This window comes from Chaetodon auriga, chromosome 4 (assembly GCF_051107435.1).
Source record: "Chaetodon auriga isolate fChaAug3 chromosome 4, fChaAug3.hap1, whole genome shotgun sequence".
Classification (NCBI taxonomy): Eukaryota; Metazoa; Chordata; class Actinopteri; order Chaetodontiformes; family Chaetodontidae; genus Chaetodon; species Chaetodon auriga.
This window is the reverse complement of record NC_135077.1, coordinates 21,647,918-21,717,838: the sequence shown is the minus strand read 5'-3', so window position 1 is coordinate 21,717,838 and position 69,921 is coordinate 21,647,918. Positions and strand designations below refer to the sequence as shown.

Genomic DNA, 69,921 nt, shown 5'->3' with positions numbered 1-69,921 from the left:
TCTGATTTCATGGCCTGAAAAGCTGCTTTCACCTATTAAAACTTTTTTATTTTAACCTTTTCTTCGTAACACCTTTTTTTTTTTTTTCCAGATATTTCCACTTCGTCCTAAAATCTGAAGCCTGCTTCACCTCTCGTGACAAAGCTCCATTACTGCTTTTTCCCTGAGCCGTATCCTCCCATCGCCATCATGACCTCCCTCTGGCCCCTTGGCCGTCGGTGCTCCACGCGTCTTCCCTTCTGAGAGCGCCGTTATCTCCTCGTGCGAGCGAATAAACTGTCCTCTGCACAGGAAGTGTTTCTAACATCCATCAAGGGCAATACTAAATTACTGAACACGCTAAACTCTGCGGTGACTGAACCACTTCTCTTTGGCGATGACGATGATGGTGATGATGATGCTACTCGCAGCTGGTTTTCCAGCGTTGGCTCAGTCAGAGTTTAGCAGAGCTGCTCCCATTCGTAGGTCGTTCAAACAGAGATGCAAACGTCAGTGCAGTTGTTGTTCGTAGCTTTAAGCAGGTCGTTGCTTTGCAGCTCAGTGATTTCACAGGTTTTCAGAAACATCAGCTGGGAATAATTTTATGAGCTTCATTAATGACTAATAATTAATAGCTGCATGTGAATTTAAGTGATTTCACTAGTGCATTTTTATTATATAAATGATAATTGAATAGTTTTAAGAATAATGGTTGTTTTATTCCAGTGTCGGCAGACTGTCTCCCTCATGCTGTTACTTTGAAAGACCAGCACGGGTCATTGTTCCAGATTCATCTCCCACTGCTTCCTGAACACGAAAAAGCACCTTGAGGCTCTCTTAAGAGTAGAACAGCTGCAGAAAGACCTGATATTTGAGAGCGCTGAAGCTCAGAAGCTCCGAAGCTGTGCCTTCAGACTCTGAGTGCTCGTCTCAAGTTTGTCTTCAGCCGCCACACGGGACTGCTTTTCAGTAAGGAGCTCCACCTTCAACGCCTTGATCTGCTTTTCAAGGCTGGCGTTTGCTTCCTTCGTGTGCTTTTTGGCAAAGAGCTCAACCTTTGCTGCCTTGAGCTCATTTTCAAGGCTGTCCTAGGCTTCCCTCGTGTGCTCCAGTTTCAGTGAAATGGCCTTGGTCAGATGATCAAGATCATCAGCCTCAAACTGTGCAGCGTCTTTGTCTGAAAGCTGTGCCTTCAGACTCTGAGTGCTCGTCTCAAATTTGTCTTCAGCCACTGCATGGAACTGTTTTTCGGTAAGGAGCTCCACCTTCAACGCCTTGATCTGCTTTTCAAGGCTGGTGTTTCCTTTGTGTGCCTTTTGGCAAGGAGCTCCACCTTCGCTGCCTTGAGTTCATTTTGAACACTGTCCTTCGCTTCCCTCGTGTGCTTCAGCTTGATTGAAAGGGCCTTGGTCAGCTGATCGAGATCATCAGCCTTAAGCTGTGACTTTAGACCCCGAGTGCTCATCTCAAGTTTGTCTTCAGCCGCTGCACAGGACTGCTTTTCAGTAAGGAGCTCCACCTTGATCTACTTTTCAAGGCTGGTGTTTGGTTCCTTTGTGTGCTTTTCGGTAAGGAGCTCCACCTTCGCTGCCTTGAGCAATTCACCCCCGTACAGTTGTCATAAAAGAGGTTGCAGCTTGATGTCAATGTGTAAATATGCAAATGTTTACTAATGCTTTAGGGCAGGCATGTCAAACCTATTCCACAAAGGGCCGTGTGGCTGCAGGTTTTTCCTCCAACCAGTCAAGAGCACGCAGTCTGACCAATCAGTTGTCTGAAGACTGAGATCAGCTAATGAAATGAGTCAAGACTGGTGTGCTGCTGCTTGGTTGGAAAGAAAACCTTCAGCCACTTGGCCCTTTGTGGAATAGGTTTGACATATGTGCTTTAGGGGAATAAACTTGATAAGGTACATCTCAGCTCATTGTGCTGCCCTCAACTTGCCCAGAAATCAATTAATGTAGGTTTAACACAACCATTTTTTTTTCCTGTAAACACAAACATATCTAAATTAATTAAGCAAATTATTTTGTGTGATTGATCGGTGAAATTTCGCTCAAGAGTCATAATGTGTATACCTGCACTTGTGTGCCTGAAGCCTGTGAACCCACTAAATCTGATATTAGGTTTGTTTATTGGCAGCCTTACACAGACCGCATTAAGCAGTTATGCAAGCAAACTCCAACCTCTCACTAAATGACTAATAAAGCTCAGAAGCTGAACAGGTCCCAGGTCCACACGTTCTTATCCAGCATCAGTGGGCTACCTACAGAGACTTAGGGGCCGTGGTATAATTTGTTGAGTCTTTTTCTTCAAACACTTCTCCTAAAGCGCATCCAGACATCTCACAAAGTGGAAGTACAGAGGCATTGTCAGCTTTGGTGATAACAATCTCAGACACCTGACACCTCCATTGCCAGATCCCTCCGTCCAAAATTCCTGTGTGTCCCTTTCTCTGTTTGTATCATCAAAGAGCAGCTGGTGGCAGGCGGTGCCCCGTTGAGTATGTGTCTGTCCGGCAGAGCCATTTGACAGCAGACAGCTAGTGTAGCACACAGAGGCCTGGGCAGCTTGTACCAATTTAATGCTGGCTGCTCTCATATGTGCGTCCCAGTGGTGACCCAGTGACCCGGGCGCTACAGAGCAGGAGGCTGTTAATAGCTTGGTAGACATAGGTAATGAGGTTATCAATTAGAGGGAGACTTGCTCTCATTTGTCCCTGTTATGATGTCGTGTTTTCAAAAGGGCTTCAGGGGAAGGGGAGCTAGTTGTGAATTTGTAAATGTCATTTCGTTAAAGGACGCAGGCACCGGTGTTCCATTATGGGTTGTTTTGTTGTGAGCAGATGTTTCCAATGCAAAGAAGGTTTCAGGGTTTGCACAATAAATTATCCAGACGAGACTACAAGTGATGATGGCGCATTATTCTGAGAAAGATAAAACTGTATCATGACCACACAGCAGAACATGAAGTTCAGACATTTGATTTGCATTCGGTTCTCACCCTCATGCACACACAGAGCATGCATACATAAATGTTTGCATGCAGTATGTGTTTCTGCATACACTTGGGTGACCTGCCTAGAACTGTGTGACTATGTGTTTGTTGTAGGAGCTCACTCAGTATTCCTCTCAGCAGCAGGCCAGACGTTGTGAGAGTGAGGGTCCCAGGAGGTGAGCAGACAGAAAAACAGCCCAGGCCAGGGATCTTACTCTCTCCCCACACCCAAATCCTTGGAGGCCATGTATTATTCACATAGGAAGGTGAGGGGTACACCTAAGCATGAGGGATGGCAAGAGGAAAGAGAGAAAGAAGGGACAGCAGCAGGCAGAGGGATGTGACGATGGCCACACTTGGGGGACGGGGATTTGTGAGAAAGATAAACTGACAGAGGGACGGATAGACATTAAGTAAAAAGATCAGAAGTGAGATGAAGATAGCTTGGTGGTAGAAAAAAAAACGGCGCTGTTGAGAGCCACGCATTTGGAGCAAACACTTGGACGTTTGATTGCACTGATTAGCACACCTTCAGTCAGAGGGGAGGAACTAATCAGTGAAATCACCTGCTCTTGTGTTTGGCTCGAAATAAATCCTGCGTCAACATCATTTCAATGACACAGGGGTGGAGACCACGGAGCTTGACAGTAAATGCTCCTATGATTGTGGTAGTTTTTGTGTGTTCAGTACCATTGGTGGTACTGAACTTGATCACAAGTTCAATACCACCAATGTCTGTATGCTAAATAAGTAGCCTGGCTACAGAGACAGTCAGATTATAGCGTGCAAACAAACTCGAAGCATGGGGAACAGCTAGCCTGGCCCTGTTCAAGAGTAAAGAAAAATCCAACGGCAACACTTGTACATTTTAATTAACATGTATCTCATTTGTTTAATCCATACAAATACAGACATGTCGAAATGACAAATTGTGGTTTAATGGACAAGCTGGTACCTTCTGGAGTCTGCAGTAGGCTGGTTGTTTGCAGCCTCTGGTATGCTAAGCAGAGTTAGCTCTAGCTTCATATTTAGTGCACAGAAATTGCAATACCATTGATCTGCCTCTCAGGAAGAAAGTGTATAAGCCAAAATGTTAAAGTGCTCCATCAGCAAATCATGTGATGTAGATATAATTACATACCCAGGAGCTTTCGCAAAAGCTCTTGTTTCTTTGTTGCTGAATTTCAGCAATTTCGTCTTCTTACAACCTTCCCTGTCACCTCTTCTTTGCCACACTGTTAGAGTTTCTCTCGTTCACACATCCTTACATCATTAATATGTGCTGCTAGAGCCAGTTGTTGGCTGTTGGAGGCCGATCTTTAAATATCACTGTCCTGTCATGCTGTTTTTCAGGTCTGCTCTTGCACAACCCACCACTTCCCAATCACCATCACGATCTTCAACATTTAATGTGGATGCTCTCAAAATGTTGATTGATCTTCTGGGGACAGGGGTTTTCCATTGATTCCATTATCCGCCATTGCAAGCAGTTCTATAAACTTGTGCTCTATTCCCACTGGATGCATAGAGATTTCAGCACGGCACATCTAACATGCAGCACAGTGGCTTGAAGATACTTCCAATTGTCTCGGCTTTGATTGTTCACACTAAATATATGAAAGTCTCCAAATTAATGCGATAATGATTTTTTGATGGTAAACGATGCACACAGCACATTGAAATTCTGACAGTGTTCCATCCATGTGTCTTTCCTCTTGCACCAAAGACCGCCCACACTAGCTTACCCATTCCCACTGTGTCATCTCTTCATCCTCAGGCTAACCAACAGTGGAGGTCAGTGAGGATTTCACTCTGTCTCTCTCCTCTCTCTCTCTCTCACACACACACACCCACACACACACATACACACACCATGTACCTCTTTTTTTCTCTACTGCACACCCACATCTACACAGCTCTCCTAATTGTATGCACTGCACACCTACCAAATTAAATTTGCACAAAAAACACTCTTATGCTATCACTTGGCTGACTATTCACCCACTTAATTAATCCAATTAATCAGAAAAGGTATATCCGCCTAATCACGACATGTGTGTCGTATCTGGCAGCATCATCTGTATCCTCCCCTGCTTAGCAAAGTGTGAAGGGTGAGACGAGGAGATGATGAAACTTAAATTCCAGTATTCCTCCTCGTTTCATTATCCTCCATCATCTTTGAATCACCACATTTTGCAAAGCCTTATGCTTCAGCTATAGATTCTATAGCTTGTTGAATCAGACGACGCTGACAGATGCGTGCATTACTCGCTTTCGAGTGCAGAAAATTCTTGTTTGTTTGTTTGTTTAATGTGTGCCGTAGCTGTGCCTTGAAGGTAACTAATAAAAACCTCATTAGAATAGTGTTTTCACATTCGCTGGCTGTGTAGGACATAGATAACCAAGGCAGTGAACACATTTCAGAGGACACTTTTGGGGAGTCCATGAGAGGTATGCAGGACACGTGAATATTATAATGAATAATTTTGCTTATAAATTAAGCAAAACTTTGATTTAAAACCGCACTTTTCACCCAAAAACTGTTCATCTGGCCATCACTGTGCTATGTTTGAATTAAGTCAGGCCCACACCCGGCCTGGAAGGGCAGCTTTAATGACTGCCTGGGCATTAATCGATAGTGGTAGCACTGCAAGCTAAAGCTAAATATTTAACATTCAAAGCTCACCCCAGTGATGTACTAGGGAAAGGTCTCAGTATATGGGAGCCTTTTGGTCGAGGCTTCCTCCAGGTTGTCAGCAGCCATGCCCACCTCTTTTGCCCTCCTCCACAACGTGACTTTGCTCAAGGACTTCTACAACTCCAGTCTGATCAACTTCCCCCCCGTATACACACACCAGACATCCCTCTGTCTCCCTCTGCCCCCTCTGTCTCACTCCTCCTCCCCTTTCGTCAGGCTCCGTTGACCGTACAGATGACAGTATAGACTACGGCACCAGTGTATCGGAACCAAGAGCTGAGGAGAGCGATGAGGGAAGGGGGAGGAGATAGGAGACAAAATGAGATGGATAGAGTAAGAGAGAGAGAGAAAGAGAGTCAGTCCTTCCCAGAGCCTGTCAGCCTTTTTATTACCATAACGTCTGCGCTTTTATCACCGTGCCCGCCAACAAAAATCTCTTATAGCCAGTGGGTCGGCAGCGACGGACACCTTGCTGAATGGGAGCGGGCTCAAACGCTCATTTGATCCGCAAGGTTTTTGAGCATGCAGGCGGGCGCAGTGAGACCTCACAAGAGTCAGAAAGGGCTGCAGGGAGGAGGGTTCACCTTGTTGACCCTGTGCAGGATGGAGGGAAGGGGAGCGGACGGTATGTTAAGGACAGCTAGTGACAGTGGTCAGAGTCACACACGTGTTCAAGAAGAGATTTGTGGACAGGCAGAGGATTAGAAGACAGTGTTCGTACCTGGCTCACCTTACACTGCTGGGAAAGAGGCACTGAGGCTCACACAGACAAGTAGACTGGGGTTTAGATGTCAACGCTCATGTGTCTGAGTATAAATGGAATGACTGACTCTGGTGTTGCATGAGAGATACAAAAAAAAAAAAAGGTGTAGATAAAGCTCAGATATTTTCAAATGGCCTTTAAGTTTGACCTTTAACCTACAGTGTTGAACGTAATGGATGTCAAAGTGTCAGAGAGGACTATACTTCTTGTGCTTTTGCTCCCCAGCTGGACAAGGCAATAAGATTTTTTACCTGGCAAGCATGTTAATAGTTGCCCATTTAAAGATCCAGCAGAAACATTAGCATTCATTTGTCAGCAAGTCAATTTGAAGTCATTTGACAAACTGTAGTCCAATATTCACTCCTTTTCTAGCTCAGTTTTTGGTCTCCACCAATTTCTGATGGAAATTTCTGCCTCTTTAATTCTTAATTATGTTCACCAGTTAGTCACTAACTTTGTCTGTCTGCTGTCTGGTGCTGGGCTGGTAGTGTAGAGTGGGTGTGTTGACCTTTTAACCGTGAAGACCAGCTGCTTGCTGTTACTGGAAACAATGAGATGATGAGGGCAGTGACAGTGAACGAAAACATTAAAGTTGCTGACCAGAAAACCACAACAATGAGCAGAAAGATGTTATAAAGCTGAATGGTAGTGCTGAGTGGATGCAGATTTGGGTGATAGTTCACTGTGGGTTCATTACTAAAAGCAACAGATGTCACACACAAGTAGTGAAATGATGCATTTTTTTAAATAAAATGTTGGTAATTGCAGCTTTAAGTTTGCACAGTTAATTCAATCTAACGTATTTGTATGATCTACTCCTTCAGCAGAGCAGGGTTATATAAAATTGGATGTGCAAGGCAGCTAATGTGATACCTTACTTCATTTTGGGCTCTCTGGCTTTCCATGCCCTCAAAGTCAGCTCTGTCAGGACCATTTCCAGTTGATCAAAATTGCAAATTTACACATCACAGTTTACCAAAGTTGAATCCTATGTGTTAGCTCTAAACATTGTGCAAATTTGCAGTGCCTCTACTAATTAAGACAATGATTGTGATGGATCAATTGCAACTGAAATGAAATGTTGCTGTTATAAAGGCCGGTATGACTGAGCCCTGAGAGTGCTGTAGAATTCTTATTCAAGCCACAGCATGTATGAATGATGTGAGGCTTTTATTGCCTTCTGTACACTCTTGATCTCTCTGCTTACATTGATGTGGATGTAACCACCTCAGCTATCATTATATCTGGCATACAGTTAGGAGGCATTAGATTTCATAAAAGGGCGACATGACACACCTCTTGTTCTGATAGAAACTGGCACTTAGAGTCCGTCTGGGTCATGTCTCCACACACACACACACACACACACACACACACACACACACACACACACACACACACACACACACACACACACACACACGCACACTTCAGCTCGCACAAAAAGCAGCCAGTGGATACTATTACACACCATCCTCACCACTGCCCAACCTGTCATCATCCCCTATGAATATTCAATTTCTCTCCCCCTCTCTGGCCTTCTCATCAAACGTCTTGTATTAATGTGCCACAGACGGTGTGCTGAGGCCCTCTCCACCTCCTCCCTCTCCCGCTCTACAATGACTTGTGTCCTGGCCAATGCATCATGACTGGTAGGGGTGACTCAGCCTGGGCAGCAAGCCACTGGAGTGTGGGGTGACATGAATTGAGAGAGGTTATGTTAGGTGACACATTGATGCAAATGCAATAGACGCAGACCAGCCGAGATGCTTTCCAATCATTTGCATCTAAGAAACTCTAAATAAATTCACACAGAGTCAAACAGCAAACCTGCATTTATGCATGACAAGGATTTAGCTGTTTCACTATACGTGTGGAAACTTCTCATAAGACAACAAATACTTCACATTTTCTGCTTTCTAAAGCTTCAACTAATCCACATTTTGATGGGGACTTCCTATAAGCCTTCAAAGGTCCCTGAAGTACAATATGGGAGCTACTTAGAGGCTGTGTAAGGCTCATGGATTGCGCTTTGAGAGTGCCGATAATGGAAGTGAGAGATGCATGTTGTGAAACAGCTGTTTGCAGAAAATCATGCCAGAATGTCAGCAAATTGTATCATAGTGATCCCAGCAGGAAAAACGGCTGAAACAGAAAAAAAAAAAAAATACACAAACTGTTTTCTCACGCAATATAAATAAACTGAGAGAGATGGAAAACTGTGACTCACGTCTCCAACAGGCTGCTGTGCGTTCTGAACTTGAGCACCGAGGTTATCTGATCGGCCGGCTGACCCCGGTTCGCGTTGTCGTTGTTTCTTTCATTCCCCGCGTTGCTCCAGACAGAGTGGCTCACACTAATTGGCTGCGTCTCATCAAGATGAAATGCCAGCAGATGATCCCAGTCCTGTGTCACAGCTACCATCAAATGCTGAGCGACAAGAACTCAGACAGCGGCGCTCCTCTTTAAACAGGTGGACAGAGTATATGGATCCACGTAAGCTACACAGACAGAAACCTGTCAAATGTGTGTGTCGGTAAACACTAACAATGCTGAGGAGAGAGATGACAGATAATGATGGGCAAAAAGGAGCACCAGTTCACTTTTTAAAGCTGGAACAGACAGGAATGAGAATAACAAACAGATTAATAGCAGAAAAAGACCTTAAACGGACAAACGTCTCCCCGTTCCCTCTTTAAGAGTCTTTAAAGCAATTTGCTAACCTACAGCACTCAGATAAGTAAAATATTTCACTTTGTGGATTTCGTGTCACGTCAGCCATGAATATTACTTGTACAAAGGCTCCATTCAGTCATATTTTGATTCCCTTCCCCCTCTCATCACTGCCGCCTGAATTTTGTGCAATATACTTGGAAAAACACACACATTTATCTTTCAAGTGTACACACACGCATACACACACATACTGACACGCATACAGCCGTTGTAGTTCAGATCTATATCTACAAACTGATCAGAGGATATGGTCTATGCTCCAAGTGAGAGACTCTGGGTTGTACAGTTAGCATGGGCTGTGAAGTGCATGTGAATATGAGCTCAGCCTCTCGTTGTGTAACTACGATATTTCACATGAGATAATGTCATCGTGAATTATTTCATTCATGCAGGAGAGTGTGTTCATCAGCAGTAAACAATGTCAACACGGCCCATGAGTGTTAGCCATTGTCACAGCTTCACTGCTGTTGAATACAAACGAAATTGATTCTTTTTTTTTTTCTATGTTAAATGACTAAGTGTTCAAATTTGACAAACCAGTATAGCAGTATCTTAGAATATGGACAGAAAACCCAGGGAAAAAATATTATACTTAAATCATACTTATTGAAGTATGTAGAAAGTACCTGTTGTGTCGTCTTCAAGTATTACTCAAGTGGTACTCAAGTAGTCCTTGAGTACCACTTGAGTAATACTTGAGTAATACTTGAGTATACTTAAAGTATAATAGTTTTCTAAATTAGCGCAAACCTTTTACAAACTGTATAAAATATATATCCATGCTAATCATGGATATATATTTTATAGTTTTTTTAATCTTATTTAAATTATAATGTGCCTGTGTCTGTTGTATCTTTTATGTCCTATAAATAGCACTGATATGAGCATTCTACCTCAATTTCGTTGTACCTGTGCAATGACAATTAAAGATATTTGAATTTTTTGAATTTGAGTGTACTGAAAATCATGATCCATCAACATTCAAAACAACAGTAAAATTGTATTATATCCCAAATATGTTGGAAATGCACTGATATACTTAAAATGAAGTGAAATTAAAGCACATTTTAATTAAACATGCTAATAATGTACTACAAATACTGCAAAATAAGTATACTTGTCAAGAATTTGTAATTTAGTGTGCTTAAGTAGAATTTATAATACGCTTAGAATAAAGTCCCCTTTCTGTAAGTACTTTGAAATACCACTTCAAGTATAGCAGAATGAGTACATTCATTTTAATACATTTATGTTGAACTTAATGACATCTAGTCAGAAGTACACATTTTAAAAGTATGTGTCAAGCTAAATTAAGCCAAAAAGTAGTACTTGTAATGACTTTTCTATACCTAAATTCTCTTTTTAAGACACTAAAGTAGATTACTTTTAGACTTGGGAACACCAAGAACAGAAGAAGCCTGTGTAACAGAGGAAATAAGCTCTCTGAAAGACGAACAGCAGCAGCGCAATCAGCCTAATACACTTCATTTTACAGAAGAGGGGCAGAACAACAGAACAGCTTAAGAACATTGTGCTTGTACGTCCCTGTTTTGACATTCGCGTCCAATCAAATGCTCCTATCACAGGTCAGTTCTGTGCAGCCTCAAGGCATTTTGAAATTTTGCAGCTGGCTTATGCACTCGCTCTTAACTTTATCCTTCATCTATGGTTCGTTAGACTTCCAAATAAAATGCTCGTGAATACTGGACTAACCACAGCCACAGTGGGATGCTTAAGCTGCTCTGTGACACTCTGGTAAACAGCAACAGCTTAAAAAGCTAATGGTGTATCAGGGTTGTGTTTCTGAGAGTATATTTTAGAGTATTTGCCCCTTGTGGTCAAAAACATGCCCTTTTCACAGTAAACATTTTCACATTATAGCACAACAGACAGGTTTAATTACTGCCAATCACAAAGTCCCATCCACGGGTCCCAGTATGAGCCGTGCTGGTAGCGCCGAAAGTGGCACACCTAAGTGGAACGAAGTGAAGCCATCCTTAATGTTATTAGTTCCAGCTGTGCTTTTACTGCTTCGACATGTCAAAACATCTGCTCTGGAAGAAGAAAGAAAAGGCCAGGTGCGTTTTTGAGACACCTGACAAATTTCCGCTTAATTCCGAGTTCAGGAACTTTTGAACTGCCAAAACGATATCATTCATAGCAAACAGCGAGCTCCGACCCAGCCGACCTCACGGCGCCACCCAGCCACATTCCAGCTAACACCATGAGTTTGTCCATGTAATTTCCTGTGGTCATACTGTTGATAAATGATGTGCCTATTATTAGCTGACAATAGAAGCTGGTCAGGAAATTGATCCCCCCCCCAACTAACACTGTTTGGTCAAGACAGCATGTGATCTCACCTACCTGAAGGTTCAATCAAAGGTGTTTTTTTTTCTATAAACTCTGGTGTTCATTTGATGCTCTTTATCCAATCCAGTGGAGTTTGGCCTGCTGTAGTTTATTAAGACCTCTGCTGTGTTTCATACTTCCACTTCCTTACCACATTAGAGCACAACATTCACACCGAAACTCAGTCCAGTGACATTTCTACTCAGAGCATTTCAACCTCTCTTAACCAAACATCAGCTTGTCCTCCTGCACTCTAATGTGCCCTCAAGCATTTCAAACCATATGCTGCTCGGCAGAAGAGAGGGAATAATGAGAGTCAGGCTGGCTTTTATTGATTTTCCAGGAGTAATCCACATCTTTTTTAACCAAGAACTAATATAGTATATAAGTTCTGTACTTTAATATAGGATGAGATCTGTAAGCATTCATGCCTAAACTTACACTGCCCCCTAGAGGCAAAACCACAAAACAGTTGAGTCACTTTTCCTTCCAGTCAAACTTTATTATCTCAACAAAAAAGAAACCCTCAAAACAGATTCTGACCAAATGACAATTACACCCCTACCCCTGCCGCACCCCCCACCCCCCCCACCCCCCCCCCCCCACCCCAACAAACTAATCAACTCCCCTACATGTGGACTAATTGGAATAACTTTCAAGTCAGTAAATAGTCAGTGGCCTTCTCATCTTTCATCGAAATCCAGCCACAACTGAGAGCAGATGGATTAAACACAGAAAAATAATCAGGGTCCAGAGTTTTCAGTGAAGTACACAGTTGGATGGTAAGACAATGAGCTTAAGAAAACATAAATCTGCCTTGTCTTTCCAAGTTTTAACTCAAGGTCACGAAAGACCCTTTTTAAGTATTCTCATTTCTGTCCTCTTAAACTGCATGTCGGATCTAGAACAGCTTGTCACACGCTTCATCTGACCGAACATCATTAAAAAAAAACAAAAAACAAGCACACTTCTGAAGGACATTTCCCCGAACACAAACCAAGTTACCATTCACATCTAATTACAAATATGTTAATAAATTAATCAGCCATCAGTTACCCCCTCCAGCCCGACCCCAGTCCACCTCACCCAAAAACAAAATGATTCTCTTCGTTCAGTATTCAAACCCAAATTTCCAGCATCCTGTCCACTTTCCTGAGCTAAAGGAGAAACTGACATAAAGTCAATCTTGCATCGCACTTAACAGCTTATAAAATACCATCAGAAGTGGAGTGCATTACAGTAACTCGTGGGTGTTTAGCATTTAAGTGACACGACGTGGCTGACAACAGCACAAAGCATTTATTAGCTCGTCAGTGTGTTTGGCTGTCGCTCAATCACAGTGAGCAGTTACAGAACCAGTCCCTGTTTGTGATGTGATTCAGTTTTACATCAAATCTATGGGGTCCAATCAGGGTCAAAAAGACTGTGAGCCTGTGAAATGAAGTTAAAAAAAGTTCAAACTCTTTCATTCAACTCTTTGTAGACCTATTAAAAAATGTGTATATTGAGAAAAGATTTGTAGTTCAGCGAGTTTAAATAAACCGACTCGGTGAGTTAACTCTGCTTTTGTGAACATCTGGGTTCAAACTCAAACCAGGACACAGTTTTCTGCTTTCTTCTCAGAGCCCTGGTGTAAACTCAACGGAGGAAAAATTTCAACACAAATGTCGTTTGAACATTCTCAAATATTTCTACAACCACAAATCTCACAAACTTTTTCTCCACAGGGCTTCAAAGTGGTAAAGCTTCACACTTTGAAACATTACTGCCGGTCACTTCACAAGCTCTGAGCCTGATTGGCTCTAATTTCATCCCACAGGAACTGGACATTTTAAACACCTGTAAGTTAAACGTGGTAGCTGTGGTTAGATCTCACTAAATTCCAGCCACACTCTGAAGAACATCCCATTGTGAAGTGTCTGAACTGACCCCCGATGCCAGCAGGTGAAAGACATGAGTCCTAAACTTTGTCAGAACTGATATCGAAAGCATTCAGCACACGCAAAAGGCTTGAGTTGACCTCGATAAATTACAAAGGTATAAAAATGGCTCATATTCTATCACAAATACTGACAATTTTCTTAGACATTGAGTGTTTTTTGAAAAAAAAAAAGAAAAAAAGAAAAAAAAAGAAAACGACCAGTAAAACGTCAGCGCTCAGTCCAGTGTGTCTGAACGGCTGATGAAGAGGTGGTAATGCGCATTGAGTGGTTCGTGTTAGGCTTCACTTGGGGCCAAATCACATCTCAGTGAGCTAAATAGTTCACGGGCACACACAATTAGCCAAAGCCAAACGTTAAGAGGTTTATCTTGTGGACCAACATCTACTCTACGAGTGAGCCCACAGTGCTCTCTGAGGCTGCGGCCATGCGTGCGAGTGTACTATTTAGCGTGCAAAGATGTGGTCTGTGGTGAGCCGTGGGTGTGTGCTCATGTACGCCTGGCCTTCTGTCTCTTGGCCTGACGTTTGGCTTCGTCCAGAGCAGCCATGTCCCCGCTGGCTTGGGCCATGCTCCTCACTCCCTGGATGCGATTCACCACCTGTAAGAGGAGGGGGATTACCTGCAAAACAGGTCGGCAAACGCTGTTAAACAAACGCCATTTGTTTTGTTTCTTACTTGAAATATGAAGAAAATCCCTGAAAAAAGTAATTAAGAGGAATTAACACATGGATAAGTGCTGATTATAAAACATCAAAACAACAGGAAGTGGGACATTCTTCTTGATGTCCTTCCAAATTTCAGGCTTGGGCATGATAAGACCAAATCCCAGTGAGGTTTATTCCAACTAAATAAATAAAAAAACGCAAAATTGTCACGCAAGAAAAGCTCTTTGGATGTGTTGTGTGGAGCAGGTGGAGGTGGTTACGTACCTTCTCGTGGTTGTACGCTGCTAACAGGAGCAGCAGCGTGAGGGGCAGAGCTATGTAGGAGCCCTGGGCAACATCCTGGTCAGGCACTTTACGCTGTGGGAAAACACACACAGAAACACACAACGAGGGATGAGACAACCCCAGAGAAACGGCACAATCCTCACTGCTTTCCAATACAAAACCTGCCACAGTACGCCTCACTATAAGCCAGGAATCCTGTCGTTCTTGGCGGTAAAAAAGAAAATATTCCAGCACAGAAAACAGGCGTTGAAACATTGGGCAGGGTAAACTTAAAAAAAAGCATGTGCGTCTTACGGTGGGGTTGAAGGTGAGCGTGACGTGCTTGTGGTAGCCGCTGGAGGTGAAGGTGACCTGAGGCAGAGTGAAGTCATACTGGGAGCGGGACAGCGTGGAGTACAGCATCAGCACGTAGCTCTGGAGCAGAGAGAGGAAGGTGACCTTAGATCCAACAACAGCCTGTCCTGTTCAGTCTACAGCCGTCCATACATTTAGTCAAATATACAAGCTGACAATCTGACATCCTTTTACAGCTAAATTCCAAGCAGATACCTCTCCATCTCTGTCCAGAGGAGGGAAGTGGAAGAAGAGGGACTGTCCCAGAGAGACGCTGTTGATTGGGTTGTCCAGATTGTCACTCTTGTAAAGCTTCACCTGGGGAAAGAAAAGGGAGAAAAAGTAGTAAAGCTTTGAGTAAAGCTACAGAAATGTGTGTAAGACTGCAGTGCAGGGGTAATATAAGCCAAGCGGCCCTACCGATAGTGTTGGGAGATGTTCAGGGGACGTGTGGACGTTTCCGCTGAGGTCAAACTGATTGATTTGCCTGAAGGCGATGATGTTGACCCCGTCAATGTCATTGCTGCCCACCTGAGAGGGAAGGCAGAGCTTAATGTACAGATACAACTCTGCACTCCTTCAGAAAGCGGCAAATGTGAACAGCGGATAAAGCTTTGTACAAGTCACACGGCGTGATAATAACAGAGAATTAAGTGGAATTAAGGCATTTCCTGCCTTGCCACAGAGATTAGGGGGTCTGCACTTTTCAGACAAGCTAAAATTATGAACAGAGAGGTTTAAACTTGCAATGGGATTATCGCTGCTTTTGTTCTGCGTATAGAAAGGCCCCATGTGATAAGGCCGCTGATAAGTCATAATCACAGGGTTCCCACAGTTACGTTAACAATTGAATTACAAAAGTTTTCCATACCCTCCTGTATCTAGCCTTCAGTGCTCGCCATGAAACAACCTTTAAAAATGCTATGACATTGAGAATGTGTAACAGTTTGGACTGCAGGATCAAGAACGGCCTTTTAGAAGAGGTTCACGGTTCAACTCTTGAACAGTCTATCTAATAAAAAGGTTTAGTAGCTGTTCTGGGGTTTTGGATCATAGTCCATGATATTCATCAACAGATCATTTCAATGAGGCCAGTGTGTTGATGCAGCAACACAACGCCGGGTCGTCAGGTAAGAAAGTTGACCCAGACTCAACTTCTGCTGCAGCGTCATGCAGCGACCCTGCAGCCTGCAGCTGTTTCTAGTCTGAATAATAATCTCTGATCTTAACAGAGCTCTGCAGCCCTGCTCCTCGTCTCTGCTAATTCTCGGCTAGCAGCTCGAGGCTACGTTAGCAGCTACTAGCATGCCAAAGTCGAATCTACAACTGACTTGCCGGTGGCTGAATAGGATTTTTGGTTTTGACAAGAAGGAGGGATGTATGGAACGAAAAGGCATCGATTTTGATGCTTTCCTATAAACTGTCCGTTGTGAGTCCAGTGGTATAGGAGTGCAGTGCTAAATTGCTCTTATAATTGTTATTACTCCTGCAAAACCTACATTTGTTTACTGCACACATCATCGAGCAGTGAAGCCTCGTGGACCTTTCATACATCTGCGTCTTACCTCTATAGCTCTGTGTTGCGGTAAGGCCCTCTCAATGTGGTCATTGCCTTCAGCTCGCAGCTGAATTAGATATTTGCAACCCGGCTGCAAGGAAACATCACATCCATTAAGTCATATAAGGTGCACAGTAGAAAGGCTTACGTTACAGTACAAGTATAGCATTGCTGTGTAAAATCACATACAGTCCATTAGCTACTTGTGTGTGTATTCATGTTAGTTTTCACCCCTCCAGTCTGACTGTGACATGTTCCCAGCATACTCACCAGCAGACCCCGGAGTCTGAAGCGACCCTCCTCATCGGTGACGGTGTCCTCGCTGTAGAGGCTGCATTCTCCCTGTCCCACCGCCTCCACCGCCACGTCCCTCTCTGCATCCCCGCTCAGAGACTGCACAGCTCCATAGCAGCTGAGGACAGTAACAAGACCGTGACCCTGATCAGACTCTACAGCGCTACGGACATTTGTGGAGCTAGACCCTCGTCTAGTCTGACAACAAACAGCATCAAAGGGTAAAGAAAATCTGAGCAGCACGTTGTGGATACTGAAACAGGAAGTTCTACAGAGCTAAACTGCACAAGGCACATCTGTATACCTGTAAGCAGTCTTGATACCAATTATATCGATGCTGAGGTTTTGCCCCTCCTCCACTGTGATCATCTGAGATGCCGGCTCAAAGCGGAACTCCTTCATCATTGGCTTGAAGTAGTACTGACCAGGACTCTGACGAGAGGGAATATCAAACGGAGAGCAGAAGAATATATACGTCAGCTCGAGCAACCACAAGTCAAAGCATGCCTGCAATCAGCTTTACAGCAGGCTCGTGCTGGAAGAACATTACAACAGTGAAGACAAATTAACACATTTCTGGATCCCTACCAGGTTATTAAAGGTGAGCAGGCCAGTGTCCTGGGTCAGCAGGTTGGAGCGAAACTGTCCTCCGCTCAGAGACAGGAGGACACCCGACAGGGCGTGACCATCCTCTGATTTGATCTAAAGCACGGAGGGAAGGAGAGGGAAGCTGCTTATATTACACTACATGAGGGTGTCAAGAATTAATTGAAAAACAGTGTTATAGCTGTGGATGAACTCACAGGTAACAGATTCAACTCCTTCAGTCGGACTAAATGTCCACTGTGATGAGGCCAAACTAGCACAGAGAAATCTTGAAATCATTCAAATTGTGGATATAATGAGGTTGGGGAAGTTGGATAAAAACTCGTTATTGATGCTGCACAAAAAAATTTGAAAGGAATTTTTCACACTCTGAAAGGGGAAACTAACACTTTTGCCTCAGAGCCGCTGTAGATAACTGCAGACCCTTTTAACCAAGGCGACACACACAGAATAGTAGAAAACCGATTCAGTGATCATCATGATGGTTTCTATTAATTATATTTTGTGAAAACATACAGTAGAACTAACAACACTTCATGTCACTTCATATTCCACTTAAACTACCTAATCAGTGAGAGTAGTAAATGTGTGCAAAGAGCTATAATTTTAAGACACTTAGTGTCGGCTAAATAGTAATATATAATAATAGCAGACGTTAAAGTGGCTGGTGATTACTGAGATGTAACTGGGATGTATGCAAGTGAGGCTGGTCACATGTACCTTGAAGGTGACACCAGCCAGAGCGAACGCCTTGAAATCTCCCTGTGTTCCCTCCACTGGACTCAGGACGAAGCCTTCTTTACTGGCACTGATGTCGTACTGCCGGTCGCTGTGGAGGGGACCCACGCTGACAGAAAGAGAGCAGAGAGAGGTGGTCAGGGCTGCACGTCTCCAGGGTGCATACCAGCCAGCATATAAAACCAAATGGCATACATATGATAGTGACATAATAATACAGAATTCCATCCAATATGAATCAAAAATAAATGATAAAACTGACACTTTTGATACTGACATGTCAAAGCTGAATAATGATTTGCTGCCTGTGAAGAACTACTTTTTGTTCAGGGCTCAAGGCAACTGCTGACAAACCTTATCATGTCCATATACAGGAAATGTAACATTGCTATGTATTCAGTGAGTTAAGCTGAGGCTGAACCTTTTTTTAAGCCTCTATCAGTTCACATTTTCGGACCATTAAACGCTGAATTAGCTATTAGCAGTTCCTGCTAGCAACCTACCCATGTCTGTACAAACAGCTATCATGGGATTCATCTGATACTGAAGAAAACTTTAAAATGTGATGATCCTCTGGAGTTAGATGAGCATATATCTGTTAAGTGGAGAAGTCACACATGTCTGTGGGTTCAAATATGAGTTATGACTGCTCGCGTGGCTGTTTGACCTCTGGAGAAGACCAACCAAACAAGTGTTAACAAACAGGGAAGTCAAACTTTTCCATTTGTTTTCATGCCATGGACAGTACAGACGCAGCACTTCATGAACTCCAAGCCCTCAGCCCCGTCGACAGTGTTTACCCTGAAGTCCTTTTAAACAGCCTGCACAAACCGGTTGGTCTCTCACGCACAGATTGTGAGTTAACAGTCTGTTTGGCTGACCTGCGCTAACACGGACATTTTTTTTAAAACTCTCTGGGCTAGAACAGCAAACTACATTACTGCCAGAGTTTTAACTAGGACCCACACATGGCCGCTGTTCCTACACCTCTTTAGGGGTTCAAATGTATTTATGGACGGGCCCTTTGGTATATTAATGACTTGTTAAGATCCTGACTCTTTTTCCTTTCAGCATGACAAAACTCTCTGATTTAGACTTATTAATTAGCTCCTTGTGTCACTGGCTCTGGAACATCCTCCCTCTAATTTCCATGCACTTTATTTGTATTTCTCCACTTAAGTGTGGGGTTCTCATACTTGTATGCTCCCATCTCGTTAGTGGCCACAGTAATGAGTGGTGTAGCAGCTCCTCTTTCCGTGATGGAGATCTCCACGCCCTGCAGCTCTGGTGACACCTTGCCCTCCAGGAAGAGACCTGCACGCCCCGCGATGTCCACCAGTCGACCTGGACACGACTCTGTGGAGAGTGCAATAGCTTTAGCTTGTTGGTGTTGCAAGGAATGAAAGACTTAGGAAGCAGCTATGACAAAGATGCAAACAGATAAAGACGGGTTGATAGATGACAGAGTGTGTGAAGGGACTTACCTCCAGTGATAGTGGCCTCTACCTCAGGAGGGTAGAACAGCAGTTCCTTAGAGGAGGGTGTCACTGTGATCTTCTCTCCAGCCCTGCACAGTCACATAATATACACTGATTCATCGCCCTTCACACACTCTTAGACTTCGTGGTTGCTATTAGTGGATGTCAACCAGACACTGACAATAAAGTTGCAAAGTGAAAGGAGTTATTTGGGGTTCCAGTGTGCTGGAGGTAAAAGTCCTGTTCATTTTCTCCACAGACTAACTTCAGGGGACTCACAGCTGGATACTCTCCTGGTTAAATCCTCAGTACAAAAGATGAGCGAAAATATCTAGCTCTTTGATGAAAAGTCCAGAAGTTACACACCTGTGGACATAAAACTTTAACATAGAAGTTTACTTCAACTCCACAGGGGGCCTTTCATTCAGAAAGGTCCAATCAGGAGCTTAAAGTTCTGCTACATGTGCAGCTTAAGTGGAAGTTAAAGAACACACTTCTCAGAAAACTGATGAATTTGGTTTTGAATTTTCAATGTGCTACAGCTTTGTTTCAGCCCTCATGGGCACTGCTAAGAGCGCAGAGCATGAGGTAAAAAATGCAGTGGACATGCAGTGGCCCCGACCTGGCCCAGTAGGAGAACTCATAGTGGAAGGGGCCTGTCAGCTCATCCGCCTTCTCTTGGATGGGAGGGCTGTCATCCCGGGCTCCGCCTTCCTCCTCAGCAGCGCGGCGCTCTCGCTCTAGACGGCGCAGCTGAATCTCTTGCAGCTGTTGCTCCTGCCTCTGCTCCTCCAGGCTCCGCAGGGGGCCCAGCACCAGCGCCGGCTCACTCTCGATAGACGATCTGAACGAGTGGAGGCAGGAAAAAAAAAAGCATTTTAGCTGGACATCTGCAGAAGGTTGCACAGCAGCTAGCATTAGCACGCAGGGTCACGCCAATTCTTCATTACTTGATGGTAACTGTGACGTCTAGGATCTTGTCGGTGGTGATGAGCCCGGTCATGTGATGCCGCACTGCAGTCAGGGTCAGGATACTGGGGGCTGAGCTGTTGGACACAGGTGAACAACAGTCACTTGGGTGAACTAAACAGAGGCAGAACATTCTTCGAATGCAGAAACAAATGGACGCAGCTTCTCATTACTTACGTGTCGTAGGTGTAGAAGTCCTGCTCAAACTGGTGGCAGGAGCGGGGGGTGACTTTGTAAACACCTGGACAAGCCATTGTTGGTTGATTAATTACTTTGCTCCAGTTTTATATTTAGGCAAGTCTGACACAGACCTTTTGGCTGAAAATGCTGCACTCTAACTATGCACAAGGGAACAGTTGGTACGCTGAGATTTTTTTTCTTCTCTAGATATGCTAATTCATACTGTGTTTAGCTAATGAGAGGTCAGGAGAATGAACTTCACCAGGCTTGGAGAGGCAGAAGCGGTTGACTCCCTTCGAGAGGTTGTACACGCCGACGTTCTCGGGTTTGCTGCCATCTTGGAAGAACTCCTGTGCAGAAAAACACGTTAGTTCGAATTGGAACAATAATTGCGGAACGAGCCGCCATCTGCTGCAGCACGCACCAGGCGCGGCCACTGTGACTGAAACACTGACCAAAGTAATGGCATGGGACAGGGAGCAGCGCAGGATGTAGCCAATCTGTCTGAACTCCACCCCCAAGACGTCGGAGTCCAGAACCTCCACTTCCACGGACTTATGCTTCCAGCACCACTCCTCGTGAGAGATGCTCACTGACATGTTGGAGAAGATGGAGAAGAACAAATTATGAATAAACAGACTAAAAGCAACAGAGACAGAAATGTGAGCGTCTGCGCTGACAAGGCTTAAATGTGTCCCCCCAGCCAAGGTCAGGCATTCACACTGAAGATCTTCTAATGATCTCATCTATGAACAAATGCCTAAGAACGTCATCTACTCGCACTGCTTGGGCCTGGGAACACTACAAGCTGAGTAAACATGCCTCAAAGACACTGTGTGTGCAGACTGCTCGCAGGCACATAAAACAGATTGTGTGTATTGAACAGTGAGTGAGATGGATGCAGCACCAGAAGGTAGAGGAACACTGGCTGAATAATGTGCGCTTCCTGAAAGCTGCTCACACCAATTATGATCCAAATCTGGTAATTACTAATTGATTTCCCCACAATCGTTAGAGAGTGTTTAGTGAGGTCTCCGAATAGAAATGTACACGGAATGGAAGAATCTGTATATACGATGGTTAGCTTGAGGTCGCCCGGTCAAAACTCGTACGCTGACTCTGCATTTGTTATCCTCTTAAAATAACTTCATCAAATAACAACCACCACGTTCTAAATGGCAACAGCTCAAATTGACCCCAAATGAATGAAAGAAATAAATGTCACAACTATCATTAGTACTATAATTATGAATGTAAGCTGTTGGTGGTGAATCCTGACCTTTGTACTTCCCAGGTAAAACACCGTCAAAGGAGAAGCTGAGGGTGTCACTGCTGCCAGACAGCGCCACCGCCCTCCTCTCTCCCTGTCGACTCACTGGCTGCAGGGTTACTGACAGGTCATCACAGGAAGCTGGAGGCCAACCAGAGGACACAAGGTCAGTTTATGTGGAAATATGCACAAAGATGGAATAAAGATGGAATGTTTCTGTGGGTTGAAGCGTGTGTTACCTAGACAGTAGACTTTTCCAGAGACAGAAGCCATGAATTGGGTGAAAAGTAGGTCTGTGAGGGGACGGTCCACAAGGGAGACATCCAGGGCCTGAGGCTGCAGAGCCAGGCCTGCTTTCACCTCGGCCTCAGGGAGAGACACCTGCACACGTGAAGTATAACCAAAGTCATCTTGTAGAAAGCCAAGTTTTTAAACATACAAATATATAAGCACCAAAATGAGTTATATCTATGAAAACATCTCAAAGCTGACTGGTATAATATCATTGACTTATTGAATACTCTTATATGTCATGGTTTCAACAGACAAATACCGGAAATCTGAGAACAGCTGAAGGGAACCTTCATGTGCATTTAATTAGTGAGCCTGTGGGCAAACTACTAAAATTCTAGTCAAACAGGTGAATCTGAATGTTAGACCGACCTGCACACTGTAGTCTCCAGGTTTGGCCTGAAAGCAGAAGGCCCCCTGTGGATCGGATTCGATGGTCTTGCTGGAGGCCTTGTCTTGGTCCTGGTGTGTCAGAGTGACCTTGTAGCGGCCCTGCTGCTTCATGCCCTCAGGCAGGCGACTGATGGAGATCTGGCCACACACACTGAACCTGCGTGGAGCCGACATGAGAACTCAGATCAAGCTGGTCAGCAGCGTGGTAACAGCTGAGCTGAAGCTCAATCTCTCTCATTAATTTCAAAGCATGTATCATGCGAAAATGTATGCGAGCCGGACGGACCCCGCTGTGACGATGTCAGGGAGCTGGGGCGTGTTGGGGGCGATCTTCACCGTGATTGGCTCAAAGAACATGAGCTCCTTGTTGACACGGATGGTGTAGGTACCAGCCGTCATGTTCTCCAACCGGAAAGAACCGTCCTCCTTGCTGATGACTGCGAGGGCAGAATAGCAAAGCAGGCGTGAACGTGTGTAAAGGATTGAGAAGCACTGAACGCACAAATTGAGCATTCACACAATTGTTTGGTTGTTGGCACTGAAACTAAAGCATGGAGTCCTCTGCTCTGGTTACCTTTGATCTGGTTGTTGAGAGACACTGAGGCATCAGGGACGCCCTCCCCACCAACGCTGTTGAGAACTCGGCCCGTCACAGAGAAGCCCATGACACGGAAGATGGGCTGCACGCAGAACAAACATGTCAAAATGTGACATCACGTAACTAATACTGAAAACCTGCAGTATGATTTGATGCTTTACCTCCAGTTTCAAACTGTTGTGTTCCACCTTGAAATTCATCCTGGAGGGAGCGACGTCAAATGTGATCCTTTCTCCCCTGTAGAAAGGCACCTGAAGTGAAGGATGTCACAAACGCAGAATGAGAGGCAGAAATAATTAGATTTAGTTTTTCAGTGCACTGCGCAGGTTAAAGTTACAATGTCATGACATCAAACCCTATTTTTTGATATCTATCTATCTACTTATAGAAGCAATTAGCTCCAATTATAGTAGTTTTTAGTGGAAGTGGTGGAGTCTGCCGTTCCCACTTTGGGTTCAAATTGCTTGCCTAAGCCTGGGATGTGAAGGGGACATGTCAGAAACATTCTGCAGTTTTGGTTAAAGCATGATGTTACACACTCCAACACATTTATGTGGTATATAATAAATCAGAATTTTAGTCTGACATTCTGTTTTCAGTGTTATTCTGGTAAACAATGGAAAACTGCAAACAGATAATTTTCTATATTTCTGACATATTAGCTGCTCAAGGAGTGTCTGCTTTAGTATTGAACTGCACTTGCTGTGACAGACAGAGACCTAGAAAATGTAAAGTGAGATTCGAAATGGGGACAGCCTTCTTCTGGTTTGTACAGAAAGCTTACCACAGTGTACTCGCCGCTGGCCAGCGAGGGGAAGACAAAGGTCCCGTCTTCTCTGGACAGAGCGCTGCATATATAGACCAGGGAGCCGTCTCCAGAATCTGCCCCCTCCACCGGGGATGTGTTACAGCCACTGACGTCCTGAAAACACACCAACAAATATGGAGCAATGCAACTTAGTTCACCTAAAATTCATACAGAACTCCATGATATGCTAAAAATAAAGCAGTAATACTGCAAGAGTGGAAACGTTCGACTCCTTGCTGAAAATGTAAAATAATGTTGGTGTACCTCTTTCTTGACTGTGGCTGAGTACAGGAGGAAGGTGACCTCTTTCATGGGTTCTCCATCACTGCGAACCTCCCCCGAGACATCGTAGCCTCCAACTACCAGATGGTCGGCGGCCGGGGCATTGGCATTGGAGACGTGCACTGAGGTGGCACTCTATGGGAAGATGGCAAAGGTCACCACGCTAGCCGTGCTGAGGGCTGGAATAATGGGCCTGTCAGGAGCAGTGTGCTTACTGCTGGACATCGTTTGTTACAAACCAGCTAACCTGACAGGGAACCTTATCAGCTGAGCAAGTGGGCGAATCATTTTCTACACTCAAGTAATACCGAACTCAAAAGACCTCTGAGGTGATGCTTTCTTAATGACAGCACTCAGGTGGAGAGGTGCTTTAACAGTGTTAATACCTGAGCGTGGGACAGAAAATGATGTCAAACACAGGTCTGATCTGACTGCAGTTTGAAATCATTAGTTACAAACCTGCTGATCTGTCCCAGTTCTGCTCCGAGTGCCTTAATCCATCTTTTTACATCATCATTATGGGCTGCTCTATTTATATACTGAGCCAAATGGGTTTCTACTAATGTACATTTTTCATGTTTCAACGGTGTCTGTGTGTGCGATCTAGTGTATACATGTGTGTTCTCAGGTCTCTTGCAATCTCTTGATCTAAATGAGGTTTTAAGAATAAACAACCAACTTATCTATCCGTTGGAGAATGTAAGGAAAATTTGAAGGGAACCACAGAAGGTCCTTGCTAATGATCTTGACTCTTTCTCTTATGGAAGCCTTGAGAGGCAAGTGAGGAAAGAAAATTCTGTTATTGTAATACTCATTTTGGTCACAAGAGGCTGAAATGTACCACACATGGGAGAAGTTTTCTGCCAGAAAGCCTTTTTAACGCATGTTTACATTGTCAATGGTCCACTTCAACCCACACAATCTTTTCCTAAATCTAACTGACTCATTCATCCGTCTATACGTGTGCTCTGTTGCTCTTTATACTACGTCACCTGACTTCCTACAACCTCTCTGTCAGAAAGCCCTGAAGTCAAACTTTTTAGCCTCTTGTGGCCAAAATGAGTTTTAACAAAAACTGAAAAAAAAAAGTGTCAAAACTTTATTTTTCACCTGTTTTCACATTTTTATTTATGCTACAAATTAACCAATAATAAAAAAAAATTATTATACTTTTTTCATCTTTTGAACTATTTAGATCAGACTTAAAAAGTCGATCATCAGAATTTTTTTTTGCCCATTTGCCTTTCAGGGCTTCCGTACTTCCATTCTTACAGAGAGTTAATCCATATTTTCCAGAATGTGTTCCCAAAATGGTCCCAAACACGACTTAAACTTTCTGTGTGTCACCTGGTGGATCTGTTTTTCAATGAATGAAACTCTGCCAGCTCATCACTCTACAGCTCCACTCTGCTGATCAAATATTTTCAGCTCCAGTAAATAAAGCATGCAGGAGGAAGAAGAAGAACACCTGAACCCAAACCCTCCTTGAAAAAAGCCATGGGTGACATCACATCTGCCCCGCTCATGTTTCTATGTGGTCTGTGCTGTGGACATGGACGAATGGAAGCTGAAGTGAAGCTACCAACCTGCTCCAGCGTCCAGGAGGGATGGGCAGCCGTGATGTCATAACTTCCAGGGAGTACCTTTAAAAAGGTATACCTGGAGAAAAAAACGAAAACAATTTAAGACATGTTTAAATGACGTTTAAACACATTTAGTGCAGAGACACCAGTGTAAAACTCTACCAGACAGAAAGGCACGAGCCGCTTACTTTCCCCCAGGCTGTGTGACGACGCTCTGGAGTTTCTCTTCTGTTCCCATTCGGCTGAGTTTGACTTCCACTCCAGCTGGACCCAGGAGATGGCCTTTACTCAGAACCTGAACAATGCAGAGTACGTTACATAACCAGAGAGATATTTCAGAACATGAATTAATCCTGAGGCTGACACTCTTCCAAGAACACGCTCACAGAGGGCTGGATAATACGGATGGTTTTTCTGGTCTTGGATGCACAAATAAGAACTGGAAAGTCATCTGCACACACACACACACACACACACACACACACACACACACACACACACACACACACACACACACACACACACAAAGCACTGATGTGTGAGGAGCTGTTGTACAGTTGATCTCCAACACCTTCTGATGTCAGTCAGAATGTAACCTTCAACCCCATTTTAGATGCAGATAAGCTTTTAAGGTCTTCATGACAAAACATTTGCTTTAATGATGCTGAAAATCCTTCATTCTCACCGTTCCTGAGACTGAAAAGCCAGTGAAAACAAAGTTGATGTCTTCTTCTTTTGTACAGATGTCACTCACTCCATCCACATGGAGGTCGACGCTGGTTGGCTCTAATGAGAGTTTAAAAAAAAATGTTAAAAGTTGGATCAAAAGAAGCAGAAGCCGGTACAATAATGCAAACAACCTCTGATGCTGTCTTTGCATTTCCTGGACAAGCTGTCACACAGTCTTACCAAAGCTCCAGCCAAGAGGAGGCTCGATCTTCAAAACAAAGTCTCCCTGAGCAAAAGAGACAAAAGCACAGATTACAATCGCCATCAGTGAATTAACGGCTTAAAAGCATTGAAAGGAGTGAGTGTGATACCTTGTCGTAGAGCGGGATCATGAAGTAGCCATTGATCGGAGCACAATCCGTTTGATATTTCAATGAACCTTGTTTGGTGTAGAGTTTAATCTGTGCATGAAAGAAGGCAGAAAGTGTTTTTTTTTAAGTACCAAACATGGACTCAGTCTGCTAATGCTTTAAATACTGAGCTGAATGGCAAATTGGTTGAGTCGCGTGTTTCAGCTGTCATCAAAAAACAGACCACTCTATCTGAGCCTTAGTTCATTTAACCAATTAGCCAAGAGGCTAAGACCCTGGAGCCTGTGAATGAGCAGGATTAGGACTGACGGTGAGCACTTCACGTGCTCCTCGTCAACAGGTTTTAGGTTTCAGAGACAGCAGTTACGAGAAACAAATAAAGACACGCTCATGTGAGATCACATATGGGTTTTCAGTCAACCCTGACTGCGAAAAGAAATGAAAAATTAGCAAACTAGCAGATGGCTAGATGTCAAAATACATTTACTACAGTCATTTATATTTGCGAGCGACAGACACAACATTGGCTGAACATAAATAAACGTTACGGTTGTGGCTATTTCATTCAAACTGCCATTCAGTCTCCGCCTAACCTTTAACCTGGCTTACTGTGTAAACCAGCTAGCCGTTAGCTCGCTGCTAGCATTGCACTCTCACCTCGATCAGAGAGTAATTGATCTCAACGTCGGATTTCACAAATCCCCCGCATGCTACCACTATGTCATCAGAGGATACGGTCAAGAACTGAGAATAGGTGATACAGAATAACACCCAAAGAGCTCCCATGTCTGCCCGGATGGTAATTCTCAACATTTTGGCTGACTGATCTCTCACTGAGCCGAGCAACAGCACGCTGCCTCCGCTTCCGTACCAGCTGAGCTGCTGTCATCCAGTGAGCGAAGCGGCGGGAGCAGCGACCCCTGCTGGGCCGGAGGAGGTACGACTTGATGTCAGCGACCGTTTCCAGGTCAAAACCGAAAAAACAAAATAAAAAGACTGCGCAAAAAACAATGAGTACTTGACAAGATATTTATTCACCATGTTAAGTTTAATACTAAAGGCAAGCACCACAGTCATATAAAAGGCCTCATAACAAAGCAGAACAGCATTTCCTCTCAGTATCTGACTGAAACATTTGTAGTACAAACATACCCATCATCCAAAACTTTGAATCTGAATTAAATAAATATCTCTGATCAAAGATTTATGCAAATAACTTACTTAGAGGGGCATAGAACCGCTCACTTTCTGATCTGGGATTGTTGCAAAATTCAAAAGCTTTGTTTTGATACAGAGCATTGGTTCTCGGAGGGATTGATGGTGAAACTTAATTTCAGTTTGCATATTTCAAGATATCTTACAGGATACAGTGAGCTATCTGCACAGTTGGATTATTTGTTTTTCAACAATTGCACTTAAGAAACTCATAAACACTGGAAATCCACACACACTCCTGGAAAAAAGAAATGTACTGTGTGTGTTTGGTTCTGTTCCCTGTCTTGTTTTGGTCACTGATGCAGGAAGTGTATACGATATAGATTGTATCTACTGAGATACTGGGAAATGAAATCTTAAAATAAAAAAATGGAGTCGCAGTAATGTTAAAAAGAGAACAGGGTACCAGTTTAGTGTTTTGAAATGTATTAGTTCTTTGCATTATTATGCAACCTCAGAGTCATTAATTATGATAAACGGCGGATGTAAAAACACCTTAGATGAACACACTGTAAATGTAAAAGTTATTAAAGTAAGAAAACGGTAGTGTTAGTTAATACATTTTAAGTGCATAAAATTCAGAAAGGCTTTTCAAACTCCAGTGGTTAAAGTAAATCCTTCTCAGAAGGAAAAGATGGCAGCAGGGAAACGCACCACAAAGACATCTGACCAGCAATGACTGTTTTGGTTTGAGAACACTTTGTGGCTTCTTTTGAGTTTTAAAATATCAAACTGTCAACAAATGAACACTGGGAAGACACATTAATGTAAGCAGGCCCATAAAAACTCCCAAGGTGTAGTGTTTTCACAATAAAAAAGAAAAAGAAAATCTAAAATATGAATTCAAACAGTTTTCTACTCCAGTCCATCTGTCCAGTCTTGTCTCTATAATTTCGGGCTCTTGCCTCACACGTGCGTGGAGGAGTCAGGAGGCGGGTGTGCCAGGAACACACTTTCATTGAAGTTGTTGGAGAAGCTGGTGTGGTAACTGGGGCTGCTTCTGCTGCTCCTGCTGCTGCGCGGCTGGGATATGGACATCGGGGACTTGACAGCTGAGAGCTTCTGGGCCTGGCACAGCTTCTGGATCAGGAAACGCTTGTCACGGCCTTCCTGGGAAACAAAATAAAACACAGATAGTAGATCCAGATGTTGGTAATAACTCAAATGATGATCAAGCATGGTCAATGTATCACTTGGAAAAGAGACAGAAAAGAATAAAAGGTGAAATAAATGAAAAGAAGAGATGAATTTTTGAGTGAACCTACCATGACTAGCTGCTCCCTGAGCTGGTTAATAACTCTCTTGTGAGCACCAGCTAGAGCGATCACATAAAACATGGCCAAACTACAGGAGAGAAAATAAAATGTTTCAAATTACAACCAAGGGAGACAGAGCACTTGTGTCACCAACAGTTAAAACATCAGTTTTGCAATGATGATCTATGCTGGAACACCAACAGAAAGACGCACCATGTAACGACAAAGAAGGAGACAGCGAAGGCCTCCGATGACAGAGCGTAGAGGAGCGTCTGGACTTGACTGGGCAGCTGGGATACTGTAGTTGGCAGCACCTCCCAGGAGGTGTTGTAATTAACAAATGGTCCACAGGCCTGGGAACTGTTTATTCTGTGCAACAAAGGATGCATGAATGAGTGTACAGTACATGCCAAGAGAAACATGGAGGCAGCAGCAATGAGCGATCAATGCAGAGGACAGAAAAGACAAATATCCTGTCTCCATTTATGTTCAACAGTAAAACTCATGAGACAAACATTGGGCTCTGATGTCGATTCAACAGTCAGGGTTCGATTGAAGCTGCAGAGGAGCAGATATGATATCACCTGATAGACTGAACAACAGAGCATTACTCACTGTGCCACACTAACAGTGACAGGCAGACAGGCCAGAGCCAGGCCTATCAGCAGCACCACCAGGAAGAAGAAGTTGGAGCTGGAGGCCCGGAAGGGACGCGTGGCTGGACGGCAGTTGTTCACCAATGAGACCTATAAACAAGCAGCAGAGAGGTAACACAGGAAACCCTTCCTCTAATTTTGACTCATGTACATATACCCACACATATATATATAAATACCTTTTTGATATAGAAGATAAAGAAGTATTTAATAGTGCAGATGGCAGGCAGCATCGGGCTGTAGAAGGTGCCGATCCAGCAGATGGTCTGACCGTAGACGATCTCCAGCACGTTCTGAGGAATAGCAAACTCCTGCTGGCCCCACCACTTCGCCAGACCGCAGTCACAGTGCTTCACTATCAGCCTGAGGAGGACGGGGCAACAGAACGACACGGTTACAAATGACTCAAGAACAAACCATGAGGCATACTTCCACCTAAAGGCATCTCCAGAGGAAAGGCAAGGAAACTGATTGGGATGACACAGAATACAAACACAGACTTGAGAAAGGCTTAACACACTTCACTGAATCCTTTCATAAAGGTAGAAATCTTGAAATGTCATAAAATGATCACATTTAATCTGCAAAACTAGACTACTTCAACTTTTAAAGATTCTTTTGAGATAAAGAAGATGTTCATTTTGAGGACTCACTTCCTGGGAAACTCCACAAAGATGGTGACTGCGACAATGATGATGAAGTCGAAGATGGTGAGTTTGTACATCTCCTGGCCCACACGGGTCTCCCAACACTGGACAAGAACGCACAGGGAGATGTTCAAATAAAACACCAGTAAAATACATCACAGTAAGACTGGAGGGAAGAATTTCTGCGACTCATCCTGGGATGACGTCCACCATGTGTCATCAGATACGTAGATACTGTGTAATGAAAGGCCAAATGAGTGACAAAGACCCACTTAATTAACATTATAAAATGACATCTTAATAGCTCTACACCCATTAGATATCTTCAGAAAATGTATGTTTGTTGACACAGAGATAAAAGTGAGTTTGATGTTGGCATCTGTGTCTCATGACTAGAAATCATTGTATGTTTTACTGGGATGCAGGAAAATGACTTACAGAGTAAAGCAAGTGGTTATAGCCGCAGATGCATGGTTCCTCTTTACATTTAGTGATCTGAGACCAGAGGGAGAAGAGCAAAACTCCAATGCTGGTCAACCGCATGAAGACACACCTGCAAATGAAGGAAGAGGAAGAAAAAGAAAGACGGAAAGAAAGTAACTGAGCTCATGTTTTTAAAGATCATTTCTTTCTTTTACAAGTTTTAGTCTGACTTATGTGTTAAATCCTCCTCTTTAAAAGGCAAATACACCACTTTTCCTGCTAGCGTTTGTTTCCTGATGCAAGTACTTTTCAAGTACAACACTGCTGTTCAGAGAAAGGATGAGTGAGCAGTCAATGAGTGGAAGTCTATTGTACCTCATGAGAGTGAAGCGGATCTCGAAGGCAGGCGAGTAGTCCTCATAATTGATGATGATGGAGAAGAGGAGGGGGGTGATGAAGTTGGCCAGCGTGATAACAATTGAGGGTAAATACTCGTAGATGAGATCCACGATGAAATTCTCCTGCAGCCAAGCAAAAAGTGTCACTGAAAACGTGCTAATCTGCACAGCTTCAAGTCTGAATGGAGCTTCTAGTCGTGACGAGCTGTTACTCAGACAGAAGAGCAACCAGAAAAGACCTTCAAAGGACATCAGCATCATTTCTTTACCTTTACATTATTCATCTGGGCTTCCTGGGAGAAGACGGTGGCTACATAAATACTGTAGAAGCAACCAGCCAGAACACCGATGACAAAGAGGTTGAGGAGGAAGCGGATGAGGTAAATCCGACATTTCTCTTTGCGGGTGCGATCTGCTATTTTCTGTTTGATCCTCTCCTCCTCCAAATCTGTCTGTGGATATAAGAAAAGATCATTTCAGAAGGAGGCAGGTAGACATTCGTGGATAACATTTTCAACAATGGACTCTCTCAGCATGTACACAGCCATTGATGTCATCTTACTGCTCCTGCTAAGTTCTGTCCTCTAAAACGTCATGTTGGAGAGGAACGACCAACTAACCCTGAGCTCATAGAGTAAACTGCTTCTCTTCAGCTTCGAGGCATTCTCGTTGGTGATGCAGAAGTCCCAGCCGGCAAAAATCTTATTGCAAAAGCTCTGAAAGCGATCCTCATCCTGCACCAGGTTGCGTTTGAATCCTGTGGCAGACCTTGAAGAAAAGTTAATCAGAGACTGATCTGTAGAACGAATTCAATTCCTAATTGATTTTGCCCTTTCGGTACCTTTTTACAATCCAGATGAGGCTGAGGAACAGGTAGGCTATAGTGACCAGCAGGTAGGCCAGCGGCACATTGTAAGTGATCTTTGGAAAGTGTATTTTGTCCGCCTTGTAGTAGCCGTAGAAAAGATAGGTCTGTTCCAGAAAGCCCTACAGAGTGAGCACAGAAGGTGAGCGAGGAGAGCAAATGCCAACTCTTGTTTTCTTCCAGAGACCATGAAATGATAAGTGCGAGGACTCACTCCACCAGACAGCAGATCTGTAATGTGCTCGTGAAAGATGACCAGACCGCGACGGGCGCTGCTTGGATACACACTGCACACACTTTCTGTGGGGAAAGACAGGAAAGTGTAAGCTTCAGAACATTTCATGCTCAGTGGGACGAAACAAGCGAGCGTCCTCTCACCATCGTTCAGTCTGTAGGTGACATTTCCTGAAGCGTTGGGGGCAACGATGATGGGCAACATGACGAAGCTGAACATGAGCAGAAAGATGATCAAGTTGAGCATGACCAGGAAGCGCAGGAAGGAGAAGTAAGACAGGATCCCGGTGCCAAACATCCCTATTGAATGCAAAGGAGACGAGACAACGCTTGGCAAACTTCTGTTAGAGCATAAGTCTATTTACTCACGTCGGCCATCCTGAGCAGAAATCAATAAACGTCTCTGCGGCTGAGGATTTAGTTTTCATCTCTCACCCTCTATCAGGTGGATGTCCCCCCTCCACAGCTTCAGGGAGCTCAGCCACTCTTGACCATCATCCCTCAGCCTCCTCAGATACCTGCGGGTGCTTCGCCTCAACTGGCTCCAACTGCTGAGCTCTCGAGCCTCCTCCAGGCGCTGCGTACTGACAAGTCAAACACACTGATTGCTGAGAACACACATAATATCATACCTGTTACACAAAACATGAATTAAACATTGAACATCTGGATCCCATCTGTTGAACTTCTCTATTCAAGAGGCCGGTAAGGACATGATAATGATGTCTTTCCTACTTGTCTCTGCGTTTCTCGGCCATGCACTTGGCCAGCTCCCGGATGGGTCTCTGCTCCGTCTGACCCTTCTGTTTCTCCTCCTGTTTGCTGATGGTGCTCAGGCCCCATTTCCCACTGCCGGAGGAGCCGAGCCGAGCTCTAGAGCTGCTTCTTCGCTTGGTGGCACCGGTTGACGACTTCCTGCGGTACAGCAGGGACTGGTAGCTGGGGAGCTGGTCCAGCAGGGGGTTACTGGTGACTCTGCCACTCCGATCAGTGTAGAAGACTTTTAAAAAGATGGATTAATGTGTTTGTTAATTGGGACTGAAAGCCATTACCGTTTAATACAACACCAGCTTTTAAACTCCAACAGTTGCAATATGGTTAAAACTCAAAATGTAGTAATCTTAACCTGTGGGGACTGAGACTGTGACAGAGAACTGAGAACGACTAGAAAAATTCATGGTTTTGAAATTGAATTGTAAGTGTCATTATTTGGTTAGATGCCTTGAAAAGACACTTTATCATTTTTTTGGCTTGTAATAATATTCATACAAGTTTCCCAATAAAACACAGCTATGAATACAAACACATGTCACACATGTTTGGACTGAAGAGGCAGTTTGCCTATTCATTACTTCATTATCTGTCAATGTGAGTGGGACTGAATGTGTCTGTTAGCCAGTAATGAATGCTGGGTAACCTGACTGTCCGCTCGATCAATCACTGGATTGGATTTCATTACTGTAAAAAGAGGAAGAAACTTCACAGCATGTAAAAAGACAAAGGGTCTAATGTAAACTGATGGGAGCGTGTGGATCTCGGACTGGACGGGATCTATTTAAAATCAGTTTCATTTCCTTCGCCTTTTTCCAGCCTTTCCACTATCACTAGAAATCCTGGGGAAGGGGATAGTGTCTTTATGATTTACTAGCAGCCACCGTCTCCTCTGACAGAGCAGCTCATACGTGTTAAAAAGTAGAAATGAACGTGTGCATTTCTGAAGAGAGCAACAAAACACTGAGAGAGACCAGTTTTGAATCCCTGCTCTATTCATCCAGACAATGGCTAACCAAGAAGCAGAGCCAGCAAAAGAAAAAACATGCCAACAGCGGAGTTTCGACACGGTAAAGAGCTCACTAAACGCTGCAACTAAAGCTCCTCCACACACCCTTTCTTATGAAATCGTTAACCACCAGGACAAAGTTGTTAGCCTGTTGTTAGCGGCTGTTTCATCTAACGTTGTAAGTTTGAGGCTAGCATTACTAGCTGGTTAGCTAATGCTGAAGTCGGCTTTAATTAACCTGGTTGATTATTAAGGATAGCTCCAGACACGAGTTCCGTTTACCTGAGTCGACCTCCATAGTCCAGTTTTCTAATAGAGTCCAAGTCTCTATGTACTGGGTAGTATTATTATTAGCTAACTATTAACCTCGAGGTCTCGGTCGACTGGGAGTTGACGGTCCGCCGTCAGGAAAGTCAACACAGCTTTTCCCAGAAACAACTTCCTGAATGTGGACAGCGCGACAGGTCCGGGCGCACCTCAGCCCGCCGCACCGCACGATGCTGGGTCACATTCAGCTGATTTATCGTCATACTTTACTGGTTTTAAGATATATATTTAAGTTATTTCATTTTTTCTGAATATATGTCATTTTTTGTACCCTGTCTTGTTTAATTCCGTCATATTTTGCTGTTTTTTAAATACATTTTTCAGTTGTTTACATTTTTATGATTATATGTCATTTTATTGTACCCTTTCCTATTTCATTCCCTGCTGTTTTACAGGTTTTAAAATATATATATAGCTACATTATTTATTCATTTATTAATATTTGCTTTTTAGGAATTTATGTAATTTTATTATATATAAAATTTGTAGCAATGCTTTTAGTCCTTGGTCTACATAGTTATGTGAGATTGTTAAAAAATAAAATAAAGAGGAATATTAAATAGCTACTCTGAAATGGTTAAAAGATATTCAACAATTTAGTGCTGCTCTTAAATAAAATGTGGGGGACTGGTGAAATATGCATTAAAAGAAATCTGGTCAAACCTGATGATGCAGAGTTTGAGTTTTGGTTGCTGTAAAAACACTGCATCCTACATTTCCCAAAATGCATCTCAAATCCATCTTCCGTTAGACTTCCCCAAATGTCCATGCCACCTCCATGTTTGTGTCATTCTGTGTCACATGTCTGGTATAAAATTGAAGGTAGAGATAACCCAGATGATTTAATTAGTGTTTACTTCTCTCCAGGTCCAAAGAAAACATTGTGCAACCTTTATTATAGGCTTTATAGCTTCACTCTCGTGACAAGTAACCTACATTTCACATGTAGAAGCATTAGTGTGCATGTTTAAAATAAAAAGGGAAATAGGATAAGATGTATTACAAGATCTCAAGTTACAGAGCAACGGTGCATTAAATAGCTTACAAACATTATGGGTTTTTTATGGGGAATTGAAGAGGATGTTTATGTTTATGTGAGTGTAATCTCTGGCTTTTACCGGTTGTGCAAAGCAATGAATTTCCGTCTAAAAGTGCATCGGAATTTCCCTTTAATCAGTGAGGAGTGCAATAATATCCAGAGGAGCACCACCACAGGTTGACCTGCATGAACTGTCAGACACACACTTCAAGGAGGATTTGTTTTTATCACAATACAAAGTGTCCACAGGATTTTGATGACCTACTCAGAAGCAGTGGAGTGGACTTTTACCTCTACGGGTTTAGTTGAGCACACACTTCCTGGTAGCCGCAGTCTCATAGATGCTGGATCTCAGGCTGATTCACAGGTTACCACCCCCCCACCAACCCTACAGCATTTTGTGATTTTTTGACTTCCTTCTGTGTTTTCTCTCACCATCAAAACACGTCCACCAGGTAAGCAGTGTTTGAGAAGACAGAAGAATATACTGTAATTTATCAAGATTTTTCATTATCTGGACAGTACAGTAAATTTAGGATGTACACTTTTTGTAGTGTCACTGTATGAGGGTTTTCTGTTCCACTTCCTTTGCTGATTTGATTGTACTTTTCTGTGAATTGTTACCTACTCTGCTGTCCTTCATTGGCTCTGTGTGAGAACCACAGATAAAGGCAACTACATGTGATGGAAAACCAAACCTAGTGTGTGAATTAATGATGAGCAGATGAGGATGGGACCAGAAGATTAAGTTACACATGCCTCCCCCTGACAATACAGCTGTCACTCTGAGCACAGAAAGCGCTTTGCCTCCACATGTGCTGCTACTCGTTTAAGCTGTGATAAAGTTTGTTGGCAGCTGAAGCCTAAATACAACATGTGATGAAGCCTTATACTCTTGTCTTTCTCATGATCTTAGGACACACTATATCTAGTTAAGAACTGGACTACACAAACAACACACTGAGACGCGGCTGAGACTGGGTGAGCTGACGGACCGTTGTTGTTTTCAAAGAAGAGTGAAAGGATCCATTCAAAGGATCTCATGACAAGTCACAGCAGCTGGGGATACTTCAACCATGCCTACCACGACAGCGAGACTCTGGAAATCGATAGAAGGTTTGTGTTAATATAATAATTCAAAATGTGCATCAGTGAATCACACGTCCCTTATTTCGATAGATCAAAGAATGTGTTTGAGTGAGTGCTGTGTGTAATCTAAGGGCACAGACTGTATGTGTTCAGGGAACATGGAGCTCTATGTATTCATTTTGGATATAACCCAGGCTATGAAAGAAGGGATTCAACCTATTTTTCTTCTTTTGGGTAAGAACTTTAGAGTCAAAAGATTGAGGTGAATTCATTAGTCCATTGATGTCTGAACTTTGTTAATCCTGCACTTTCTTGTCAGATATTATATCTTTAAAATTACCCTAAGCAGAAAAACATCAGCTCCATAGCAGCCATATCTATGAAACTTGATTAATTACAGATAATGACCACTTCATGATCATGAGGTCATGTCCCCTTTATGAATTGATAATCCCAGCACTCTCAGCTATCATAAACACTAACTGTATGAACTCATTGATAAGCAGTGTGTCTTTCACCTTGTACGTTATTTGTTTTGTGCGGTCACTAGGTCTTCCAGTAAAACCCACCACACTAACCCCTATGCCAGGGAAGACCCAGCCTGGTGGGGCGACAGGGCAGACATGCATGCGACTGGTCAGGCCAGCAGAGACGATGCTGTAGGGAGGGTGCCCTGGGGGGGCTGGCAGGAGGAGAGCTGGAGGGGGAGGGAGAGCATCCCCATGGGCCTCATCTCAGCACACCCTGACAGTCCTTCATGGCAGCATGACCTCAGTGAGTTTACCACATAAACTTACTGAGCTATGGACATTAGTGTATATGTTTTGATGTCTACCCCTCAGTGCATCAGAGAAAACATTATGTAGTGGTGATTCCTTGTTCTTTTGGCTGTCCTTTTTTTTTTCCACATGTTGCTAAGTGACACTTCTGTTGACACGTCTATTCTCTGTCCTCCGCACTTTGTATTATTCAGATCACAGTACGTTCCAAATCCCCCCTCAGCATGGTCGATCACAGTCTATTCGACTTCCTTCTTCAGTGTCAGGTAATGGTTAAACTGGTCTTACTCCACACTGCAGATAACAGATTTGTTGAAGTCTTTTGTGCATGCTCACTCTGTTGCTGCGGTATCGCTAAACAAACAAAGTTATTCAGTGCTTTACAAGACAAGAAAAATTTAATGTGATATTCATGTTGACCTATTGCCTTTGATGATCAGTCCAACTGGATTATTATTAATGGAGGCTCCACATCACAACAAATGACAGATAAGCGAGAAAATATAACAGAGGGAGGGGGGCTGTTGGGACATTGTTGTTAGGTATTTGTAACTGCACTCTGTCCGACTTGCTGTACTGTAACTCAGTCCTTGTACAATTACTAACCATATCTGTAACTTTCATCTTATGTTTTCAACAAGGGCATCTTTTACATTTATAGCCATGCTAGCAGCATGTCCCTGGGGACGGCGGTATCTGTCAGATCATTATTTTGGTCCAGACTGAAATATCCCAACAATTACTGGATGGATTGCAAGGAGCTTTGCTTTACAGATTCAAGGCATCCAGAGGATGAATCCTAATGATTTTGGTGAACGCTGGACTTTTGTGAATTGTGATAACTGTGGTGATAGCCATCCCTTCCCATGTAGCGCCATCATCAGATTGAAGTTTTGATTTGTCCAGTACTTTACTCACGGAGCTGCTAGCATAGCTGCACACTCTTAATCTTGTTTTAATACAACATGTAATTTGTGGGATATATAATTAAGAATCACCAGACTACCTGTGAATAGCAGCAGTCTGTAGTGTAACAGTTGGTACAGTGGTCCCTTACAGTGTGACGGGCTGCAGCATCAACAGCTACAATAGGCAGAAATAGGTTTAGCAAGGAGTTCAGGAGTTAAGATGATGTAAAGTCAGTGCATACCAGCACCCACATTATCTCATATTCTATATTACACTGCTATCAGCTGGGCTTTCCGTCAGCATATTTACAGTAGAAAATACACACATCCAAAGTTTATGTGCACTAGTTAATCAGGAAATTATAAAGAAAAGCAAGTAAATCTCTGTCAAGCTGTGATGGGAGAGTAAATATTTAAATGCAGTTACATTTGAAAAAGCCATCCTTGATGAATGTCATCCTGTTTCTGTAATTCCCATCTGCTCCGTGAGTTTACCTCAAATATCAAGCTTAAATATCCAGTAAGAACAGGATCTTTTCTTCTGCTTTGTTCATCCAGGTAGCATGACAATGAGATGGAGGGGAATGACAATGAGAAGGATGAGCATGTTTCCCAGTGCCGATCCTGCCCATCTAGCTTTCACAGAGGATGCCATCAGGGATGAGGTGGAGAATGGTAAGAGGCTGTGATGGGTGTCAGATTATTCCTGGGAATATATGTGAAGTGTGTCACCTGATCTGTGTTCTGGGTGATAGCCTGTGTGTAGGTAACAGGTAGGGCTTGTCTTGTGTGTGACAGAGGAGCAGAACCTGGTGAAGGACCTCGTTGCCCTGTCGACAAAAGATCGAGTTCGTGCCATCCGGGACCTTCCAATGAGCTTTGAAGAAAAGAAACTTATCAGGTGGGTTTTGAGTGCAGTTAGCAATTAGCAAGCAATTAAAGGTGATACGCTTCCTTGTCAGTGTCATTCTAGGCACTGAGTTAATCATTACACTCCACTGAGAACCATAAAACAAGGGTCTGCGCACAAAGCCAAGGTGGTACTGTGGTGCTGCTATATAGATCACTACATACATGCACATGGGTGTATACACACTGCTCTCTTGTTTCAATGCACATAAATATGCTCCAATTTACCTCCACAGGGGCCAAGTACTGGCATTCAAGTCTGCTAAGCAATCTCGCCAGTTTACATGTTTTGCAGATTGCTCTGAGAATGTGTCACTGGTGAGTCTTTCATCTATAATAGAGCAATGTGTTGCAACATCATTTTGAGCGCAGCCATCTGATTCACATCCTGTGCTACTGTGCTATCCATGTCACAAGCTGTTCTCTCAGTCTTTCCGCAGGTGTGGCTACACTATAAGGTCAGGCAGGCAGACCCTGGAGCTGTGGCAAGGCGTCATGAAAGAGATAGGCGGCAAGTTTGGCACCAGTGTCGTCTCCTACTTCCTGTTCCTCAAGTGGCTGCTTATATTCAACATTTTCTCCTTCCTGGTCAACTTTGGCTTTATCACCATCCCGCAGCTTGTTTACGACCCCTCGCCCAACATACCTCCCAATGTGAGCTTCAGAGGGCTGGAGTTATTGACTGGAGCTGTAAGTGGAGGCTCTTATCACACCACACATCTTTATCTTCTTTTAATGTGACAGCTATCCACGTGACCCCTGTTATACAGCACATCATATTCAGTGATATGTCAGCGTTCTGTTTGCAGCTTGTCACGCTGCTCTCAAGTGGCCAAAGAAATCAATTCATGTAGGTTTCAGTTTGTATATAGATCAGTAAAAATGCTGAAAACAGTCATCTATGTTAGTTGATAGTTAACTAAACTTGAAGTCATCTTTCTGCACAAAGTGGACTGAATGTTTTCCAATGCATAATGAATGTGTTTTGGTTTCTCCAGGGCTACTTCGACTCCACCGTTATGTACTACGGTGGCTACAGCAATGAAACTCTGAAGGGTCTGGTGGAGTACGACATTCAGCTGGCTTATTTCTTCACCATTGCAGTCTACATGGTGCTGTGTGGAATTGCACTCATCTTTAGGTAAGTCCATTTGTCTGTATAATTATGAAATACTGCTAATTATGTTTGACATAGATCACAATATTTTGGGCTTATTGCACATTTATCCATCTAATTTTCTTTCAGGTGAACAGTAGTTTCAATACAAAAAAAATCTCTCTTTGTCCTCACGCAGCATGGCCGCCTCTTTTAGGAAAAACTATGTACTATCGGACCAAGCTTCGAACAGTGCATGGCAGCTCCTGTGCAGCTGGGATTTTAGTATTACCAATGAGAGAGCAGTGAGACAGCGGAAAAACAACCTACGCGTCCAACTGAAGGTGAGTATTACCCGACCAAGTCAGGAAAGAGAGCAGCGTTCTGTCATGGGATTATTTCACCTGCCCGTCATGAAATATATCTGAAACAAGCCACATGATATGTTAACATAAATATATATAGCACAAATTCACTCATTTCTGTTTTAGCCATGGCTGCAAATCATATTTTCACAATAAGCTTTCAACAAATCTCACACACTTTGTTTTTAGAGGTTAATTCCTGTCTAAAGGCACAACACACATTTCATTATATTTTAGCAGCAATTTTGTCCTCCATCTCTTCAGGAGTCGTTGTCAGAGAAGGCCCTGAGGGATCTGCTGACCCCCTCTGAGAAGCTCAAGCACTTTGGGGTTCATCTTGGTTCCTGGCTCCTCTCCACCAGCTTGGCTGTTGGCTGTGCAGCTAGCATCTATTACCTCTGCCAATATGAACAACGGGTACACGAGTCAAGATTGAGGGATTAGTTGTATTGTTGTACTGTGTTTGGAACAGGTCATTCTTGTTGTCCCATGAAAGCCAACATTAACAGGGAAATGTCCTTGCCTGCACACTTGCCTTTGTTTGCATGCTCAGGGGAACTGCATATGAAAAAACTTTATGGCGAATTTATCTGATCTTTAAAATTGTTTACTAGCGTGCGTCACCTTACTGACAGTAAAATATCAAGTCATTTACCGGCAGTGGAGGGTTTGAGTCATTTCACTGGATGCAGTATATAGAATACTGCATCTAGTGAAATGATCTGAACTCTTGATCTGACACCAATCTGTTATCTTGATAGAAAACAACAGATGCTGCTAACTGGTCTCTGCTCCAGGAGGCAGAGACTCTGCTGGTCCCTTTTGTGGTGTCTCTAATGAACCTGGTCGTCCCACTCTTCTACTCCCTCTTCAACAAGTTTGAGCACTACGCCAGCCAGCGCAGACAGATCTACGCCATGGTCATCAGGTTCGACAGCAGGAAATCTGCTTGATATTAAGGATTGAGAGTTTTGTACATGAATTAAACATTGGATGAAAGAATATTTTTTAAGTAACCTTTTTTTAAAATTTCAGGACACATTATACCTTATTTGTTTAATCCATATAATAAAAGTTAATGATGCCCCCCCCCCAAAAAAAGTCATTTTTACACTTTTTTTTAAAATACAGATTAAATAAACTAGATATAGCATGTTAATTATTAAGAGGTGCTGGTACAGTCGATACAGTTTGTTACCTTCAGCTTGTTTTCCTCAATTTCCAGTTTTATGCTAGGCTAAGCTAATCGGCTGCTTCATGTTTAGCGCACAGACATGAGAATGATTTGGATCTTCTAATCTAAATCTTACCAAGAAAGCAAATAAACATATTTCCCAAAATGTCAAACTATTCCTTTCACCATTAATAATGCTTGAAATCTTTATTTGTTTGTTTGTTTTCTCATTTCATGCTCAGAAATGTGTTTCTCAAGATGTCCATTCTGGCTGTCTTGTGTTATTACTGGATGAATGTGGTGGCTGTGAAGTTTTCGGTATGTTTGACAGGGATTAACACTTGATTTCCATCTGTACTCACACTAATATTAGTTTCATCATTAGACACTGATTGTAGACATTCATTAATTGAATGTGTTCTCCACAGTGCTGGGAGTCCATAGTGGGACAGGCTTTGTACCGTCTGGTCATTGTTGATTTCCTTTTTCTGATGCTGGGATCCTTTTTTGGAGAGTTTCTTAGCAAGTGAGTTACACACATTGCTTGTATTCTTCACTCAATCACAGAAATGGGAGTAGGTAACCTCAGTTGTTACTCATATTCCTGATTTTTCTGTGACAGTGTGATTGGGACGAGGTTATTTCCAAATATGGGGGTGCCAGAGTTTGACGTAGCCAGGAATGTCCTTGAGCTCATCTATGCACAGACTCTGGCCTGGTAAGAACAATACATCCAACACTTACTACACGAACTAACATCTCAGAGGGATTAAATGCAGGACTAATTTAAAAGTTATCTCATCTTTTACTTTCTCTCCACAGGATTGGAATCTACTTCTCTCCTCTGCTGCCAGCCATCCAGATTCTCAAATTTTTCATCTTGTTTTACTTGAAGAAGGTGAGCACAGGCCCATGAGATTTAGAGGCCTTGTTGACTGTAAACTGAACTGCCATGATGACACACTGCCATTGGCAGACACAATGCCATCACTGCCTGAGCTGCTGTATATACTGTTTTAGGATCATGTTACTCTATTTGTGCATGAGGTTCAATAATTAATTGAAAGCTTTTCATCACTTTGATCGCATGCTTTATTTTCAATTATGGAAACGGACGGATGGGGTTTCAGATTTATGGTATAACCCCTTTGGTTGCACTGAACTAGGCAAGGCCAATCAATCCAGAAGAGTAAATGAATCGAATACAATTGGTAACTTGACCCAGGCTCACCTGCTGTTGTTGAATGTTTCATGAACATGCTGAATGACCTTTGAAGCAATGCTATTCAAAGCCCTGATGAGGTCTTCATGTTTTCTCTTATGGAGAGAAATAGATATGATGTTTATGCAGAAATGCACTCATGGTTTTGTAAGGTTTTATAATATCATATATTGCAAGAACAATGACTTTTCATTTTACCACTTCCCCAGGTCAGCCTGACCCAGAACTGCCAGCCTCCACGGCGGTCAGGCAGAGCAGCTCAGATGCGAACCATCTTTATTGCCCTCCTCTTCTTCCCTTTCTTTGTAGGAGCCCTGTCCGTGGTTGCATACACTGCCTGGAGGTACGAATACATGATACTGTTTTTACCATTATACACTTTAATGTCACATAAATGGTGTGAAGACAAAGAAAATCATTTAAGGGCGTAAAAAAAGAAGAAGACAAAACCAGACCTTGACACCAGTGCACAAATTCCCCCAAACCTCACTCTCGTTTTGTCCCTCTCGTCCTCCTCTGTAGCCTGACTCCCTCACAGCAGTGTGGACCTTTTCGGGCACTTGACAACACCTTCAGTGTGGTTGAAGTCTGGATAGATGTTCTGGGAGAGATCCCTGGTTCTCAATGGGCCTTCTGGATCTTCCAAAATGTCATCAGAAGTGACATCTTCTACTTTTTCATCACACTAATCATCATGTAAGTGCATTGTGCAAATATTATGTTGTGTGTATGTGCTGCACATGCAGATAAAATCCAGTGTCGTTTGTTAGCATGCTAACATCAGCTAATTAGCACTTTATACAAAGTATAGCAGAGGCTGATGGGAATCTCATTAGTTTTGCAGCAATGAAAAATAATCCTGAACATTATTTGTTGCTGTGTATTTAACTGTGGCCATGATGTCAGCATAATGGACAGATAAGTGTGTTGTGTATACACTGTGGAAATAATCTGTCATGTTCGAAGCAGTCACCTGTCGGATCAGTAACTATCAGATCAATGTATCAGTCATGCAGAGTGTCTATGGTGCTCAATTCAGCAACATGCAAACAATAAACAAAGTTAGTTGACTATTAAAACAAAGACTGATGCAGACTGGAAGAATGTGCTCACACAGCGAGTGGTTGTGCCTGTATTCATGTATATGTGGTCACCTTTATAAAAACCTAAGTATGCAAATGGAATCTATGATATTATGTCATGTGTTTTATCATGTTGTCCTCCTCAGAGTCATTATATACATCTTCTGGCAAGTCACTCAGGGCCGCAAGCAGCTTATTGCTCAACTGAAGCGACAGATTGTCAATGTGAGTGTGTTTTAAAAGCTGTCCTTTAAAATGTGCTTCCATTTGGTGTGTCTGTGTAACCCTTGGCTGCATTTGAAATTAATTTTTTGATAATGGCTATTGTTCTGTTCTGTCTCTCTCTTCTTCTTTTTCTTCTCTTTCTTCTTCTCTCTCCAGGAGGGGAAAGACAAGTCCTTCTTGTTAGACAAGCTCCAGAACCTCCAGAAACCTAATAAAACAAACCAACAGAAGGATCAAAGAAAGGTTTGCTTTTGGAATTCAGTCATGCTAACATGTTGACGAGACTTGTTATTAACCTCACTGCGTATTTTCTCCTGTCCTTCAGCATGCCAACCATCGTTCAGGCGACCACTCCTCGGGTGGGCAGTCCAAGTCAAACGCCACGATTCAAGCTTTATTTGCTCGCCAGCAGCTCGAAGAAGAGGAGGAGAGATACGGTGCAGGTGGAGTGCCTGTTCCCTCAGACATTACCACCTCCAGCGCTCTGGTTCAGGCCATGATGGCCCGTCAGCAAGCTGAAAGCCAGGATGAAGATTTGTACCACACAGATGACCCTTCGTCCTCCAGCGCCCTCGCACTGGCCATGCAAGCCAGGCAGATGGCCCAGGTCCAAGACAGGGATGAATACCATAGTGCAGCAGGTTTCTCTGAAAACCCTCTCAACGCACCCAGCGCTGTCACACTGGTGATGCAAGCCAGGCAGAGAGCAGAGGAACCTCCACAGAACCCAGCTCCAGGCTCCAGTGCTCTCATACAGGCCATGTTGGCCCGGCAGCAGGCCCAGAACGAGTATGATGACGGTTATTGAACTTTATCTTAACGTGGGAGAGGAACAGAACTGAAAAGACCAACAGAATGGATTCCTTTAAGATGACTGAAATCACACTCACACACTAAAAATCAGGTAATGATTTCTGTTGTTACCCATAGATGAATTAGTAGCAATATGGTGACTTTAGAGTTGCAGTACATTCAGTCCTGCTGTACAAAAACAACATATTGAAATAGCTGCTGAAGCAGGACTAGGAGAGAGTGCCGGTCCACCTCTTCATGCACCTTTTTAATAAAAGATTTTTTTAATATATAATGTTTCTATGACAGCATATAAGCCTTGTAAGAGAAATAAGAACTATAACATGATATAGATTAGGCATTGTCTTGTGCCATTTATAATGTAATTTGATTATGAACACAAGTTGTTAATTCTGTGTATATTCTCACCAGATATAAATAAAATTCATGAACAACAAAAATACATTTAGCACTGTCCCCTGCATTACATTACCATGTAAGAAATTTCTTTTGAAACCAAAATCATACCAATAATAAGCCAGTGTTGACATTGTAGCTGAGTGTAATTTTGCAAACATGGTCTGTTAGGACAACACTGCCCTCTGTTGGGATTATGCGTACAATGCCACAGATCAGGCCTTGACTTCTACCACAGAATGACTGTAAAAAATAAACCAAATCATTTTTTCTTTCTAAGTTTGAGGATTTTGTTTCCAGTCATGGCTGCAGTCTTCCACTCAGGCTGCAGGTACAAAAATCCACCCATCAGACAATAAGGCAGAAGCCGGGCAGGGCAGGGCAAAGAACATCCTCAAGGCACTTGCCGCTACTCATAAAGCTTAATTGCTGTGAGAGGAAGAATGGAAAACACATTTTTGAATGGAGGGGGGCTTTAATATCCAGCATATTTGTCTTAAACACTCTGAAAAGACACATCTTCACAGCATTTTCCTCCAGTTAAAGCAGAAACATCAAATAAAAATGACATAATGTACTGGAAAAGTGTGACACTACACTGACTGCTGAGCATTCCTATCATGCCGTTATAAGTATTCATTAACTTTCATGTCGGTCTGTCTTCTAAGTTTCTCTGTCACTTTTTCCTGACTTGGTTCACACTGTTTTAATGAAAAGTGTGTTGCAAATTCTCATTTGGGCTTCTTGAGACAATAAAAGTAACTGATCATGAACATCCAACAGAAAAAAGATCATTTCCAAAACCATCCTATGTACAAAAATACTGCCCACCTACATTCCAAAACGTATTTACAATTTACATATGCAGGCACGTCATTTGCAGGAAGAATATGTGGCTTTATTTAACAATTAATGAAAACCAGTTAAGCTGTCACCCTCTCTTTGCATTGATTTTTGATTGATTAAAACTTGTTTAATAAGGCTATTAGCATCTGAGAGACCCTCACTCTATTTCTATGGGTACACTGAACAGTTTCTTTTAAATCTACATTGTGGTGGGTTACACAAACAGAGAAAACACCATCATCCGTGAGGTTGTCCATTTTTTCCAGTTATCAGCTAGTTTGAAGCTCCTGTGTGACTCGGAGCTTCATGACATGAATGCCAGCAACACACCACAATTAAGGCAGTGTTAAAATGTATCAGATGGAGCTAAAGATGGAGCCCGATATCCTGTTAGGTGTTCGTCTCGTACTGGACACAGACAGACGGATACGGACACCAGGGCCTCCTCCGTCAAGTTGCAGAAATGCCACCACCTGCTGTCCCGTCCTGTTCGGTTCAGCACTGTTCTTCCCCCAAAGACGCTGCAATGTCACTCAGGTCCAGAGAGTCAGCAGGTATGGGAGTTTTCCTGCCACTTTTTGGGGTCTGGCTGGAATAAACCTCCACAGATTTGGAGATGGAGTGCACAGAGCGTTCCCGGAAGTATCCGAAAGCCTCCCGTGCGTGCTCCTCGCGGATGCTCTGCTCGAAGGTCTTGCGCTTGTGCCTGAACTCGATGACGGTCTTCGTGTAGGAGTTGAGGGTGGTCACTGACGCACCCATGCAGCAGGTGAAGGACGCCCAAGCCATGCTGATGGGAGACAGAAAGAAAACCCCAGAGAAATTCACTTTGCAGTTCAGCACGTGGCGACTCTGCTGTTGGCTTTTGTGATAAAAAAAAAAAAAAAAAAAAAACGATGAGCGTCCGTGTAGGGACACAATCCAAATTGTGACATTTTTTTCCCCTCAATATTTTTGTTTGCTGAGATTAGTGTCAATCACTTTAAGTCCTTCTGCTCCTCTCAAGCTTGCCGGGCCACATGTGAGATGAGGCATTCAAATCTGTGTCTCATGTACTTTTCATGCAGGTTGGTTAATGCCCACAAAAGGTCAAGAATTGTTTAGCCTCTAAGAGGAATTTTCAGCATACTGTGCATATTGTAAAGGAGTGAAATATTATCCCCTTATGCAATTCCAATCGCGCCTGTATTGGGGCTTTGGACACCAAAGCCTAATCCTCCCATAACATGAGAGCTTTGGGCTTTTTTCATTAGAGACAGTGATGCTGGGGAGAGGTGAGAGCAAAGCTACAGCCGACTATTTGGGGCTGCTACACGCAGAATGGAACGCCTCATCTGGTGTCCTAAAGGGTGAGTTGTCTTAACTTTATTTCTATGGCTGCACTTCATCTGACATTGGTGAGCAAAAATATGATCTTTCAGTTCTGCTGTGACTGTGGAGCCATACCAGAAAGACCAGCCGTAGTCCCAGTTGTAGGGCCTCCAATCAGGTGGGCCGAGGCTGACGGTGACCTGGAAGACCTGCGTGTACATCACATGGGCCACCATGCCAAGAAGACCTGAAATAATATATGTGGTTACTTGCAGGAAAAAAGAAAATAAAAGGACAATCTTGTGACAGAATGCCGTTCAGTGAGAGCGAGCCTCTTTTCTTGACTGCTCACTTCATTCAGACATTTCCCCCCGCCATCATGTCCTTCTCACCACAACACGGTGCAGATGCTGGATTCACAAACACTTGACTATGGAGCATCAGAGGCAAGAAAAACAAACACTCCCAGCGCTTCAGTTTATAACAAATACAGTTAGACTATACCTGAGAGCACAGTGAAGACGGCAGCGAAGGCGTTGAGCTTGAGTCCATCGATGACGTTGCTGGAGTGGACCAGCTCTAAACACATGAGGCTGAAGCCCACCACCAGCAGAACAATGTACAGCATCTCAGAAACCAGCGACAGCCACAGCATCCCTGCAAAATGACGACATCAAATCGAATATTAACGTTTCACCTCACAGTGGGCTGTAATGTACAGTATACAACAATAACTGCACAGTCAGCTTTAGTGCAGTGTGCAGCTGCTTCGTGTGCTTTTAAAGGTACTGCAGTCCACTTGAATCATTGTTTTTTATATCAGTGGATGATTTAGATGTAATCTCAGTGGTTCCTCGGGCAGCTAGTCGAGGCTGATGTTAACATGACCAACGGGTAAGATGTTGAGTTTCAGCTGATGTTAAAGCAGTCCACGCCGAATCTCACTCAGCTGTCAGCTTGTGAATCAAGCCGAGCGTAATTGCATCTCAACTGAAGTGTTTCTTGCTATTCAGCCTCTTCACAGAGTGACAGGAAGTAGGCATTTCTCAAATAACAGTGTCAACACAGCTGAAAACCCTAAAAAGTGAAAACACCAGATGTGTGTGGCTGCATCTGTGCACTGCAAACCAAACATGACTCTGTGTACTTTTAGTATTTACAGTACAGGCTAACAGTCGTCCTCTATAGCTGAGTGGATAAAACTTATTCCTAACATTTCACATTGTACAGCCACAAAAATGGATAATTCATATCAGTGTCGGCTCTAAAGTTTTAGTTCTGGCTTTGCAGACTGTAATGTACTCTTGTTTTCGAAATAATCATCTAAGATTTTGAAGGCAATTTCCCAAAGGATGTCTTGATAACACAACAAACCTGATTTACAGCACTGCAGCCTCTTTCAAACCAGGCCTCAAGCACAATGACTTAGACAGAATTGCATTAGAAAGCAGTTTGCAATACCAGCACTGATCATGTCATGTTTCCTGTGAATATTTAACTCTAGATTTCCATATTGTGGGGAGAAAAGTCTTAACCGTCTCATGAGTGTCCTCAGTGGGACTGCTGAGGAACATTTGCTCATGGTGGGAGTCGGACCCTCCTGATGATGATCAATGGACACTCACCTTTCTCTGATGCAGGGGCCAGGTCGATGAAGCTTCGGCATCTCTCACCTACAGCACAAACACAGCAAATTGTCATGATTTAGCACATCAGGGCCGCAGTGGCATCTTTAACCAATACTTCATGGTGAATTCACTCTTTTATAATCATAAGTAATATGAGTGTGGAAGAGTTTGGAAGAAGGCAAGGTCAGAGGGGGCTGGTTTGGGATTAGCAAACAAAACTGAATAAAAAAATTCTCTTAGTACTGCACAGATACTGGCCTTAGTCCAAATCCTAATCTGTGTTTAATTCCCAATTTCTGTGCAGGTGTGTTTCACACAGTAGAGAGGATGACCTCCTGACCGATGTGCACACAGCAACACCAAATGCAGAGTTCATCAGAAATGAATAAACAGAATGTTGGATAAGAGGCAGATGTGTCAGAAACGCAGCTTTTTGGGCTTCTGATTTAGTGTCACCAGCTGCCGTGTGGCAAAGCCTGCTCAACATCTGCTTCTTGTCCTATTGAATTACAGGTACTTTGCATAGAATTACAATGATAAATCAGAATAGAGATATTAATCTGACACCAAAAGATGCACCGGAATAACAGACGCCGGTCAAACCTTGAACACACCGTGAGACGTAATGAGAGCTTGCGTCAGATGAACAAACAGGATATCAAAAATGACCCCGGACACGTCACATTCTTGCAGATGTGATGTCTTCCCTCTGTCATCTGTCAAGCGGAGCGTGTCGCTGGATTTGTTGTAAGTGGAACAGTTTAATCAGGTAGAGGAAGGGTGGCAACAGCTGTTTTGAGGAAAAACTCATCAAGGCCCCTGTTACATAATCCTTATTAACTCAAGCTGTCTCAGCCCCCCCTCCATCACACAGCCCCTTGATGAGATAGACATGTGCTAGCAATTCCTTCTTGAATAATCTCAATGCGTGTCTCATTTGTAGTCCTGTGCATCATAAAAATATGTATTACGAGCACAGATAACACAGCTGTAGTCAGAGTGGTGTTTAACAGAGTTTTGAACGGAGGAACAATGGTCAAGTTGCAGTGAACTAACCAGAGAGGACTAATCTGGCCTGATTACACCTTCGACCTGAACTCTCCATGACCATGGCTCACGTTACCTGTGGAACTCATCGTTCCCTTTAAGTCCCTTGTTTTTAAATGACCATATTCCAGTGTGACAGACCCCCTTTTTTACTTCACAATGAAGCTCCCACATGCTGCTGTTGGCTCTGTGTTTCATGCCAGATAAAACCAGATAAAGCAATTTTAGCAGATCTCTGCAATTTGCTAAGTAGACTGATATTAATGGAGGGTTGGTTATCCTGAGATACTCATGACATGGAATAACTCAAAGAGAGACTAATCTCCATTTGAACTGAGTGTTCCATTACAACAAATGAGAGACTTTGAAAGATGAATGGCTGTTTGTCGTATGTTGCGTTTTGGATTGTGAGTGGTTGTAGGATCAGACGACAGCTGGCTGTCTGTTTAAGTAAAGTGTGATGATGATTATGGCAATGATGATCTATTCTGTAACAAAAGACGGGGAAATGTAAGGAGCGAAACGAGTGAAAAATGGCATCTTAGATAATAAAAAAGGAATTTCATTAAGTCTCTCCAATAACAGTCATTTAAAAGTTAAAACATCTCAGCAGCATATATCACTGCACTGACCACATGAATATAAGCAGTGAGATGCCTCATTGAGCATCACTTCATTGTGTCTAATGGTGAGGTGGAAAGTTAAACTAGCTCAGCAGCCACACACACATGCACACACAACACACCAGTGGTGGAAGACGTATTTCAGTCCTTTACTTAAGTAAAAGCATCAATACCACACTGAGGAAATACTCCACTAGAAGTTAAACTGCTGCCAATAAAATGCAAATGTATCAATGTATGAAAAGTAAAAGTACTCATGGTGTAGTAAAATGCTCTCTGTCAGTGTTTTTCTATTAAATGTGATGTTTCTGGATTAATATCACTGCTGAGTTAATGTGTGTGCTGCATTTTGCTGCTGTAGATGTCGAAGGCTGAGCTCCATTTAACTGCTTTATAGACTGTTGGGTAGTTTAATCTACAGCAGTGCATCATTTTCTAGAAGATCATCATTTTGTAGTGTTGCTGTCCCGTGAGAACCACGTATCTCTAACAAGTCAACTTTTCATGAGCTCAGAAAAACAGCCTGTTTTCAGCTTTGTGACGATGCATTTTCCAGCTGATCCAAGAGGATTTTAAATAGTTTACTTAGCTGAAAAACGGGGAATTTTCTCAAAACACAAAGGAACCTAATCAGTTAATCAGAAACATTCACATTCAAAGTCACCTAATTTGCAGATAGATGATTTTCACAGGAAGGGAATGACATTGTGAAATTGAAGTGCGCCTATGACCTCAAATTTGAACATAAGTAATCTATAGGATACATGAGAAGATGTCCTCAGTTACATTCCTGCACACACACACACACACACACACACACACACACACACACACACACACACACACACACACTCCTCTTACTTTCATCGTGGATATTCTCCTCGCATGAGAACCAGATGCCGGTGTGGAACTGTCGGAACAGGAACCTGTCGTCCCCGGTCTCCCAGCTGTAGACCACCTTGTTGGGGTCCGTCTCGTTCACTCCGTAGTCTATGCACTGGTGTGTCCGCAGCTTGCTGCACTTGGGCTTGGGGACCCTCTGCGTCCCCACGCACCAGTAAGTGGTTATAAACGCGGTGATGGAGAAAAACAGGGCGAAGAAGTTCAAGCTAACCGACAGAAGGGTCCTGCATCTGCGAGACGTCTTCATTGTCCGCGAGGAGGGTGCAGAAGCGCGCGGAGGACCGAAAAGTTCATGGGTGCCAGGTGGAGGAGATGCGCGAGCGCCGGCTAATTTCCAAACACACCTGGTGAGGTACGGGTCCCGTTCGGCGCTCTGCTGTTCCCAAACGTCTCCATTGATGCGCAGATTACCAGCAGCGTCCCCGCACTGAGCGCAGCTGTGTGCCAAAGTGTCACATTTCCGTCACTGGACTTTTTGTCCTCTTTCACACGCGGGGCCCCACGAGCGCCCAGCCTATAGGACGTCACGTTGTCAAAGGATTTGACGCGCGCTCGCATCTAGTGTGGGATTTTCTTATGATGCGCTCTCTCTCACCCACTCTCTCCCCCTCTCTGTCTCCCTCTCAATGCCTCCCTCCTCCCTCCATCGCCCACAACTGCGGGGCGATTATCAGCCTGGAAATATGGAAGAGAAAAGTTACCGAATCAAAATCAAAACAACAGCAAAGCTTTGACAGTATCTGCAGCCACATTCAACGGCACGGTTTCTGAATGTAAGACCTTTGCGCACAGATGATGATTCAGTTGCAGACCTATTCCAGCACTTTTAATAAAGTCAGTATGTTTACATCAAGTTTTCTGTACAGACTTTCTAAAACAAAAAAAAGAGGCTGCGATAACCTGACGTTTACGAACTTGCTGGACAAATAGGCTAAAGCTCTTTCTTGTTATTTTAGTCCATTCTGTCATGTAGAAATAATGTCTATTTTGAATGTACATTGTGTGTTGCCAATTTCTATTTGTCTATGATCTCATGCTCCGGCCTCTCATGAAAACAAGATCTTGTGTGAGGTGGACCTATTGGCAGAATATGGCAGGAATGTAATGTAATGTTCATTAGTATGTTTTCATTGATAGAGTTGGTTTCAGTTTCAGTTGGTTGCAATGTGCAACCTCACCACCAGATGCCACTAAATCCTACACACTGGTCCTTTAAATGTAGTTTGTAAATGTTGGTTAACTAACTAATATTATTCCAGAGCTGTTAAGAGGAAATTCCACCGATTTCACATATCAAAGTCTGTTTTCAGCTCTTGGGGAGCACGACTGTGTGTGTGAAAAAAGTTGTAGAAAGGCTTTTGTGGCCCCAGAGGGAGCTGTGTGAAGTCTGATAAATTGCCTCAGGGGAAGTAGCTAAAATGCAACATCAGTTGGGTCTGAAGTAAGGATGCATTAAGAGAGTTCCTCTAATACATTCATGGGCTCCAAGTTTGGATTTAAAAAAAAAAAAAAAAAAAAAATCTGGGGGTTAGAAAGTTAGAAAGAAGTGATCTTACCAAACTCTGTAGCCCGCCCCTCATTTCACCTGATACGTTAACAGACACACCTCAAATGATCCAAAATGACAGTGATTGAGTTCAGATGTGGGTAATTTTTCAAAGCTCTTTTGAGTCTGACTGTTTTACAGGAGTGTAATGCTAAATCAGTGGAGGACACATTGAAGGAATTTAAGGCTCCTTTAAAGATTATTGATCTAGGCCAGTACTGATCAATCCATATGTCTTTGAATATAGGCCTATTCTAAATAGCCTGAGGCATGGAACGAAGGGCGCAGTGTGTGTGTACTGCACAAACTACTCGACTCTCGACTGACTTTGAATGTGGAAAATGTCACTCTGAGTTTGTACAATATTTTTTTTTCCTAAGTAAGACTATTATTGCTATTGTTTATTTAACAGGGACAATTCACAATACATTTACGACACCAGATGTAGCAAAGAGCTCATTTCCATCTGTTCTCCCAGAGCTGACAAAGTAACAGTCAGCTGTAGTGAATTAAAACATTATATGTGACACTTTGATGATTCTCAGTTATGCACAATGTGCTTAATAAAACCCATCTATCATAGAAAATAAAATAAATGAGAGGTAATCAAATGGAAGAACTGTTGCTCGTTAAATTCCTCACAGCGGTTGAAGTTTTTTCATTAGTCCTTGGCTTTGCTTCTGAGAATTGTTTGTGTTTTCAGAGAAGCTGATTTGTGCTCTCTTGTTCAGAGCGAGGTCATAGAGAGGATGATGAGCTGCTGCTGCTGCTGCTGACCAGACTGATGGTGATCTGTTGAGCTCTGCCCACTGTGAGAAGCACACATGACTTCACAGCAGTCAGTGTCTCCTACTCTGAACTATGCTGCAGCACACACAACACAGAAGTTGGCATTTCAAAGACGTTTCCCATGAGGACTGTGATTCGTCTGCGTGAGAATGAGCTAAAAATACAAAGCGTTTGAGCCTCTGTGCAAACAGTGCTTAAAACCTTGGAGTAAATGAGGCCAGATAGGCCTGACATCTCTGTTACCTCAGCAGCATGCCTTCATGTTCAGCCCCGGAGGCTAAGCCGCACTTCAACATGACTCGGAAAACTGACAAATCAGGCCAAGGCTCTCCGCCAAAGTGTCCCAAATACTGTTGAACTAGCTGCTGGTGATACTGTAGGTAATTACCACCTCGGCATGGTCTTGTACGTTAAGGTGATCAGGAGGTGAGGGGCACATTTGCTGTTGCAATTACACAGGAGTAAATCTCCAGCTTCAAATAGCAGATGGAATTTGATGAAGTGCTTTGAAATGGTCGTGAGTAAAGCCCTCTACACATCTGAACGCCTCACTAAGTGCCGAGTCCTTAAATCACCCAGTGGTTCGTGCCCATGGCTGGCAAGAGTCTCACTGAATATCAGCAGTGTATTGGAAGTCAGAACACTTGGCTGCAGTCTGGTAAACACTGCTTATGACGTCCGTGTGGATGCTGATAGGCTGTCTCCTGAGTTTGTGGCAATAACAAAGTTAATAAGTTAATCTCTGCTCTCAAGTTAACACATTGAAACTCCTTCAGTGCAGTGTGGAGGGATGACTGTTCACACGTCCTGAAAGCCTTTCGCAGGAGGATAATTCAGTTTGCTGCCTATCAGAAGAGGCACTTGTGCTATATGTACACAGCACACACAACACAGGGATAGAGGAAATATCAATCTCAGTCTATTTGTGTGAATTGGATGAGTTTTAGAGAGAGATTCACATGTTGCTGCTCTTTAGACAAAATCTCAGAATACTGTTGTCTGAAGAGCCTCGCAGGTAAACAAGCTGAAATGATTAAAGGTAGACTTGAATGCAGGAAACCTCGGTGCTCAGAGGACCTCAGTGCTGCTCTACAGGTACAATCATGATCATTTTATTCTAAGGTCACAGTCTTGGTTTAGTCTCTTTGGGTCAGTTATTGATGAGCTGTAATGGACTGAGACTACAGGATGTCTCTAAACTCTCCACCTCTGGCTAAGAATCTTGACTCAATGTTTCACAGTGACTTTATTTTGACATTAAGATCTCCACCAAATAGCTTCTGGCACTTAAAGGACATGACCATGACCAGGCTAATAATTATAGGCAATAGCCTGCTGTTATCAGAGACCCATCTTTAAAAGCTCTCTGTATGCCACCTGCCCTGCTCCTAACAGACGACAGACACTCTCAACAGACCAAAACAGAAGTAACAGAGTGAATTTGACTCAAGTGGCCAGAGTGCTTCTTCAGGACTTCTTGTTGGATGGTCGTTTAGCTTCAGAAGCCCCTTCCTCCCACACCTCTCTGACCTCAGATTATGGGGGACTCTGTTCAGCCCTTTGAGTTGCTTTTCACAACCAACAATCCAACATTCACCTACTTCATGCTGTGATTGGCCAGCTGTGCAAAGGTGAGACGGGAGCCAGGATTTGAACTGTCAATCTCACATTTTTCATTATTGATACAACTTGACTAGTTCTGTCACCTTTCATGTGAAATGTGAGCAACGACTGACAGATGTGTGCCCATGTGCCCCAATATTTAAACAATATGACAGCCAGCTTTTCTCTCTGCCTCCCATTGTGGCAGCCGTATGATCCTAAAGTGATGCGGTCAACTTGTTTGCCTAACACTGATGTATTATCAGGTGGTTTCCGCTGTCCCAAAGTAGCCAAAGCAATCTGTTATTGCAGGTTTACAGTGAGTCTATGTAACTTCAGCCGAAACAACAAAAATCTTTCACTTACAAATGAAAACTTAAATTCAAAAGCAATTTGAGATAAGAGATACAATAAGATAATCCTTTATTAATCCCACAGCAGGGAAATTTACAGTGTTACAGCAGCAAAGGGGATATTGTAATGGTAAGAAACATCAAAATGCAAGAGATGATAAACAAGTAAAACAATATGATAAGTAAAATAGACGGTGGTTGAGTTTGTATTATTGCACATAGGAAATATTGGTATTCCCCAGTTTAATATACGCTGACATGGTGCTGAGTCAATTTGCCAGTTTTGGTGTGTGTGGTCTCCTGGGAGCTGAGTTGGTCGTCAAGTCTGACAGCTGCAGAAAGGAAGGAGCTGCAGTATCTCTGCAGCCTGTCACTGGAGGAGCCGCACGGTTTGGTCAGAGAGTCCTGCATGAGGTGGAACATGTTCCCCATCAGGGACCTCCATCATTCTCCTTTCTCCCACCGCCTCCCTCCCCTTAAGGGGGAATCCCAGGATAGAGCTGGTCCAAAAAACTCACAATCATGATTTTTGATTTCTAACACTTGCTCAATTTAGTACATAACTGGATTTTGCTGTTACAGCCTAACTGGTCTGGTACCACCTGTAGCTTATTCGCTAAGGTAATGTAGCTGACAGTACTGTGACCGTTTGCTGACTGAAGAATCTTCACTAATTATTCTGCTGTTACACTGTTATGTTTTAGTACGTGCTATCATGTGGTGTGTCAGATCCTTATTTGGTATTTGTATTGAATTTAATCAAGAGGTTGCCATAGTTATTCGCTTCAACAGCTCAACGTATTTGCTCATTCTTTTATGTCTCTTTCTCACCATGCTGTGAGTTGTCAGTGCTCCACGTCGTAGCTGACACGTTGTGGACACATTGGCTGCTCTTCAGAGAGGGTCACAGTCTTAAAATTAATTGGATGATAACAGTAGTTGACAGTTTGAGTCAGATCACTGTGTTCTTCCCCAGAGATCTGCGGGTGTGTTCTGTTCTTTTGAAACTTGAAACACAAGTTTCTTAACTTGCTTGTTCAACATCTGTTGCTTAAGGGATTTTGTACTATACAATTTCCCTCTTTTTTTCTCGGTTTCAATACTAACTCTATTATATTTTCTTTAAAAAGTTATCTATTCATGTCTTTTCTGCACATTTTAAATGCATTAAATTCTAAGAAGAACTTCATATTGGGGTGACCTCGTGCTTATGGCCACTACCTGATTTGGTATTAAAACATTTTACATGCATTCGGACAGACATATTTATTATATATTCAGATGTAGGTTTTAGCGCCTATAATCTAAATCACTGAGAGGAACAGAACACTACTATGTATGGTACACTTCATCTGACTACAGTACTGTGTCAGTCAGAGTTATATAAACATGCTATGACATATTCTATATAGAATCTTATGTAAGTTATCTGGGACAGAGGCCAAAATGGATTTCTCTGGCTGAACTGATCCGTTTGGATTTGATAGGAGATAATAAGACAACACATTTCCTTACAGCTTTGCCTAAGCCTGGGAATCACATGGACATGAGCATCATGAATGATCACTGAAGACAAAAAAGAAAAAAAAGAACTGTGGGCTGAGAGAATTTTTAATGTTCTTTTGTTCCTCTGAACATCACTGAACATGCACAGCTGCTGCCTTTGCATGCGTCGAGATGGCCAAGCATATAGACACAGATTAAAATGACATGATTATTTTCTCTTTATGACATCATTTCATATCCATGTACAGTATGGCATCAGATCACACGTGGCTGCGCTACCCTTAACTTAAAAATGCATGGACCTAAAAGGAGCTTTTGGCATTCTGCAAGAGTATCCATGTCAAAAGAGATTAAGAGCCGTTGCGTTGCATCTTTCATTTGGCCTTGAATACCTTTGGAGCATATGTGGCTTTGGAGTGCAACACTGTAAGGCCTAAGCTCTTGATGGACACAGACTTCATTTGTATTTCAGTGGCAACTTCCGCTTAAAGCTGCTAAGAGTCGAATTTGCCTCTAAACAGATAGCCCTTAAGGATTAGTCTTCATAATCTGCCGTTCACTGATCCTCGAAATCATACTGTCTGGGTGCTCTGAAATCAGCTTACAGTAGTACAGACAGTAGATGGTGTGTGAGTGGTTTTATGATTGGGATTGCGTGCTGTGTGGGCTTTATGTACAGTCAAAGTGAATGAAAAAAGACAATTGTTTAGGGAGAGTGACGCTTCCAATCTGCATGGAGGACGTGTCACCTGCTGTAGTAGCAACATGCTGTGTACCACTTTCTTTCATGCACACACACACACACACACACACACACACATACATACATACAGAGACTGGAATGCAATCACTCAAATCTCCAATGCTAGACAGGAAGAGTAAGACCTTTCCTTCTGCTGCACAAAACCAAACAGATGCCTGGTGTATGAACTGAGCATCTCTGCTAACCTCTAACCCCTGACTTCCACCTGAAAATCCAGAGCGGAAGACACAAATGCAACGGCCTAAAAATACTTTGTGAATGGGCCATTGGTACAAGTTGGCATGAGGACAGACAACACAGACAGAATCCATTTCCTGCTGACAGACCTTTATATGGATAGCATTAAAAACGCAGACAGGATGTAAATCAAACTACTGTCCCTTGTATACAGTCTCACAATATGTTAAAGTTTGATTACGAAGACACTTGGGCAGTCATTGGGTGCAAAATACCAGATGGTGAACGAGATGGGATGAGAGGACTGGACTATAGAGAGCACCCTGTAAAGTTAAAAATAAATCGAATGTTCGTCATTGAAAACAGAGTCAGTCTCAGTGGAGTTGATGTGATCGACGTCCCTTCCTCAGAACATTAATCCTCATTATTCAGAGGGAATTTTCTTGGAAAACACTTTAGGTATAATCCATGAAGGATTTTATCTTTATTCGTCATTGTCAAATGAACTGTGATTAACAAGGCATCAGTGTGAAGACTGATTATCCCTGTAAACGTCTCTCAACCAGCAACAGGGCTCCCATTATAATTTATTCATGAGAAAAATGGAGGCATGCCATCTTTAGCTATAGACAAAGCACATGAAAGCATTCTATTAAACAGCACCTTCAACCACCTGTGATGCGTTCCATACACATATAGGACAAACAAAAAAAAATGTAATTATTAGTCTAATCATCTGCATGTCGGAGGTAATATAAAAGAAAAATAGAGGATTTGTTGAATACATGAGGACAGTCAGGTTCTGATGTACTGGAGCCGTTTTTCATAAATAACAAGTTAATGAAAATGAGTACAAACATCACTTATTTTCTTAATAGGAATGTGGTGTTTCCCCACTTCTTATGTACCTCTTGCAGCATGAAATGTCACATGTGACTCAATTAAGGGCACAGTAAAATCAAGCACACACATACAGTAGACTCCCTGGGTTAGGCTCCTTTACAACAACAGGGGAAATGTTAATGGATCCCTATATGAGAACAGGAATGTCTGATCGCTCCTCCTCTCGCTTTGTGGTGGAACAGAGACGTTTAGGAAGAGCTGGAAACGGCCAGCTTTTTCAAGTGGTCCATGAAGACCTGCAGGCTGACATCATCGGTGAGGATCGGGGCTCCCGTCTCCTGCAGACGCACCAGAAGGGGGGGGACAAAAGAGTGGTTGAGTGATTTATGGACAGTCTTTACCTGTCATAACTATGATCCCATGAAATGCATTTATTGCTAACATCATCTTATGTAAGACATTGATCTCTTGATAATCTCATTTTCAGACTATCAGAGATCTATTCGCTGTGTTTGTATACGGAGGGTTATGGTTCAGTGCTTCCTTGACTTGGGGAAAAAGGGATTAATGCTGTTTTCAGTTTCCAATCTTCCCCACTTAGAATCAGAGGTTACCTAATCCAGGACCTGTGTTTGCTGACAGTCTGACTTTAAATCTTCTGAGTTGTCAGCACAGATTGTTTTTCACCCTGGGTACACACAATCCTGGGGTTTTAAAGTCTTGATCTGGACTTTGGAAAGAAGTGAGAAATTTGTGAAGCTCTCACAAACTGTTTTGTGCTTATATGTGGTTCTGAGGGTTCTGTCGGGGGTCGTGCATAACCTCAGCTTACTGAAGCTGCATGAGGAGGAAGACAAATGAGTGAAAATCCTCTCAATTTGATGTCTTTAGATGGATCTGCAGCCTTAATGATAGAGAAACTGTGCTGAAAATCGAGCATCGTTTAGCTTCAATAAACTAGACGACAACCTGGAAGAATTTATTAGTGCCATTTTCCTCAGTTTTGATACCCATGGTTTATTCCTACTGAGGTTGTAGAATTTGCCCTCTATGATCTATTCTCAAGTATCTCAAGCTATCTTAAAGTACCGTACCTGTCCCCAGGCGTAGAGGTTGTTGTGGGTCTGTGACGGGTTGACCTTGGAGAGCAGGAAGCGAGCCTGCGAGCCTCCGTGCTCTGTGTCGACGTAGCGCGGCATGGGGAAGCGCGTCTGCAGGATCTCCTGGGCGTCGTCCAGCGGGGCCTGCAGCAGCTGTTTGAAGTTCTCATACTCTGCCATTTCCTGGTAGCCTGCCTTTCTCCACTGGGCGATGGTCTGGGAATACAAAGGAAAAGAAATAAGAAATTCTGTATATATCACCAAATGTAATATTATCTCTAGAAAGAAATTGAGATTTTTGAAACTAAATTACTCTTATAGAGGGTAATCAAAAGCTGCCCTCAATTTAAATTCCCAGTTGGTGTCTCACCTCTCCATGATAGATAACCAGCTGGAAGAAAGTGTCCATCAGCAAGATCCGATCTGGCAGGATACTGCTGCTGTCCAGGAGAACGGGCTGTGAAGAATACATAAATGCAGGACACGGTTTGCAACAAGGACCAAAAATATGAAACACCCTGAAGCTTCTAGGAAAGGCCAGATACTGCTCTAACACTGATAATAATGGTGTGGAGGGTGTGAGGCTGACCTCTGGTGGTCCGTAGAAGGAGTACGAGTAGAGGATGGGCTGGATCATGATCAGGGACTGGGTCAGGTCCTGCCTGACAAAGTGGTGCCTGTAGTAGGACGATTCATCTGGGCTGTTGTTGAACACCTGCAGGAAGGGCGACCTCCGCAGGTGGAACATAAACTGCAGGTGGAAAAGAAAAAGTTATTCAAATGAATAATCAGTAATCAAAAACCTGCTAATGGTTGTTGAAAAGCATCAAGATTCTTTGGAGATTCTCATTCATGTATTTGCAGTAGAAGGCAGATTTACCTGTGGGTAGAGCGACAGAGACTCTGACAGTTTGAAGGATGTAGGATCATCTTTATTGAACTGGCCGAACTTCTGACACTGAAACCAAGTGACACAAAACACTGTTCAAACACCGAACACATCATGGAACAAACCTTACATCATACACGTAAATACATACTTGAACAATTGCAGAATGACGTTTTACTGCTTTTCATATTGCACAATTCTAACAATGCCAACTATGTATTGCTCTTCTTCTCACAAACAGGTGTGTCACTCACCAGGCGGATGAGCTGCCTGTCGAGCCAACGCAGGACGTCTGGTCCCTCCTCCGACTCAGCTCTGAAGACTCCCAGACGGGCCATGAGCACCGCAGCCGCTTCCTGGTCAAACGACGACTCGATGTGCTGAATCTGAGACTGTGCATCTGCCCAGCTTTGGTAGAGAAAGAGAGACAGAGAAGTTGAGTGTGGGTGTGGTATGAATGACGCACAGAGGTCTCTGAAGGTGTTGCCACAAAGTGCAGGAATGTAAATATCGTTCCCAGTGAGGCTATTACTGATTCCACCTGTCACTTTCTTGACAACACGCCAGGCTCATTGTTAACACCAACTTATGCTTGCAGGTGCACAGAGTGAATATTGACTGTGGACAGGTACAGTCTTTTCCACACCAAAACAAGAACTCCAGAGTCTTACTTTCTGGCGATGGTAGAGACCCGTATCCTCCTCTGTGTGTTGGAGTGCTGGTACTGGGTTACAAACTGGATCACCCCTCGTCCACCCTGGGGGACTGGTGCATTGTGCTACACACACAAACACACAAGACAGTAAGACTGTAACTGTCAATCCCTTCTCTGACTCGATGAGCCGAACAAATGGCCTTTTGCTACAAGGCCGAATACACAAAAAGCCATTGTTTCCAGACTTTTTCTAAACAAAGGCTTCATCACAATTATCCACTTGTTTGATGTGATTAGCGACTGTACTTTGCATCAGCCTACAGTAATCCCATCAGAGTTTACAAGATAAGGTCCAAGGAAGTGTTTGCTTTTTTACCTGATTCACCACCTCAAAATACATGGCCAAGGTGGTGGAGGGGTTGAGACTGCACAGTTTCCACTGGCTTGTGCCACCAACACCCATCTCCTACACAAAACAGAGAACGCATTGTGATGAATGGCAGTACGTAACAGCTCCGAGACTGAAAATTCACCTGTGAGAAGGAAGGACTCTGAATGTGGGGCAGGGACTCACATTCTCTGAAACACAGGAGCCCTTGGAGTTGAGTGAAACGCACGGTCCAATGGCCCCGCAAACCTTCAGCTCCCTTGATGTCTATACAGACACAAAGACACACGACATAAATTCAACTTGCACAACAACTAACGTCAAGTTTAGCAAGTAGAAATCTATTCTGTGCTCTGAATAGAATAATCTCATCATTTAATTAACTGATCCCTGATCAGTGCCTCTTACTCAAGCAAAAACCAAAAAAACAGTCACTGTGATTCTGTACCTTGACTTCCATGACGCCTCCGAAGGCCATGCGGAAGTCTCCATTGTAGTCTTTGCTAAAGACTCTCTGGAAGGTCTGCTTGAACAGGGAGGTATTGAAGGAGTCTCCCATCCCAATGTCCCCCCTGTTAACACATCACAACAACTTGATGATAATCACAGTTTTCCTAAAAGGGGAATTATTGTAATGTATTAAGAATCACACAGTCCTAATAGTTACATTGATATAATCTGACACCCTCAACTGATGAGACAGTGATACGCTGACGTACCCAGTGAGATTAGATAAACACTTCATCTCCAGAAATCCGGTCTGGTCTAGAGCGCAGGCGTAGATATCTATACTGTGGCCATTTACTGCTGCGCGGTTCGCCATGGCTTCATAATACTGTGAGATCAAAGACAAAACAACGACTTCATGTCAGCAAACACAACCTCAGCACGTTGAAAAGTACTGTCACAGATGCCAAGATCTGCAGAGCGCTCACGCATTCGCTCACCTTGGTGGCTTTCTTCAAATGGCGAGCGTTGTCTTTCTGGATGTCGTGCCAGGAGCGGATTGGGGTTTTCAGCTCGTCTCCCACCACCATGCCTGGGCCCTGGGTGGGGGGCCCTCCGGTGAACAGCATCACTCGAGCTCCTGTGTTGGGGAATGTACCCTGAGTATAAAGAAAGGAGGAATTGGGTTTAAATGAAGTGTGAGTATCATTGTACAGTACCTCTGCTCAAGGTACAATTTAACACCACGCACTTGTTATTTGACTATATTCCATAATAGTTATATATAAAAATACACAGCATGCACTTGGTTACATCCATATTGATATTTCAGTACTGTTCATGTGCTGAATGCCTGTTTTTGGATTATGAAGGTGGATAATCACTTACAGACAAGTCCACTTTGCCCTTTAGGGGGAGTGTTAAGTCTGCCTTAGTAAAAGAATTCAGATCACCTGTGTAAACACAGCCTCAGTAACCCAGAATAAAACCTTTTTAGGATAAGTAAAAAATGTGATCTGATAGCACTGAGTATGGGTAGGTAGGTCTCACATCAGAAATTAAAACAAAACTGAAACACAGAAAGGCATTCCCGAACTGTTTTAATCAAACCATTATGATTTTGCATTTTACCAATGCAGTTTTTCACATTTTATGACAAAAGCAGACATCCAGGAAAACTGAATATATGTGCTGTATAAAGAGTTTAACAAGTCTGAATGAAAGCCTTTAGGGATTAAGTGTCAGCAAAGGTCCAACATCACAGCCAATGCTTACAACAAAGTCCATAGTCCAGGAGTCTGGGAAAGCTCGAGACACTGAGACATTTGGAAGCAGGCCACGAATTAACACAGCCACTGTAAAGAGCTTTCAATATAACAAGGCCATTTGATAACAGGTTCTACGTAAACGGTGATTCATTTATAAAGGACAAAGTGTACTCCCTCACCATTCATGGGGAACAATTCAATGAACAAACCTGCTGACAATGGATGCTAACCACATTTGCAGCTCTTTGCATTATATATATAAAAAAAAGCCCATTCATCAAGTGAAACACCTCTTGACAAATCAGTGAATCTGGATTCACTGAAAGAGCCAAATTTATTCTAATCAGGCCTCATCTCCTATCTGCTGAAGGAGAGTACAGTGGGGGAATGATCTGTTGCATCAGTTATATAACCACACAGATTAGCAGTAGGAGAGGAGAGGATAATGATGGTCAGGAGAGAAGACAGAAGGCAAACAAGGAACCAGCCTTTGAACTAATAGAGGACATGCCCTGTTCCTGAAGAAGATACTTATCAGGCAGTTTGTGCCTTTCTGAATTGTTACATGTGGCACTGCTGGCTCGAACAGGCTAAAGTTCAAGTCACTGCATGTGCATGTGTGTGTTTGTCAGGCATTATTTGTATCCACTTAACATATATTATCTGTGTTTCTGCAGGTGTGTGTGTTTTACCTCCAGCAAACCAACAGCAACAGACAGTGCAACACCAGTGGAGCGGAGGGGCCGTTTGCCCTGAGGGACAGGCCACGGGTCTCTCTGGAGCTCGCCCAGCAAGTCAGTTAGATTCATGTCGACTCTGTGCACAGGCTGCAGGAACCTGAATAGGAACGCAAACACACCTTAGACAGGAAAAGCAAACTGCCGCAGGATCGTGAAGACTGAGACTTTTTCAACTTCTCAGTGTGTTAATGCTCCTCCACACCTGCACGTGGCTGCAGGATCCTGAGGTGCCTGTGGGCGACCTTGTTGGCCTGATGCTGCCGGCTTCATTAAACCCAGCATCTCCTGGAACAAACAAAAAAAAAAAGAACAAACATTAATGAGCTAAAGGGAGAGTTTGCATGCCTGCTGCTTTGTTTATCACAAATTTCTCGGGAGAAAAGGGATTAAGAATACTTGAAGTAATTAGGAAGAAACACTATTTCTGTTCCATCTTAACAAGACGGCATCTTTATTGTCTTAGCTGAATGGTAGTCTGTGAACAAATACCTAACCATTAGTAATCTGATTTGTCAACAGCCTTACCAGTGGGACATTTGTCTTGTCCTGGAATATCACATTTGGTATGTAAAAACATACATTTGTCCTTTCAAATATTTGTAAATACTGTACTCCAGGAGGCTTTATAATTCATTTTCCTATGTTTACACATTCATCTGTTTCCCCACGCCCTTGCCCCCACCCACTTGGATCTGTTTGGAGGAGAGGTCCTTGGTGCCCCTGAACACGTAGCTCTTGGCGATCCCCTCGCAGCTGAGCTCGTGAACCTGAACCATGCGTCCGAATGTGATGAGGCCCACCAGGGCGTTGGGTGGCAGCAGGCTGAGAGACATCTGCAGGGACTCCTTGAGGGCCTGGAGGTCCTCTTCTTCCAAACATGTGTCCACTACATAGAGGAAGATCAGAGGGGCCGGGGGTCCACGCTGCAAAGGGGGTGGAGACGAGGGTTACACTCCCCTGAAATCATAAGCTTTGTTTCCACGCACATTACCACAAACACTGAGGAGCTGGCACTAATTATGTGAACATTGGAAATGATCCATAACAAAGAGTACTACATTGTCCAGATGTGTCAGTGTTGCAGGATGACACTGAACACACTGATGAGACCAAGAACTGATGGCTGTCTCCCTATTGAGGCAGTTATCAGACACTGTTCATATTTACCTTTGAACAGTACATCTTTAGTATATACAATCTCCATGCATGGGGCTGACGTCAAGAGTGCAGACATACAGTATATGTAGTATTTACCTGTACTATGTACTCAATGGTAGAAAACTGTGGCATGAGTTCAGCTGGTTGGTTCACTTCTGATATGCCTGCATAAGAGGGAGGGAACTACAGAGACACAGAGAGATCCAGAATAAGCAGTGTAATAAAGGAATGTAGCTTGTCCACATTAGGTTAAGATAAGTTATTCATGTCAAACTAAATCATGCTGTGAACATCAGTACTTACTGGGTTTCTCTGGAAGCAGAAGTTGCATGCCCATATTTTTGCTCTGAAGTCAACTTGACTGCAAAAGAGGGATCAAAACAATTTAGGGCTTGCATCCAATTGGCAGGACTGTGGCTGATTGTGGGCTACATGTGGTGTATGTGCAGTTCTTATGTACCACACCTAGTACTTTTAACACCTCAGCATTTCCAAATGCTGAGATGTTGAAATATATTCAAACACAGCACCAAATTCAAATCCCACACTCCTCTAATCCCCATTTACTTAAGGAATACGACAATGAAGAGCTGTCAAGAAGAACATGGTTGGCACTTCAAAGTTAAATACAATGTATTCCCATATAACAAAGAAGATTAAATTATATCATGAGACTAAATAAAGGCTGGATATCAAATGCAATAAAATCCTTGTTTTCTGGTGCTTTACAGCTGAAAGGTACACATCTGTAAGCAAGGGCACTGTTGTTTTACTCACCATAGTGGGTTGAGCACTGCCTTGCAGTTGGCCCGACTGCACAGAACTGGTTCGTACTGGACCGGTGGCAAGTCAGGCCGCTCCTTGAGTGGTGTGAAGAGGCAGGAGACTGGGACCACTAGCCTGGTGGCTTCCAGGCGGCTGGAGGGCCAGAGGTTCCAGCTGAATCTCACCCCATCCCTGTCCTCGTTCTGTTGAATGAACTCCTGGTAGGTTGCCATTGCAGAGCTTCAGCAGAGAAAGAGCCCAACAGTGACGTTGTAAGTCCAACAGAAGAACTGGTTAAGGTAACACAGGCAGTCTCAACTTGTCACTGCTTTCCACGAACTAATGCGAATCTCTTTATACAGGTGCTCCTTTCTCTCACATGCTAAAATACGTCACAGATATTCAAAAGCATGACGCACAAATACTTCATCAGGAAACCTGTCCAGCATGTTTTGACGAGGAAGAGAACAGAGCAGTGGAATCTCAGTGGTATTTTAAGGCTCCACCTTTGTTGGCATGTCAGTGAGACATCAATGACGCCTTTTGTAAAGCATCACCAGGGAAATGTATACTGTCCCTCTTTCTCACCACTATCTGAGAGACTTTTCCCTGAGCAATACAAGAGTAACTTAGTGAGGTTACAGGTTGCATTTGAAATGAGGACAAGAGCAAATCCTACAATCTATTGTTGTCAGCTAGGCATAAGATTTCAGAGTGTGCAGTATTCCCAATTTCCTTTAGGGGATCAATTCAGTACTCTATCTATGTTTCTATATCATCTATACTTCTGTAGGAAAGACAGTAGTGTACTAGGCAGGACTCCAACTACTGATTATCTAAGTAGATTTTAATCTACCATTTTTTTCTTCAATTAACTGAAGAAATAACTTACATCTGTAAAATATCCATCACAATGTCCCTGAGCCGAATGTGACATCTTTAAATTGCCTGTTTTGTCTGACTAACAATCAAAACTCCCAATCTCCTGAATTTATTGTCATGAGACAAATCTTCATTTGTACTTGATACCTGACTTAAATGATCAGTTTATTATGAACATGGTTGGCAACCTTACTGAACAATGTCTGGCCTGAGACAAGAAGCAATTAATGTCTCAGTTGCTGAAAAAAAAAACAAACAAAACAGTCCACTCTGTAGCTTGATCGTTTCAGTACAGCACATTTTCAACAAAAACGCCAAAAAATCCCTACTTCCTAATTCTTGAATGTGAGGATTTTGAGGATATCTCGGTCTGATGTCATTGTAATTGTAAACTGAATATCTTTCGGTTTTGGACTGTGGACTGACTGAACCTGAAGACATCACCTTGACAACAAAAATGACTGAAGGTTGCCCCACGTCCAATGTTTTTGTTGCGAAATGTGACCTTTGCTCGGCCACATGTAATGAAGGGGGTTCGTGGTGATGTTGGGGGTATCCGGTGTTAAAAAAAAAGTTTTCCCTTTCGCTTTCTGTGTAAAAGCAACGTTACAGGGAAACCTGTCTTTGATCGTAGGGATGGATCACTGTTTTGAGCAATTCATACATTGACTAGATTGCCATTAAATACAACATATGCCACGAGCCACGTATCATCACTGATAAACCTATCAGTAAAGATTAGTATCTGTGAACATTTCTAACTCAATCAAATCATTCAAATATGACCGTTGTCGAGGTGACAAAGTTACTTCCGCGAAATTTAACAATAAAATTTACTGACAATCATCGTTGCAAATGTCTCTCTACGTTGCTCTGTCACTCAAACCTCTACAAGCTAATGCTACGTTGTACAGCTGTCTGGGTTAGCTAACGGAATGTAGCATTAACCCACTTCCTGTCCTTTCGTGAATGGAAGCAGAAACGAGCGGCCTATTTTCGAGCAGAATTAACTCAAATGCTTACCTTATATATCAGGTTGGCCTCAGGTCTCAACAAGAGCTAAAAAGTCTGTTGTTTTCAAAATGAATTACAGCATTTGGAGAAAAACGCAGACGGATATACAAGACAGAAAGGCGACGTTGAAGGGATCTCCCTATCAACCGGCTTCTGCACTTTGCTAGAGTGACGTGTTACTCTAAGCTCAGGCGTCTTCTATTGGCTCCTCTTTCCATGACGTTGCTAGGGCGTGCTGTGCGTAGCACGGAACGAGGGTAACTATGGGAATTGAAGTTTACAGTGTTGCTAGTCTATCTGCGGAGGCACAGTACTACAGGACACAGCACGCCTACCACACGACACACCCACTTCCTACAGCCTTATTGGACATTTTTTTTTCTTTACTCGCTGCTGTCTCAGCAGTTACGCATTGTGAAGAGAACAAATATCAACCGAAATAGCTGGCTTATGACCTTTGACCAGAGCAGTAGTGGAGGGTGAAATAATTTCATTTACATAACTAAGTTCCTACAACTTACATACAAATTTTTCCATTGGATGCTACATTGTGCTTCTACTCCACAGCAGTTTAGTGGGATATATTGTTCTTTGACTTTACACATTTATCTGATAATTATTAATAGCCTAGTTAATAGAATACAATGAATATATACATACATTCATATGATCATCTTAAATACTAATATATTATGATTTACAGTTGTAGCCCATAACAGTAACCTGTCTAACAAATTCAAACCCACAAAACCCACAGACCACTTTTTCACACAGGTAGTGTCTTTGGACAAACCGCAAAGTGCTAGCCTACAACTACCCAGCCTTACCAATTAGTGCTCACTACTGCACACAGTAATAACACCAGGGTTCTAAATTAACTTTTTTGATCACCAGCCAATGTGGCTGGTGACCTTCTAAAGTTACCAGCCAATCAGAATTTC

General features: G+C 43.1%; 5 protein-coding genes across 6 annotated transcripts; 1 reads left to right on the top strand and 4 right to left on the bottom strand.

Annotated features, from left to right (window-relative positions):
* Positions 1–11,623: 11,623 nt before the first annotated feature.
* On the bottom strand, positions 11,624–27,702 carry nomo (nodal modulator). Its single transcript, XM_076728276.1, has 31 exons — positions 27,497–27,702; positions 26,840–26,929; positions 26,709–26,754; positions 26,485–26,585; positions 25,988–26,094; positions 25,803–25,875; positions 24,199–24,351; positions 23,911–24,048; positions 23,288–23,377; positions 23,103–23,208; positions 22,815–22,965; positions 22,508–22,685; positions 22,084–22,225; positions 21,854–21,985; positions 21,030–21,166; positions 20,837–20,924; positions 20,572–20,635; positions 20,376–20,471; positions 20,048–20,269; positions 19,432–19,514; positions 19,144–19,303; positions 17,930–18,056; positions 17,192–17,305; positions 16,908–17,035; positions 16,580–16,721; positions 16,317–16,400; positions 15,172–15,282; positions 14,968–15,069; positions 14,713–14,832; positions 14,398–14,490; positions 11,624–14,087 (listed from the first exon to the last, which is right to left on the bottom strand). Exons 1-31 carry the CDS (start codon positions 27,650–27,652, stop codon positions 13,956–13,958), a joined length of 3,666 nt encoding a protein of 1,221 aa, XP_076584391.1. The 5' UTR covers positions 27,653–27,702; the 3' UTR covers positions 11,624–13,955.
* Positions 27,703–27,866: 164 nt separating this feature from the next.
* tmc7 (transmembrane channel like 7) lies at positions 27,867–34,737 on the bottom strand. The gene is made up of 16 exons (XM_076728277.1): positions 34,596–34,737; positions 33,269–33,533; positions 32,969–33,117; positions 32,678–32,833; positions 32,514–32,599; positions 32,276–32,421; positions 32,055–32,202; positions 31,704–31,886; positions 31,412–31,557; positions 31,052–31,166; positions 30,620–30,717; positions 30,146–30,329; positions 29,926–30,056; positions 29,524–29,679; positions 29,320–29,398; positions 27,867–29,164 (listed from the first exon to the last, which is right to left on the bottom strand). Exons 1-16 carry the CDS (start codon positions 34,609–34,611, stop codon positions 28,961–28,963), a joined length of 2,262 nt encoding a protein of 753 aa, XP_076584392.1. The 5' UTR covers positions 34,612–34,737; the 3' UTR covers positions 27,867–28,960.
* Positions 34,738–36,062: 1,325 nt separating this feature from the next.
* tmc5 (transmembrane channel like 5) lies at positions 36,063–45,387 on the top strand. Its single transcript, XM_076729177.1, has 21 exons — positions 36,063–36,134; positions 36,596–36,795; positions 37,319–37,542; positions 37,742–37,813; positions 39,014–39,130; positions 39,254–39,356; positions 39,601–39,682; positions 39,794–40,054; positions 40,363–40,505; positions 40,660–40,804; positions 41,090–41,242; positions 41,587–41,753; positions 42,242–42,317; positions 42,428–42,525; positions 42,622–42,717; positions 42,822–42,897; positions 43,431–43,564; positions 43,744–43,917; positions 44,450–44,528; positions 44,685–44,771; positions 44,854–45,387. Exons 2-21 carry the CDS (start codon positions 36,722–36,724, stop codon positions 45,334–45,336), a joined length of 2,844 nt encoding a protein of 947 aa, XP_076585292.1. The 5' UTR covers positions 36,063–36,134; positions 36,596–36,721; the 3' UTR covers positions 45,337–45,387.
* Positions 45,388–46,192: 805 nt separating this feature from the next.
* Positions 46,193–52,671, bottom strand: LOC143319547 (germ cell-specific gene 1-like protein). Its single transcript, XM_076728613.1, has 5 exons — positions 52,054–52,671; positions 49,520–49,567; positions 48,399–48,551; positions 48,030–48,141; positions 46,193–47,373 (listed from the first exon to the last, which is right to left on the bottom strand). The coding sequence occupies exons 1-5, from the start codon at positions 52,340–52,342 to the stop codon at positions 47,079–47,081; spliced, it is 897 nt and encodes a 298-aa protein (XP_076584728.1). The 5' UTR covers positions 52,343–52,671; the 3' UTR covers positions 46,193–47,078.
* Positions 52,672–59,398: 6,727 nt separating this feature from the next.
* On the bottom strand, positions 59,399–69,153 carry sec23b (SEC23 homolog B, coat complex II component). Of its 2 annotated transcripts, XM_076728069.1 has the most exons (19): positions 68,990–69,153; positions 67,097–67,324; positions 66,623–66,680; positions 66,416–66,502; positions 65,848–66,084; positions 65,364–65,446; positions 65,114–65,258; positions 63,654–63,812; positions 63,426–63,541; positions 63,155–63,278; positions 62,893–62,973; positions 62,695–62,784; positions 62,335–62,441; positions 61,918–62,071; positions 61,655–61,732; positions 61,364–61,525; positions 61,145–61,231; positions 60,769–60,990; positions 59,399–60,012 (listed from the first exon to the last, which is right to left on the bottom strand). In XM_076728069.1, exons 2-19 carry the CDS (start codon positions 67,315–67,317, stop codon positions 59,923–59,925), a joined length of 2,301 nt encoding a protein of 766 aa, XP_076584184.1. In that variant the 5' UTR covers positions 67,318–67,324; positions 68,990–69,153; the 3' UTR covers positions 59,399–59,922. The 2 variants fall into 2 exon arrangements, with proteins under 2 accessions (XP_076584184.1, XP_076584186.1); XM_076728071.1 differs by lacking the exon at positions 68,990–69,153 and having other exon boundaries at positions 67,097–67,423.
* Positions 69,154–69,921: the final 768 nt, after the last annotated feature.

What these genes read in the sequence shown, in the direction of transcription:
- nomo (XM_076728276.1), bottom strand. Translation starts at nt 27,652, where the DNA reads ATGTTGAGAATTACCATCCGGGCAGACATGGGAGCTCTTTGGGTGTTA. An exon ending in GCTTTTCAGTCTCAGGAACG is followed by an intron (nt 26,095 to 26,484) that starts GTGAGAATGAAG and finishes TGCATTGTTCAG; the next exon opens with GTTCTGAGTAAAGGCCATCT. An exon ending in GACGTCACAGTTACCATCAA is followed by an intron (nt 20,270 to 20,375) that starts GTAATGAAGAAT and finishes CCACTCGTTCAG; the next exon opens with ATCGTCTATCGAGAGTGAGC.
- tmc7 (XM_076728277.1), bottom strand. An exon ending in TTTGTGGAGTTTCCCAGGAA is followed by an intron (nt 30,330 to 30,619) that starts GTGAGTCCTCAA and finishes CGTCCTCCTCAG; the next exon opens with GCTGATAGTGAAGCACTGTG. An exon ending in TCCTTCTTTGTCGTTACATG is followed by an intron (nt 29,399 to 29,523) that starts GTGCGTCTTTCT and finishes TCTCTCCTGTAG; the next exon opens with TTTGGCCATGTTTTATGTGA.
- tmc5 (XM_076729177.1), top strand. Translation starts at nt 36,722, where the DNA reads ATGACAAGTCACAGCAGCTGGGGATACTTCAACCATGCCTACCACGAC. An exon ending in TCTGCCAATATGAACAACGG is followed by an intron (nt 41,243 to 41,586) that starts GTACACGAGTCA and finishes TTATCTTGATAG; the next exon opens with AAAACAACAGATGCTGCTAA. An exon ending in TGGTGGCTGTGAAGTTTTCG is followed by an intron (nt 42,318 to 42,427) that starts GTATGTTTGACA and finishes TGTTCTCCACAG; the next exon opens with TGCTGGGAGTCCATAGTGGG.
- LOC143319547 (XM_076728613.1), bottom strand. Translation starts at nt 52,342, where the DNA reads ATGAAGACGTCTCGCAGATGCAGGACCCTTCTGTCGGTTAGCTTGAAC. An exon ending in CGTCTTCACTGTGCTCTCAG is followed by an intron (nt 48,142 to 48,398) that starts GTATAGTCTAAC and finishes ATATTATTTCAG; the next exon opens with GTCTTCTTGGCATGGTGGCC. An exon ending in GACTACGGCTGGTCTTTCTG is followed by an intron (nt 47,374 to 48,029) that starts GTATGGCTCCAC and finishes GTCTCCCATCAG; the next exon opens with CATGGCTTGGGCGTCCTTCA.
- sec23b (XM_076728069.1), bottom strand. Translation starts at nt 67,317, where the DNA reads ATGGCAACCTACCAGGAGTTCATTCAACAGAACGAGGACAGGGATGGG. An exon ending in ATTTGAAGAAAGCCACCAAG is followed by an intron (nt 63,542 to 63,653) that starts GTGAGCGAATGC and finishes TTGATCTCACAG; the next exon opens with TATTATGAAGCCATGGCGAA. An exon ending in GTCTCTACCATCGCCAGAAA is followed by an intron (nt 62,072 to 62,334) that starts GTAAGACTCTGG and finishes TCTCTACCAAAG; the next exon opens with CTGGGCAGATGCACAGTCTC.